The sequence below is a fragment of the Eleutherodactylus coqui genome, chromosome 2 (genome assembly GCF_035609145.1).
Source record: "Eleutherodactylus coqui strain aEleCoq1 chromosome 2, aEleCoq1.hap1, whole genome shotgun sequence".
In the NCBI taxonomy this organism is placed as follows: domain Eukaryota; kingdom Metazoa; phylum Chordata; class Amphibia; order Anura; family Eleutherodactylidae; genus Eleutherodactylus; species Eleutherodactylus coqui.
In genome coordinates this window covers 323,582,474-323,654,562 of record NC_089838.1, presented here as the reverse complement: position 1 = coordinate 323,654,562, position 72,089 = coordinate 323,582,474, and the positions used below count along the sequence as shown (strand labels likewise).

General features: G+C 44.9%; 1 protein-coding gene across 1 annotated transcript; it reads left to right on the top strand.

Annotated features, from left to right (window-relative positions):
• The first annotated feature begins 19,371 nt into the window (after positions 1–19,371).
• Positions 19,372–66,360, top strand: GPC2 (glypican 2). The gene is made up of 11 exons (XM_066593782.1): positions 19,372–19,453; positions 26,047–26,228; positions 26,738–26,896; positions 29,236–29,549; positions 31,616–31,696; positions 44,043–44,208; positions 46,607–46,737; positions 56,270–56,404; positions 56,483–56,619; positions 60,860–61,035; positions 61,159–66,360. Exons 2-11 carry the CDS (start codon positions 26,075–26,077, stop codon positions 61,410–61,412), a joined length of 1,707 nt encoding a protein of 568 aa, XP_066449879.1. The 5' UTR covers positions 19,372–19,453; positions 26,047–26,074; the 3' UTR covers positions 61,413–66,360.
• Positions 66,361–72,089: the final 5,729 nt, after the last annotated feature.

The following is a 72,089-nucleotide window of genomic DNA, read 5'->3' as shown; positions in this document are numbered from 1 at the left end:
GGTACACGGCTTGGTATATAATATAGTGGTATAATGGTGGTGGGTACACGGCTTGGCATATAATATAGTGGTATAGTAATGAGGGTAGGTACATGGCTTGGCATATAATATTGTGGTATAATGGTGCGTACACAGCTTGGCATATAATATAGTGGTATAATATTGGGGGTGGGTAAACAGTTTGGCATATAATATAGTGGTATAATGGTGGGTACACAGCTTGGCATATAATATAGTGGTATAATAATGGGGGTGGGTACACAGCTTGGCATATAATATAGTGGTATAATGGTGGGTACACCGCTAGGCATATAATCTAGTGGTATAATAATGGTGGGTACACAGCTTGGCATATAATATAGTGGTATAATAATGAGGGTGGGTACACGGCTTGGCATATAATATAGTGGTATAATAATGGTGGTGGGTACACGGCTTGGCATATATTGTTGTATAATAATGGGGTGGGTACACGGCTTGGCATATAATATAGTGGTATAATAATGGTGGTGGGTACATGGCGTGGCATATAATATAGTGGTATAATGGTGGTGGGTACATGGCTTGGCATATAATATAGTGGTATAATAATGGTGGTGGGTACATGGCTTGGCATATAATATAGTGGTATAATAGTGGTGGGTACACGCCTTGGCATATAATATAGTGGTATAATAGTGGTGGGTACACAGCTTGGCATATAATATAATGGTATAATAATGGGGGTGGGTACACGGCTTGGCATATAATATAGTGTTATAATAATGGTGGGTACGCAGCTTGGCATATAATATAGTGGTATAATAATGGTGGGTACACAGCTTGGCATATAATATAGTGGTATAATAATGAGGGTGGGTACACGGCTTGGCATATAATATAGTGGTATAATAATGGGGTGGGTACACGGCTTGGCATATAATACAGTGGTATAATTATGGTGGTGGGTACATGGCTTGGTATATAATATAGTGGTATAATAAGGGTGGGTAAATGGCTTGGCATATGATATAGTGGTATAATGGTGGTAGGTACACGGCTTGGCATATAATATAGTGGTATAGTAATGAGGGTAGGTACATGGCTTGGCATATAATATTGTGGTATAATGGTGCGTACACAGCTTGGCATATAATATAGTGGTATAATAATGGGGGTGGGTACACAGCTTGGCATATAATATAGTGGTATAATGGTGGGTACACAGCTTGGCATATAATATAGTGGTATAATAATGGGGGTGGGTACACGGCTTGGCATATAATATAGTGGTATAATAATGGGGGTGGGTACACGGCTTGGCATATAATATAGTGGTATAATAATGGGGGTGGGTACACAGCTTGGCATATAATATAGTGGTATAATAATGGGGGTGGGTACATGGCTTGGCATATAATATAGTGGTATAATAATGGTGGTGGGTCCACGGCTTGGCATATAATATAGTGGTATAATAATGGGGTGGGTACACAGCTTGGCATATAATGTGGTGTAAAGGTGCGTACACAGCTTGGCATATAATATAGTGGTATAATAATGGGGGTGGGTACACAGCTTGGCATATAATATAGTGGTATAATAATGGTGGTGGGTACATGGCGTGGCATATAATATAGTGGTGTAATAATGGTGGTGGGTACATGGCTTGGCATTTAATATAGTGGTATAATAATGGTGGTGGGTACATGGCTTGGCATATAATCTAGTGGTATAATGGTGGTCGGTACACGGCTTGGCATATAATATAGTGATACAATAATGAAGCTAGGTACACGGCTTGGCATGCAATATAGTGGTATAATAATGGTGGTGGATACACGGCTTGGCATATAATATAGTGGTATAATAATGAGGGTAGGTACATGGCTTGGCATATAATATAGTGGTATAATAATGAGGGTAGGTACATGGCTTGGCATACAATATAGTGGTATAATAATGAGGGTGGGTACACTGCTTGGCATATAATATAGTGGTATAATAATGAGGGTGGGTACACTGCTTGGCATATAATATAGTGGTATAATAATAAGGGTGGGTACACTGCTTGGTATATAATATAGTGGCATAATAGGGGGGGGTACACGGCTTGGCATATAATATAGTGGTATAATAATGGGGGTGGGTACACGGCTTGGAATACAATATAGTTGTATAATGGTGGGTCCACAGCTTGGCATATAATATAGTGGTATAATAATGGGGGTGGGTACACGGCTTGGCATATAATATAGTGGTATAATGGTGGGTACACAGCTTGGCATATAATATAGTGATATAATAATGGGGGTGGATACAAGGCTTGGCATATAATATAGTGGTATAATAATGGGGGTGGATACACGGCTTGGCATATAATATAGTGGTATAATAATGGGGGTCGGTACACGGCTTGGCATATAATATAGTGGTATAATGGGGGTGGGTACACGGCTTGGCATATAATATATAGTGTTATAATAATGGTGGGTACGCAGCTTGGCATATAATCTAGTGGTATAATAGTGGTGGGTACACAGCTTGGCATATAATATAGTGGTATAATAATGAGGGTGGGTACACGGCTTGGCATATAATATAGTGGTATAATAATGGGGTGGGTACACGGCTTGGCATATAATACAGTGGCATAATTATGGTGGTGGGTACATGGCTTGGCATATAATATAGTGGTATAATAATGGTGGGTACATGGCTTGGCATATAATATGATGGTATAATAGTGGTGGGTACACGGCTTGGTATATAATATAGTGGTATAATGGTGGTGGGTACACGGCTTGGCATATAATATAGTGGTATAGTAATGAGGGTAGGTACATGGCTTGGCATATAATATTGTGGTATAATGGTGCGTACACAGCTTGGCATATAATATAGTGGTATAATATTGGGGGTGGGTAAACAGTTTGGCATATAATATAGTGGTATAATGGTGGGTACACAGCTTGGCATATAATATAGTGGTATAATAATGGGGGTGGGTACACAGCTTGGCATATAATATAGTGGTATAATGGTGGGTACACCGCTAGGCATATAATCTAGTGGTATAATAATGGTGGGTACACAGCTTGGCATATAATATAGTGGTATAATAATGAGGGTGGGTACACGGCTTGGCATATAATATAGTGGTATAATAATGGTGGTGGGTACACGGCTTGGCATATATTGTTGTATAATAATGGGGTGGGTACACGGCTTGGCATATAATATAGTGGTATAATAATGGTGGTGGGTACATGGCGTGGCATATAATATAGTGGTATAATGGTGGTGGGTACATGGCTTGGCATATAATATAGTGGTATAATAATGGTGGTGGGTACATGGCTTGGCATATAATATAGTGGTATAATAGTGGTGGGTACACGGCTTGGCATATAATATAGTGGTATAATAGTGGTGGGTACACAGCTTGGCATATAATATAATGGTATAATAATGAGGGTAGGTACACGGCTTGGCATATAATATAGTGGTATAATAATGAGGTTGGTACATGGCTTGGCATATAATATAGTGGTATAATAATGAGGGTGGGTACACGGCTTGGCATATAATATAGTGGTATAATAATGAGGGTGGGTACACGGCTTGGCATATAATATAGTGGTATAATAATGGGGTGGGTACACGGCTTGGAATACAATATAGTTGTATAATGGTGGGTACACAGCTTGGCATATAATATAGTGGTATAATAATGGTGGGTACGCAGTTTGGCATATAATATAGTGATATAATAATGGGGGTGGATACACAGCTTGGCATATAATATAGTGGTATAATAATGGGGGTCGGTACACGGCTTGGCATATAATATAGTGGTATAATGGGGTGGGTGCACGGCTTGGCATATAATATAATGGTATAATAATGGGGGTGGGTACACAGCTTGGCATATAATATAGTGTTATAATAATGGTGGGCACACAGCTTGGCGTATAATATAGTGGCATAATAATCAGTGTGGGTACACGGCTTGGCATATAGTATACTGGTATAATAATGGGGGTCGGTACACGGCTTGGCATATAATATAGTGGTATAATGGGGTGGGTACACGGCTTGGCATATAATATAATGGTATAAAAATGGGGGTGGGTACACAGCTTGGCATATAATATAGTGGTACAATAATGGTGGGTACACAGCTTGGCGTATAATATAGTGGTATAATAATGAGTGTGGGTACACGGCTTGGCATATAGTATACTGGTATAATAATGGGGTGGGTACACGGCTTGGCATATAATACAGTGGTATAATAATGGTGGTGGGTACATGGCTTGGCATATAATATAGTGGTACAATAATGGTGGGTACATGGCTTGGCATATAATATAGTGGTATAATAATGGTGGTGGGTACACGGCTTGGCATATAATATAGTGGTATAATAATGAGGGTAGGTACACGGCTTGGCATATAATATAGTGGTATAATAATGAGGGTGGGTACACGGCTTGGCATATAATATAGTGGTATAATAATGGGGTGGGTACACGGCTTGGAATACAATATAGTTGTATATTGGTGGGTACACAGCTTGGCATATAATATAGTGGTATAATAATGGTGGGTACATGGCTTGGCATATAATATAGTGGTACAATAATGGTGGGTACATGGCTTGGCATATAATATAGTGGTATAATAATGGTGGTGGGTACACGGCTTGGCATATAATATAGTGGTATAATAATGAGGGTAGGTACACGGCTTGGCATATAATATAGTGGCATAATGGCGGTGGGTACACGGCTTGGCATATAATATAGTGGTATAATAATGGGGGTGGGTACACGGTTTGGAATACAATATAGTTGTATAATGGTGGGTACACAGCTTGGCATATAATATAGTGGTATAATAATGGGGGTGAGTACACGGCTTGGCATATAATATAGTGGTATAATGGTGGGTACACAGCTTGGCATATAATATAGTGGTATAATAATGGTGGGTACGCAGCATGGCATATAATATAGTGATATAATAATGGGGGTGGACACAAGGCTTGGCATATAATATAGTGGTATAATAATGGGGGTGGATACACGGCTTGGCATATAATATAGTGGTATAATAATGGGGGTGGATACACGGCTTGACATATAATATAGTGGTATAATGGGGTGGGTACACGGCTTGGCATATAATATAGTGTTATAATAATGGTGGGTACACAGCTTGGCATAGAATATAGTGGTATAATGTGGTGGGTACACGGCTTGGCATATAATATAATGGTATAATAATGGGGTGGGTACACTGCTTGGCATATAATATAGTGTTATAAAAATGGTGGGTACACAGCTTGCCATATAATATAGTGGTATAATGGGGTGGGTACACGGCTTGACATATAATATAGTGTTAAAATAATGGTGGGTACACAGCTTGGCATATAATATAGTGGTATAATGGTGGGTACACAGCTTGGCATATAATATAGTGTTATAAAAATGCTGGGTACAAGGCTTGGCATATAATATAGTGTTATAATAATGGGTACATAGCTTGGCATATAATTTAGTGTTATAGTGGGGTGGGTACACGGCTCGACATATAATATTGTGTTATAATAATGGTGGGTACAAGGCTTGGCATATAATATAGTGGTATAATAATGAGGGTAGGTACACGGTTTGGCATATAATATAATGGTATAATAATGGGGGTGGGAACACGGCTTGGCATATAATATAGTGGTATAATAATGGTGGGTACACAGCTTGGCATATAATATAGTGGTATAATGGAGTGGGTACATGGTTTGGCATATAATATAATGGTATAATAATGGGGCGGGTACACGGCTTGGCATATAATATAATGGTATAATAATGGGGCGGGTACACGGCTTGGCATATAATATAATGGTATAATAATGGGGGTGGGTACACGGCTTGGCATATAATATAGTGGTATAATAATGGTGGGTACACAGCCTAGCATATAATATAGTGGTATAATGGGGTGGGTACACGGCTTGGCATATAATATAGTGGTATAATGGGGTTGGTACACGGCTTGGCATATAATATAATGGTATAATAATGGTGAGTACACGGCTTGGCATATAATATAGTGGTATATTGGGGTGGGTACACGGCTTGGCATATAATATAGTGGTATAATAATGGGGGTGGGTACACAGCTTGGCATATAATATAGTGGTATAATAATGGGGGTAGGTACACAGCTTGGCATATAATATAGTGTTATAATGGGGTTGGTACACGACTTGGCATATAATATAATGGTATAATAATGGGGGTGGGTACACGGCTTGGCGTATAATATAGTGGTATAATAATGGTGGGTACACAGTTTGGCATATAATATAGTGGTATAATAATGGTGGGTACACAGTTTGGCATATAATATAGTGGTATAATAATGGTGGGTACACAGTTTGGCATATAATATAGTGGCATAATGGGGTGGGTACACGGCTTGGCATATAATATAGTGGGATAATAATGGTGGGTACACAGCTTAGCATATAATATAGTGGTATAATGGGGTGGGTACACGGCTTGGCATATAATATAGTGGTATAATAATGGGGGTGGATACACGGCTTGGCATATAATATAGTGGTATAATAATGGTGGGTACACAGTTTGGCATACAATATAATGTTATAATGGTAGTGGGTACACGGCTTGACATATAATATAGTTTTATCATTATTAGGATTCTTTTAACTCTATAAAAAATAACCTCTATTGAAATCTTACCTAAAAAGGCTTTTAATTAAGTCTGACGTAAACACATACACAAAAAAAATCTCCAAACACTCCACACGTGCCGGAGAGTGGGATCAATGGGACCATAAGTACAAGCTATAATGCGGTAATAGCCTGAAGTGACACTAAGGACAACACAATTTGATGTCCTATATATGTTGAGCAGTATCAACCTGTCATGAGGCCCCAGATGCCATAAAGAGCTGTTCCAATATTTAGGGCGCCCACCCACTGGCGATTTTTTTTTCTTTGCGTTTTGCGTTTTTTCTCAAGAGCAATTAGAATTGAATGTACTCCTGTCCACTGGCGTTTTTTTTTGCGTTGCGTTTTTTAACATAGGAACTGTCAGTTGCATATGTGTCCTTATTTTTCTCCTAATGCACCCATGAAAGTCAATGGAAATTAATGGAAAAGCCGCGAAAACGCAGCAAAAAACGCGCGGAAAACACGGGAAAAACGCCGCGAAAACGCTGCGTTTTTCACGCACGAAAATCGCAAACGTCAGTGGGTGGGCGCCCTAGGGCTGGATTCGCGCAGGGCGGATTTGCTGCGGTTTTGCCGCAGCAGATCCGCCTGCGGCCGCTAATCTCGGGATTAGCCAGCCATGTGGATGAGATTTCTCAGAAATCTCGTCCACACGGGACGGCTAATCCGCTGCGGTAAATCCGGTTGAAAGATCCGGTTGAAAGATGCAGCATGTCTATTTATTTTTTTTTTGTTTGTTTATTTACATCGCGGCCGCGCTCTTCTCTATAGGAGCGTCGGCCGCAACGGAAAAGCATGCGGCCGAGCAGCTTCAAAGCCGCCGCGGCTTCAACCGCGGCGGTTCTCCCGGCGGAAGTCTCGCGGTTTTTGCTGCGGCCAAACTGCAAGATTTCCAGCAGGAATCCGCCCTGTGTGAACCCAGCCTAAGGCCTCCATCACACGGGGCATTTTCAGGAGCGTTTTCAGCCCAGCGCTAAACGCTGTACAAGGCTCCCATTCATTTCAGTGGGGCCGCTCACACAGGGCTGAGAACGCTGCTTTGAAAAACGCTGCATTTTGAAAGCGCTGCATGTTCTATTCTTGGGCATTTTCAGCTGAGTCTCCCATTGAAATGAATGGGCAGCCTCTTCAGCTGGGCTGAAAAGGCAGCTGAAAACACAGCTGAAAAGGCAGCGTTTTGCAAACGCCCTGTGTGAGGGAGGCCTAACAAGGTGGGTAGCTAGGAGAGGATCTATGAAGTAGCTGTTGTATTGCATACTGCCTCTCTGGTGCTGCTGCCAGTTTTTTTATTTTATTTTCTGTTCCTGATAGGGGATTGGGATGGGGTTGCTTGCTTTATAATCTAAGCTTCAGTCTGATCGGACTTAAAGGGGTTGTCCCGCGGCAGCAAGTGGGTCTATACACTTCTGTATGGCCATATTAATGCACTTTGTAATATACATTGTGCATTAATTATGAGCCATACAGAAGTTATAAAAAGTTTTATACTTACCTGCTCCGTTGCTGGCGTCCTCGTCTCCATGGTGCCGACTAATTTTCGCCCTCCGATGGCCAAATTAGCCGCGCTTGCGCAGTCCGGGTCTTCTCCTGTCTTCTATGGAGCCGCTCGTGCAGAATGCAGGCTCCGTGTAGCTCCGCCCCGTCACGTGCCGATTCCAGCCAATCAGGAGGCTGGAATCGGCAATGGACCGCACAGAAGAGCTGCGGTCCACGGAGACAGAGGATCCCGGCGGCCATCTTCAGCGGTAAGTATTGAAGTCACCGGAGCGCGGGGATTAAGGTAAGCGCTCCGGTAAGCTTTCTTTACCTCCCTGCATCGGGGTTGTCTCGCACCGACCGGGGGGGGGGGTTGAAAAAAAAAAAAACCCGTTTCGGCGCGGGACAACCCCTTTAAACCTCACTCTGTACCAGTAGGGCGGTATTATTTAGCCGGTCTATTACAATAGGATAGTGGACTTCTCCATCAGTGTTAATCCACTATTGGATACTATAGGTTCCTGATGAGGCTACTTATTGTAGCGGAAACGCGTCGAACCAAACCTTGAACCAAATCTTGTACTTTTAGAACCGAAAAACTTTGTTACCTTTCTATGTATAGCTCTGGAGACTAGATCTGGTACAGAGGCAGTATGCAATACAACAGCTACTTGATAGATCCTCTCCTAGCTTCCCATTGATCCCACTCTCCGGCACGTGTGGAGTGTTTGGAGATTTTGTCTGTGTATGTGTGTACGTCAGACTTAATTAAAAGCCTTTTTAGGTAAAATTTCAATAAAGGTTATTTTTTATAGAGTTATAAGAATCCTAACAGTGATAAAGTTTTGTGGCCATCTAGTTGATCCTTCTGCCCCAGTGAAACATTTGGCATATAATATAGTGGTATAATAATGGTGGGTACACAGCTTGGCATATAATATAGTGGTATAATGGGGTGGGTACACTGCTTGGCATATAATATAGTGGTATAATGGGGTGGGTACACGGCTTGGCATATAATATAGTGGTATAATAATGGTGAGTACACGGCTTGGCATATAATATAGTGGTATAATAATGGGGGTGGGTACACTGCTTGGTATATAATATAGTGATGTAATAATGGGAGTGGATAGACGGCTCGGCATATAATATAGTGGTATAATAATGGTGGGTACACAGGTTGGCATATAATATAGTGGTATAATGGGGTGGGTACACGGCTTGGCATATAATATAGTGGTATAATGGGGTGGGTACACGGCTTGGCATATAATATAGTGGTATAATAATGGTGAGTACACGGCTTGGCATATAATACAGTGGTATAATGGGGTGGGTACACAGCTTGGCAAATAGTATAGTGGTATAATAATTGGGGTGGATACACGGCTTGGAATATAATATAGTGGTATAATAATAGTGGTTACACGGCTTGGAATATAATATAGTGGTATAATAATGGTGGTTACACAGCTTGGCATATAATATAGTGGTATAATAATGGAGGTGGGTGCATGGCTTGGCACACAATATAGTGGTATAATAATGGGGGTGGGTACACGGCTTGGTATATAATATAGTCGTGTAATAATGGGGGTGGATAGACGGCTCGGCATATAATATAGTGATATAATAATGGGGGTGGATAGATGGCTCGGCATATAATATAGTGGTATAATAATGGGGGTGGTTACACTGCATGGCATATAATATAGTGGTATAATAATGAGGGTGGGTACACGGCTTTCCATATAATATAGTGCTATAATAATGAGGGTGGGTACACAACTTTGCATATAACATAGTGGTATAATAATGGGGGTGGGTGCATGGCTTGGCACACAATATAGTGGTATAATAATGGTGGCGGGTACACGGCTTGCCATATAATATAGTGGTATAATAATGACGGTGGGTGCATAGCTTGGCATATATAGTGGTATAATAAGGGTGGGTGCATGGCTTGGCATATAATATTGTGGTATAATAATGAGGGTAGGTACATGGCTTGGCATATAATATAGTGGTATAATAATGGGGGTGGGTACACTGCTTGGTATATAATATAGTGATGTAATAATGGGAGTGGATAGACGGCTCGGCATATAATATAGTGGTATAATAATGGTGGGTACACAGGTTGGCATATAATATAGTGGTATAATGGGGTGGGTACACGGCTTGGCATATAATATAGTGGTATAATAATGGGGGTGGATAAACGACTTGGCATATAATATAGTGGTAAAATAATGAGGATATGTACACGGCTTAGCATATAATATAGTGGTGTAATAATGGGGTTGGATACACGGCTTGGTATATAATATAGTCGTGTAATAATGGGGGTGGATAGACGGCTCGGCATATAACATAGTGATATAATAATGAAGGTGGGTACACAGCTTGGCATTTATTATAGTTTATAATAATGGGGGTGGGTACATGGCTTTGCATATAATATAGTGGTATAATAATGGTGGGTACACAGCTTGGCATATAATATAGTGGTATAATGGGGTGGATACACGGCTTGGCATATAACATGGTATAATAATGAGGGCGGGTGCATGGCTTGGCATGTAACATAGTGGTATAATAATAAGGGTGGGTACACGGCTTGGCATATAATATAGTGGTATAATAATGGGGGTGGGTACACGGCTTGGCATATAATCTAGTGGTATAATAATTGTGGGTACACAGCTTGGCATATAATATAGTGGTATAATAATTGGTACACAGCTTGACATATAATATAGTGGTACAATGGGGTGGGTACATGCCTTGACATATAATATAGTGGCATAATAATAGAGGTGGGTACACGGCTTGGCATATAATATGGGGGTATAATAATGAGGGTAGGTACACGGCTTGGCATATAACAGTGGTATAATAATGAGGGTGGGTATACGGTTTGGCATATAATATAGTGGTATAATAGGGTGGGTACATGGCTTGGCATGTATAGTGATATAACAATGAGGTTGGGTACACGGCTTGACATATAATATAGTGGTATAATAATGGGGTGGATACACGGCTTGGCATATAATATAGTAGTATAATAATGAGGGTTGGTACACTGCTTGGCATATATAGAGATTTAATAATGAGGAACAGTGCAAAGCTTGGCATATAATATAGTGGTATAATAATAGGGGTGGATACACGGCTTGGCATACAATATAGTTGCATAATAAAGCTGGGTACATGGCTTGGCATAGGGCTCATGCCCGCAAACATATTGGTAAACACTGCAGTGTCCATGCAGTTTTTACCGATTTTGTAAACCTCGGCTCTGCTGGCAGAGGCTATAAGGCTCCATGTGCAGCCCGCAGGCCCGCGTCTGACCCGCTCACGGACATGCGCAGTGTGACTTTTTTAAAAATTCTGAGCTCTATTTCATAGCTGCAATGTGTATGAAAACACCACTTATATGTAACGTATTGTGTATAGACAGCTTTACATACGCTACATATACCAATGTACAGGGATCACGCTGCGTAGTACGCCAAGAAATAGAGCATGCATGCTGCAATCTATTTCTCATGTGTATCGCTACACAGTGTCAGCCAAAAAACAAGGCTTTGGTACCATGTAAGGCCCATTTACACCAGCCAATGATCGCTAAAAAATCGCTAACCGGCAATCGTTTTAGCAATAATCGGTGCGTGTAAATGTGCGCCCATCGTCCGCTTTTCAGGCGCTGCTAGCTAATCGTTAAATTCAAGCTAACCTAAAAATCGTCCTTCACTTTTATCAGTAGTTCTCCACGGGAAGTGCTGATAGATTTGTTTACCCATAGAGAACAAAGGATCTGAGCTCAGATAATTGGACGATTGTCGCTAAAAATTCGCTATCGGCGATCGTTTTAGCGATAATCTGTGCGTGTAAATGTCCACCCATCGTCTGCTTTTTGTCTGATCATTAAATTCAGTCCAACATAAAAATCATCATTCACTTTTATCAGTAGTTCTCCACGGGGAGTGCTGATAGCATTGTTTCCCTGTGGAGAACAAAGGATCTGAGCATAGATAATAGCCTCTAGCTATTAGCTGCCTTCAGGGAAGGCTTCATTTGCATACCTAATTGGTATTTAAGTAGCTGAGTAGCTACTTAAATACCAATTAATTTTTCTGCAAAATAATCGCTCAAAGCTGTCTCTCAAACTGTCCTTTGAGCGATCATCGGCCCGTGTAAATGGGCCTTTATCCAGTAGAGCAAAGTGTGATAGTTCTCAGTAAGAGAAACGAAGTAATCCTGTAGATATGATACTTCTTAATGGCCAACTAAAATACATGATGTTACAGCAGCTTTCGAATCTTCTATGGGCCCTTCGTCGGGCTTAAGCCGCTACACAGTGTCTACACGCACATGTGCATGACTTTTAATGACTCCGCAGCGTATTACGCGGGCATGCAATGCATTCGAAATATGCGGTAAAAACACGGTGATGGACATGAGCCCATATACTCAGTATAGTATATGTCAAGCCTAGTGCCAGTATAGTATACCAGTATAATATTGTGGGATGATAAAAGACTCGGCATATACTTTACTGTACAATGAGGGATGGTTCAAGGCTTGGCATACAATATACTGATATAAGTGAGAGTACAGGGCTTCGCATATACTATACTGGTACACAATGAAGGATGGTACAAGGCTTGGAATATTATATGATGGTTTAATAATGAGAAACGGTACGAGACCTGGCATGTGATATACTGGTATAATTGTATGAGTTATGGCATGAGGCTTAGAATATTCTCAATATAGTATATGCCAAGCCTTGCACCAGTATAGTTTACTGTATAGTGTAGTGGTATACTATTAAAGGATAGTACGAGCCTGAGCATATAATACAGTGGTATAACAATGAGGGTGGGTACGAAGTTTGGCATATAATATAGTGGTATAATAATGAGGGTTGGTATGAGGTTTGACATATAGTATAGTGGTATAATAATGAAGGGTGGTACAAGGCTTGGCATATATTATAGTGGTATAATAATGAAGGGTGGTACAAGGCTTTGCATATTATATAGTGGTATAATAATGAATGGTGGGTACAAGGCTTGCCATATATTATAGTGGTATAATAATGAATGGTGGTAGAAGGCTTGGCATATATTATAGTGGTATAATAATGAAGGTGGGTACAAGGTTTGGCATACAATATAGTGGTATAATAATGAAGGTGGGTGCACGGCTCGACATATACTTCAGCAACTCTACGGCTCATTTTGACCACTGTCTGTATGTATAGCATCCCTCATTCTCCACCTGTATCACCCCACTATCTGTGGTATGTAAGCTCCTTGGAGCAGGACCCTCACCCCGACTGTCTCCATCAACTGATTACTACATGTCACAGTGGTTTTGTTCCTATTCCCCCTGTTTTCATAATCGCTGCGGAATATGTTGGCGCTATATAAATAAAAATTATTATTGTATGCCTAGCCTTGTTTCCAGTATATTATACTGATATAAAAATGAGGGATGGTACGAGGCTTGGCATAATAATGAGGGTGGGTACACAGATGGGCATACTATATACTGATATAAAAGCTTTGTATATAATAAACTGGTACAATAATGAAGAATGGTACAAGGTTTGGCATTTAATATAATGGTATAATAATGAGAAACGGTACGAGACCTGGCATGTGATATACTGGTATAATCATGCGTGTGGGTACACGGCTCGCTGTATACTATACTGGTATAAGAGTGAATGGTACAAGGCTTGGAATATATTATGGCTGCCACTCTTATGGAGGCTGACTGTCACTGTTATGGGGGCAACAATGGGAATGCCATCTCCAAGAAACAAATAATGAAGAGCGATCAAAAAGCCAAATGTACTGCAAAATGGAAGCAATAGAAACTGCGGGACGTCCCGCAAAACGAGCCCTCATACCAGAAGACGGCGGCTGGGACCACTTATAAACATAGTACAGCAAAGCCCTCCATAAATCCGCATAGTTGTGATCGCAGCGACCAGCAGAATAAAGTTATATGGTACATCAGGCCTAATGCACACGTTCGCCTCTGGATCCCGCAGCAAATACTGCCCATAGACATGCCATGCAACAGCGGAAATAAACAGCGATTTTCCGCTCAAGGAGGAAAAGTCGCAGCATGTCCTATTCTAGTGCGGGCCTCACACGGACGGCCTCCTTTGCAGTCAATTGAAGCTGTCCGTCCCACAGCAATTCCGAAATGTCAATTTTCAAATCGCCACAGATCCGCCTCATCGCCGGCGCACCATTCTCTGCACTGCGCATTTGTGGCGGCTCGCCAGCCGGCACATCGGCAGCACGAAGAAAAAGATATCGCACTTTCCCCATGTGAAAGCCCCCGTGGATGTGAGGCGAGGAATCCCTTCATCCCATTACTCTCAAAGGGGTAGCAGCAGCAGCAATGGGGGAACTCCCCGATCCTCCATGACAGCAGCAGGGAATTCCTTCACCCCAGTAGCGCCTGCGATGTGTTTCCCGTGTAGCATCGCATCATGGTGCCATGTGAGAAAATATCGCTCGTGTGCATGAACTCATTCAAATGAATGGGGTTCATATTTGTGCATTTCGGAACCGGCCTAAGGGAGCGTGCAGAAGTAGCGGAAGTGGCCTCAGCTAACCAGCGGCGCTGCACTCACTGGAGGCCGCCGAGTGAAGGGCTGTGCTGACGGCTGAGGGTATACGCGGCAACGGCTGAGGGTAAACGCGGCAGCCGCTGAGGGTAAACACGGCAGCCGCTGATATCAGATGTGGGTACGCAGATGATTTTGAATCACAACCCGCACTAATGGTGACTTGAGTTTGGCACAAAATTTTCCACTATGACAATACGCAGAATTCCTGCTCCATGTGAGCGCCCCCGCAGGGGCTCTCAGACGGGATGGAATTAGCCGGCGCGGACATTTCTGCATCACCATTATCCCGGGGGCTTGCAGTCCACACTTGGTGTAATCCGCTCTTCTTTACTTCAAAACTGCAAGATTAAATGCTGCAGTGGGAAATCCTTCTGAATCGGCATTGAGGACGTCTTGTGGGATTGTTGTTGCAGACTTGTAACATTCAGGAGATGGAATTCCGCATTTAGAGTCTGTGCAAAAAAAAACACAAGAAATTCTGCAACATATTCCACAGTTAAAGGGGTGTGAAAGCTTTCATAAATACGCCCCAAAGACTATTAGAGGCAGAATGGAACATCCCTTTAATAGGGGCATCCACAGAGCTGACGGGACCCCATTCCTTCTACGCCGGCGCGGGGTCTAAGTGGTGATTATTGTAATCTCATTTGGGAGGCCCAGGAGTCTCAGGGGATGTTCACAAGGCGTAATTAACTTTTTGCCATGGTTTTTGGCAAAGACCCGAATGCAGAATCTGCCCTGTCTGCGGGCAAAATCCACATGTGGACTTCCAACGCAGAAAATCACATTTCCGCCCCAAGAAGTGACCCGTTGCTACTTGATGCGGAAAGCTGATTTTCCGCATCTGATTTCTGCACGTCAGTGTGGCCCATCGTCCCACCCTGTGAACAGACCCTCAGAAGCTTAGTTTGGTGGATCTGACATTACTGATGCTCCAGGCATCACAAGGTTACTGTTGGGGGTGTCCTCAGACTCCCACGTTGGCACTGTGCATTGGAGGTACGCTGGGACCCCACATTGACACGTTCAAATACCCCATGTTGGCAGACTAGGTAGCTACAGTGATTCCTAACCCAACCTCATCCAGGACAGGAGAGCCTGATGCTCGATTGCTTCTTTATCTCATATCTATGATATAGAAGTCTCCTCTATGGTGGTCTGGCATGACAATCTCTGGGGTCCGATGCGCATCCATCACTAGCTATGGGTTAACAGGGAAGACAAATAGAAGAGTCCTCAGATCTCCATCATCTGAGATTGCTTTATCTGTTCTATCTATCACTATATGTGTATATAATAGGGCCAGCTGGAGTAGTGTAGGGATTGTATCACTATATGTGTATAATAGGACCACTGGGGCTGGTGTAGGGATTATATCCCTATATGACTATAATAGGACTACCAGGACTAGTGTAAGGATTATATCACTTTATGTATATAATAGGACCACTGGGGGTGGTTTAGGTATTATGTTCCTGTATGTGTATAACAGGACCACTAGGGTTGGTGTAGGGATTATATCACTATATGACTATAATAGGACCACCAGGACTGGTGTAGGGATTATATCACTATATGTGTATAATAGGTGTAGGGATTTTATCACTATATGTGTATAATGGAACTACCAGGACTGATGTAAGGATTATATCACTATATGTATATGATAGGACCACTAGGGTTGGTGTAGTGATTATATCACTATATGTGTATAATAGAACCACTAGGGCTGGTTTAGGGATTATCTATATATATAAAGACGAAAGCCCTCACTGACTCACTCACTGACTGACTGACTCGCCACTAATTCTCTAACTTCCTGATGTTGAAAAAACATGAAATTTGGCACAAACATAGATTATGTCCAAAATAGGAAAGATAAAGACCCAACTCGATTATTCAATTCTAGCACAAAAGAATTAGCGTCCAAATTTTATGTATGGAATCTAATGCTCCCACTTCCCGATGTCGTAGAAACATGAAATTTGGCACAGGCACTGAATATGTCATAAATAGGAAAAGCTAATGGGTCCCAACTCGACTATTGAATTCTAGCGCAAAAGAACTGGTGTCCAAATTTTACGTACGGAATCTAATTCTCTCACTTCTTGGTGTCATAGAAACATGAAATTTGGAACGGGCATTGATTATGTCATAAATAGGAAAAGTTAATGGGTCCCAACTCGATTATTCAATTGTAAGCGCAAAAAAATTGGCATCCAAATTTTACATACGGAATGTCATTCTCTCACTTCCTGATGTCATTTTATATAAAGGAAACGTTGCATGGTTGCCTCCACGTGGTGTTTTCTGGGTATCGCAAAGAACCATGCAAAATGATGAACATATTTTTTCCTCGGTATCTCTAAAGTAACCACGACGTCATAAGATTTTCTGTGTGAACACCAGATAAACACCAGTACCAAATTAACTCGAGCGAAGCCGGGTATATCTGCTAGTATGTGTATAATAGGTCCACCAGGACTGCAGTAGGGATTATATCACTATTTGTGTATAATAGAACCACCAGTAGTGGTGTAAGGATTATATTACTATATGTGTATAATGGGTGTAGGGATTGTATCATTATATGTATAGGATAGGACCACCAGGACTGGTGTAAGGTTTATATTACTATATGTGTATAATATGTGTAAGGATTATATTACTATATGTATATGATAGGTCCACCAGGACTGGTGTAAGGATTATATTACTATATGTAAATGATAGGTCCACCAGGACTGGTGTAAGGATTATATTACTATATGTATATGATAGGTCCACTAGGACTGGTGTAAGTATTATATTACTATATGTATATGATAGGTCCACCAGGACTGGTGTAAGGATTATATTTTTATATGTATATGATAGGTCCACCAGGACTGCTATAGGATTATATTACTAAATAGGTATATGGATTATATCACTATATATGTATAATAAAACCACCAGGACTGGTGTAAGGATTATATCACTATATGTGTATAATAGGTGTAGGGATTATATCACTATATGTATATGAAAGGACCACCAGGACTGGTGTAAGGATTATATCACTATATGTGTATAATAGGTGTAGGGATTATATCACTATATGTATATGAAAGGACCACCAGGACTGGTGTAAGGATTATATTACTATATGTATATGATAGGACCACCAGGACTGGTGTAAAGATTATATTACTATATGTATATGATAGGACCACCAGGACTGGTGTAAGGATTATATTACTACATGTGTATAATAGGTGTAAGGATTATATCACTAAATGTGTATAATAGGTGTAGGGATTATATCACTATATGTATATGATAGGACCACCAGGACCGGTGTAAGGATTATATTACTATATGTATATAATAGGTGTAGGGATTATATTACTATATGTATAGGATTGGTGTAAGGATTATATTACTATATGTGTATAATAGGTGTAGGGATTATATCACTATATGTATAGGATAGGACCACCAGGACTGGTGTAAGGATTATATTACTATATGTGTATAATAGCTGTAGGGATTATATCACTATATGTATATGATAGGACCACCAGGACTGGTGTAAGGATTATATTACTATATGTATATGATAGGACCACCAGGACTGGTGTAAGGATTATATTACTATATGTGTATAATAGGTGTAGGGATTATATTACTATATGTATAGGATAGGACCACCAGGACTGGTGTAAGGATTATATTACTATATGTGTATAATAGGTGTAGGGATTATATCACTATATGTATACGATAGGACCACCAGGACTGGTGTAAGGATTATATTACTACATGTGTATAATAGGTGTAAGGATTATATCACTAAATGTGTATAATAGGTGTAGGGATTATATCACTATATGTATATGATAGGACCACCAGGACTGGTGTAAGGATTATATTACTATATGTATATGACCAGGACTGGTGTAAGGATTATATTACTATATGTGTATAATAGGTGTAGGGATTATATCACTATATGTATATGAAAGGACCACCAGGACTGGTGTAAGCATTATATTACTATATGTATATAATAGGTGTAGGGATTATATCACTACATGTGTATAATAGGTGTAGGGATTATATCTGTTATCCTAGCAGGCATATCACCCATCTCCACCAGTATTAGTGTGTGTTAAGCACCTGCTACCACTGCTAATGTCACTTAAATAGCAATCACTGTAAGCCCCCTGCAAAGTGACAGATGGGGCACAGAGGACGGAGGAGGTTTATCTTCAGCTACCTGTATAGCCATGTCATAGATGTCACATTGTATCTATCAAGCCCAACCTCACTTGTATCTCTCCCTTTGTACCTTTGTATATCACGTACTGGTGTTTTAGCAGTCTGGGTGTATAATATATGTGTGATCAGTGGGTGGACTATGAGCAGCCTCCCCCCTGTACACACCCTGTCTGTGCTAGCCATAGACGGAGCCAGCAGCAGTCGGGGGCTCTAGGACCCCGGGGCTCTGCACATCTCCTTTGTCTTCCAGCTGATCCAGCGCCGGGTCTCATCGCAGCTGCTCTCTTTACGTATGGTATGTACCTTTATATTATCACAGCTGCTCTACCTACTGTATCTACCTTATATCATATTATCACACCTGCTCTGTATTGTATGTACCTTATATTATATATCCTCATACCTGTTCCCTGTATGTATTGTGTCTGATTTATATGTTATATCATACCTGTTCTCTGCATGTATTGTAGCTACCTTGTTATCACACCTGCTCTCTGTATGTATTGTGTCTACTTTATATGTTATATCCTCATACCTGCTCTCTGTATTGTATGTACCTTATATGTTAGATCATCACACCTTCTGTCTATATTGTAGCTACCTTACAATATATTATCTCATCTGCTCTCTGTATGTATTGTAGCTACCTTATATTATATATCCTCATACCTGCTCTCCGTATGTATTGTGTCTGATTTATATGTTATATCATACCTGCTCTCTGCATGTATTGTAGCTACCTTATATTATATCCTCATACCTGCTCTCTGTATTGTATGTACCTTATGTTATATCATCACACCTTCTGTCTATATTGTAGCTACCTTACATTATATTATCTCATCTGCTCTTTGTATGAATTGTATCTACCTTATATTATATATCATCACACCTACTCTTAGTATTGTATCTACCTTATATGTTATAGCATCACGCTTGTGATACAATATATATATATATATATCTACCGTATATAATATAATCACACCTGATTTCTGTACATCTTGTATCTACCTTATACTATAATCATCACAGCTGCTTTCTGTACACATACTTTATATTATATCATCACAGCTATTTTGTATGTATTTTATATGCCTTATGTTATACTGTATATTATCACAGCTGTTCTCTTTATGTAACTTATAATTGGTTTTTCCTTCTCTATATACTTCCCATTATAACTCTCTCTCTCTATATTTGCACTGTTCTCATATATCACTACATCTGGCTTATATCTCTATACTGTTCCTATATATGCTTTCCCTATAAAACTCAGGGTATTGTCCCTACAGCATCTCTTGACACTGGGGCTTTGTATCACACACTGTCCCTATATCTCTCTACACACTCCCCCTATATCTCTCTATACTATAATATGTGTGTATAAGATATATATACACACACACACACTGGCTGACATACCTGGCTTCGCCCAAGTCAATGTGAAGAAGCCCTATTGATGAGTCATTTAGATATACTTCATATATTTGGGGGTGAGGTGGATTCTCCTCAGTATAAGGGCTTCTTCACATGGGTGTGTTTTAGTCCCGTTATGCGACTGTGATAATAACAGCCTCATAATGGGATGAAACATAACCATTGATTTCAATGGTTTTGTTTTCATTAGCGGTATTGTCTCCAATTAATAGTATGGATGAAAAAAAGATAGGACTTGCCCTAACTTTCTCGCACGCAGTATTAACTATGTACGGAAAGGTAGGGTCGGACCCATCTTCCCGCTGTTTATTTCAAACTTGCGCGCTATGGGGCGAAGTTTGGTTGGCCCAAAGAAAACAGGAAAAACCCTGGTTCATGGGCATGTACATTCCATAGCGGCGAGCGTAGTTCCGCATACGCCCTTGTACTTTTGCCCTATATGTGACGTGGATTCTTTTCAGTATATGCAAATTCAGATGGGGCAGATTCTCCTCAGTATATACAGAAGGTGAGTTAGGTTCAACTAAGTGTATACACAGATAGAGGTGAGGTATATTCTCCACAGTATATACACATGGAAGTGAGGTAGATTCTCCTCAGTGTATACGCATAGAGGTTTGGTAGAGTCTCCTCGGTATATACACATCGTGGTGACATAGATTCTCCTCAGTATATACACAGAGAGGTCAATTATATTCTCAGTATATACACAGAGAGGTCAATTATATTCTCAGTATATACACAAAGGGCAGTTAGAATCTCCTCAGTATATACACACAGAAGTGAGGTAAATTCTCCTCAGTGTAAACGCATAAAGGTGAGGTAGAGTCTCCTCAGTATATACACAGAAAGATCAATTATATTCTCCTCAGTATATGGTCAGGTGAGGTAGATTCTCCTCAGTCTATACACATAGAGGTGAGGGAGATTCTCCTCAGTATACACACACAGAAGATAGATTCTCCTCAGTATATACACATAGAGGTGAGGTAGATTCTCCTCAGTATATACACATAGAGGTGAGGTAGATTCTCCTCAGTATATACACATAGAGGTGATGTAGATTCTCCTCAGTATATACACACAGAGAGGAGGTAGATTTTCCCAGTATATACACACAGAGAGGAGGTAGATTCTCCTCAGCATATACACACAAAGGAGAGGTAGATTCTCCTCAGTATATACACACAGAGAGGAGGTAGATTCTCCTCAGCATATACACACAAAGGAGAGGTAGATTCTCTTCAGTATATACACATAGAGATGAGGTATATTCTCTTCAGTATATACACATATTGCTGAGGTAGAATCTCCTCAGTATATACACGTAGAGGGGAGGTAGATTCTCCTTAATATACACACATAGAGGTGAGGTAGATTCTCCTCAGTATACACACATAGAGGTGAGGTAGATTCTGCTCAGTATACACACATAGAGGGGAGGTAGATACTCCTCAGTATACACACATTAAGGTGAGGTAGATTCTTCTCAGTATATACACAGAGGGGAGGTAGATTCTCCTCAGTATATACACAGAAAGATCAATTATATTCTCCTCAGTATATGGTCAGGTGAGGTAGATTCTCCTCAGTACACATAGAGGTGAGGTAGATTCTCCTCAGTATACACACACACACACAGAAGGTAGATACTCCTCAGTATATACACACGGTGGGGAGGTAGATTCTCCTCAGTATATACACAGAGGGGAGGTAAATTCTCCTCAGTATATACACATAGAGGTGAGGTAGATTCTCCTCACTATACACATATTGGTGACGTAGATTCTCCTCAGTATATACACGTAGAGGTGAGGTAGATTCCCCTTAGTATATACACATAGAGGTGAGGTAGATTCTCCTCAGTATACACACATAGAGGTGAGGTAGATTCTGCTGAGTATATACACATAGAGGGGAGGTAGATACTCCTCAGTATACACATATTAAGGTGAGGTAGATTCTTCTCAGTATATACACAGAGGGGAGGTAGATTCTCCTCAGTATATACACAGAGACATGAGGTAGATTCTCCTCAGTATATACACAAAGAGGTGAGGTAGATTCTCCTCAGTATATACACAGAGGGGAGGTAGATTCTCCTCCGTATATACACATAGAGGTGAGGTAGATTCTCCTCAGTATATACACATAGAGGTGAGGTAGATTCTCCTCAGTATATACACATAGAGGTGAGGTAGATTCTCCTCAGTATATACACATAGAGGTGAGGTAGATTCTCCTCAGTATATACAAATAGAGGTGAGGTAGATTCTCCTCAGTATATACACATAGAGGGGAGGTAGATTCTCCTCAGTATATACACAGAGGGGAGGTCGATTATCCGCAGTATATACACAGAGTTGAGGTAGATTCTCCTCAGTATATACACATAGAGGTGAGGTAGATTCTCCTCAGTATATACAAATAGAGGTGAGGTAGATTCTCCTCAGTATATACACATAGAGGGGAGGTAGATTCTCCTCAGTATATACACAGAGGGGAGGTAGATTCTCCTCAGTATATACACATAGAGATGAGATAGATTCTCCTCAGTATATACATATAGAGGTGAGTTAGATTCTCCTAAGTATATATTTACATAGTGGTGAGGTAGATTCTCCTCAGTATATACACACAGAGGGGAGGTAGATTCTCCTCAGTATATACACATAGAGATGAGATAGATTCTCCTCAGTATATACATATAGAGGTGAGTTAGATTCTCCTAAGTATATATTTACATAGTGGTGAGGTAGATTCTCCTCAGTATATACACACAGAGGGGAGGTAGAGTCTCCTCAGTATATACACACAGAGGGGAGGTAGAGTCTCCTCAGTATATACACTTGGAGGTTATGTGGATTCTCCTCAGCATATACACAGAGAAGTGACGTGAATTCTCCTCAGATTTTTACACAGAGGTAAGGCAAATTCTCCTCAGTATATACACATAGAGGTGAGGTAGCTTCTCCTTAGTATATATACATAGAGGTGATGTAGATTCTCCTTAGTATATACACATAGGGGTGAGATAGATTCTCCTCAGTGTATACACAGAGAGGTGAGGTACATTCTCCTCCGTATATACACATAGAGAAGAGGTAGATTCTCCTCACTAGATACACATAGAGGTGATATAGTTTCTCTTCAGTGTATACATGTGGAGGTGAGGTAGATTCTACTCAGTATATACACAGAGGGGAGGTAGATTCTCCTCAGTATATGCTCAGGTGAGGTACATTCTCTTCAGTATATACACACAGAGAGGAGGTAGATTCTTCTCATTATATACACAGAGATAGGGTAGATTCTCCTCAGTATATACACTTAGAGGTGAGGTAGATTCTCCTCAGTATATACACATAGAGGTGATATAGATTCTCCTCAGTGTATACACGTGGAGGTGAGGTAGATTCTCCTCATTATATACACGGAGGGGAGGTAGATTCTCCTCAGTATATGCTCAGGTGAGGTAGATTCTCTTCAGTATATACACACAGAGAGGAGGTAGATTCTCTTCAGTATATACACAGAGATAAGTCAAATTCTCCTCAGTATATACACACAGAGAGATAAGGTAGATTCTCCTCAGTATATACACAGAGGGGAGGTAGATTCTCCTCAGTATATACACAGAGATAAGGCAGATTCTCCTCAGTATATACACACAGAGACATGAGGTAAATTCTCCTCAGTATATACACATAGAGGTGAGGTAGATTCTCCCCAGTATATACATATAGAGGTGAGGTAGATTCTCCTCAGTATATACACACAGAGGTGAGGTACATTCTCCTCAGTATATACATATAGAGGTGAGTTAGATTCTCCTAAGTATATATTTACATAGTGGTGAGGTAGATTCTCCTCAGTATATACACACAGAGGTGAGGTACATTCTCCTCAGTATATACACACAGAGGTAAGGTAGATTCTCCTCAGTATATACACATAGAGGTGAGGTAGATCCTCCTCAGTATATACACATAGAGGGGAGGTAGATTCTCCTCAGTATATACGCACAGAGGTGGAATAGATTCTCCTCAGTATATACACACAGAGGTGAGGTAGATTCTCCTCAGTATATACACATAAAGGTGAGGTAGATTCTCCTCAGTATATACACATAGAGGTCAGTTAGATTCTCAGTATATACACATAGAGGTAAGGTAGATTCCCCTCAGTATATACACATAGAGGTGAGGTAGATTCTTCTCAGTATATACACATAGAGGTGAGGTAGATTCTCCCCAGTATATACATATAGAGGTGAGGTAGATTCTCCTCAGTATATACACACAGAGGTGAGGTACATTCTCCTCAGTATATACATATAGAGGTGAGTTAGATTCTCCTAAGTATATATTTACATAGTGGTGAGGTAGATTCTCCTCAGTATATACACACAGAGGTGAGGTACATTCTCCTCAGTATATACACACAGAGGTAAGGTAGATTCTCCTCAGTATATACACATAGAGGTGAGGTAGATCCTCCTCAGTATATACACATAGAGGGGAGGTAGATTCTCCTCAGTATATACGCACAGAGGTGGAATAGATTCTCCTCAGTATATACACACAGAGGTGAGGTAGATTCTCCTCAGTATATACACATAAAGGTGAGGTAGATTCTCCTCAGTATATACACATAGAGGTCAGTTAGATTCTCAGTATATACACATAGAGGTAAGATAGATTCCCCTCAGTATATACACATAGAGGTGAGGTAGATTCTCCTCAGTATATACACATAGAGGTGAGGTAGATTCTCCTCAGTATATACACATAGGGGTGAGGTAGATTCCCCTCAGTATATACACAGAGAGGTGAGGTAGATTCTCCTCAGCATATACACATAGAGGTGAGGTAGATTCTCCTCAGTATATACACATAGAGGTCAGTTAGATTCTCAGTATATACACATAGAGGTGAGGTAGATTCTTCTCAGTATACACACATAGAGGTCAGTTACATTCTCAGTATACACACATAGAGGTCCGTTACATTCTCAGTATATACACATAGCGGGGAGGTAGATTCTCCTCAGCATATATACATAGAGGTCAGTTACATTCTCAGTATGTATGCATAGCGGGGAGGTAGATTCCCCTCAGTATTCTTCTTCTGTCCCTATATTTCTCCCTACACTATCTGTTTATCTCTGCATATATCTATTTAGTATGCAGTTTCCCTATGATGTCTTTATGTAGTGCAGCCAGAAATATATGGATAGTGACAGTATTATTCCATATATCTTTATGTAGCTCCTCCTTATAACACTCTGTAATCACACTTTGTAGCAGTATCTTCTTGCACAGTCCATGTAATTCCCTGTATGTGTGTGTTTGTGTATATATATATATATGCACACATTATGCCACTTTGTATCACTATGCTTCTCTCACAATTCCCTGTGCTGGCTAATACTTTTCTGTATTTACAGACCCCTTCCTCACGCAGTCTCGGCTGTCATGCCTGCTTACCAGCTTGCCCTCTTCTTCCTGACTGCTGTACCAGGAATCCTCAATGCCAGGGCCAGTGAAGTGCGAAGTTGTCTGGAAGCTGCCAGAGAGCTTAGAGACAAGGGCCTAAGTGACATCCCTGAGGTCCGAACCCCAATATCTGGTACATCAGCCATTTATCTGTCACTATTATTACTGTATGGGCATGGGTGGCCTTATAAGTCTCCTCACTCACCTTCCAGGTGCTTTTCCTAAGGAGAGATATTACGCCTCCTGCCTGATGTCACAGACCTCTCACCAGCCAAGCCAGAATCTTACGGCACACTGATGAGGGGCAAACACCCCGAAACAGCTGTCTATGTATGGATACTGGCTTGGTTTTCAATTCCCAATCATTGCTCTACAGACCTGTATAAGGGGTCAAGCATTGATATGAAGGAATGCTGCCATCCAATAGGTGGCGCTGCAGAGGTATTGTTCCATCCTCCTTATTTACATATAAGCACACATAGCTAACAGAAGTTTCCGTGCCTATGTCTTTCTATTTAACTCACAGCTAGCTAGCTATCATCCCAAATTTTTGTCCAGTCTACACAAGCCCTATGCTCTTTGAGAGTTAAGCTGTATAATGTATTCCGAATCCAGGTATCTTACCTTTGCTGTGTTTTGTAGGGGAACACCTTCGGATATGTCCCCAGGAGTATACCTGCTGTCCCAGCGAGACTGAACAGAGGCTGAGTGAGGAGAGCGTCAGAGATTTAGCACGCATTGTCAATGAGACCGTCAGTTATCCCACAGGACTATTAACCAAGGCAAGGAAGAGGTTCCAGGGTGAGTGTGAACATCGGATATTTTTTCTTTCATATTCCTTCAACCACAATTTATTCATTACTAGAGATGAGCGAGTATACTCGGTAAAAGCAATTGAGTATCTCCCCGTTCGGGTGCGGGGGGGGGGGGGGGGGGAGCAGTGAGTAGCGGCTGTCAGCAGGAGGGAGCGGGGGGGGGGGGGGGGGGAGAGGGAGGGAGAGATCTCCTCTCCGTTCCGCTCCCGCTCTCCCCCGCAGCTCCTGCCCGCCGCCGGCACCCGAACGTTTCATCTCGAGCAGGCAGGTACTCGCTAAAGGCAATGCTCGCTCGAGCAATTGCCTTTACCGAGTATACTCGCTCATCTCTATTCATTACATTGCATGATATATGGGGTAAAAAACCCATATGTTATACATACCTTATAAATTAGTGTTATAGCCCTCAGTAATCTTCCTAACCTGTATGTAGAATAGATTATAAATATATAATTGCTGGGAGTTTGGCTGTGAGGACTTGTTTCTTGCATTTATGGCCAACTTTTTTCCTCTGCAGGCTGTATAGCTGATGCTCAGTCTTCACTGAGCTGGTGGGTGTAGACTGGTTGCTATGGTGTCTTCTATATGCTGCATATGGAGAAACTGCAGATTAGACTATACTCGCTGGGGAAGTGTGAGTTGTGCTCAAGAATCTTGGGTGCAACTCACATCGAACAGCACACTGGTCCATGTGCTGTCCTATCTGAATACGGACCAAAATAGGACATGCAGGTCTTTTTTTCATCCAGATCATCTGTCTACATGCTGCTCATGAAATACATAGACAGAAAGTACACCAATGTAACACAGAGGAACAACAGCATTATAGAGGACAGTGTACAGCAGTACTGAGCAGGGCTGTGGAGTCAGAGTCAGTACAAATGTACCGACTCCAGCTTATATATGGTATAATTAATTAAATGCAGAATTTGTTGCATATTTACTTTTATAGGCATTTTGGAAAGTTTAGAAATGTCGTATACATATATATTCTATTGATCTAAGCCCCTATTTATCAAAAACATTGAGAACTAGGATGCGGGAACATCAATAGAAAATCAGTTATTGCCTTTCCTTTCCATTAGACTGAGGATCCTTCTGCTGATGTTACCATTTTAGTACAGTAAATTTATGACAAAAATCAGTCCTATGTGAAGGAGTCAGAGTCTGGGAGCATTGAGGAGTCGGAGGTTTGGATTACTGATTCCAGTAGCTGTAACAGAGTACTATGAGCTACAGGATTTGTGTGAGTGCCTCTCCATCTGCAGAAGCTTCCCCCTTCCCCTCTCCTTTCCATAGACTTCTATGGGCAATATAAGTCATCACTCTCCTCTACTTCCTGTAGTGCATCTTGTTTTCTGTGTTACTAGGGATGACATCACTTGACTCTGGGCGTGGACAGCGAGTTATAAAGACGGTAGACTCCTAGTGGCCAGCACTTTACAGGGATTTCTCAGCAGATATATCATTTTAAGAAAAAGTGATTTTCACTTTTGCTGCTTCTCACATTGGCTGCCATATTAACATACGTTGTCTCAAGGTGCCATGGCCATTTAAAACTTGTAGTCCAGCAGGTTATTACTGCCCCAGTAATCAAACATTTCTTCTTTTTCTGAGAATGAATATTACTTACATGATTCCAGGTTATATGTGTTGTAGGAATTAATTATATCACAGAGCACTGATGAACAGTGAGATACTTAAAGGGGTTTTCCAGGGAGAATACTGTTGATGACCTATCCTCAGGATTGATCATCAGTAGTTAATCGGCCGGGGTCCGTCACCCCGGACCCCGATCAATCAGCTGATCAGTCACATGCTGTCAGCGCAGCAATAACACAGAGGTCAGAGCTGAAGCAGCGGAAGTCTCCATGCCGACCTCCGTGTAGTGGCCGGTGCTTGTAACTGCAGGCACAGCTCGCGTTGATTTCAATAAGAGCTGTGCCTGCAGTTACAAGCATCGGCCACTACACAGAGGTCATACGCTGCTTCAGCTCCAACCTCTGTGTATTTGGGGTGCTGACAGCATTCGCCCGCTAGCTGATCGGTCAGGTCCTGGGCAGCGGACCCCAACCAATCAACTATTAATGACCTATCCTGAGAATAGGTCATCAGTGGTATTCTCCCTGGAAAAACTCTTTAACCCCTTAGAAATTGTTCCATTTAAATGTAATCTCATCCCACTAAATTGTCCATATGCACAAATCCACACATAAAGCGCAGTAGCAATCACTTATCAAATATATGGTTCCAATGGATTGTCCAGATGGAAACATTGTTGTACATTTATGGTAAATTTATCATCATTATTTGAACTTTTTGCAGAATTCTTCCTCGCACTGCTGGACTCTTCTGAGAACTCTCTCTCTGCCATGTTTGCACTTTCTTACGGACATCTGTACTCCCAGAATGCGGCTCTCTTCAGCACTCTCTTCTCCGAGCTTCGAGCTTATTACATGGGAGGAGGAGCAACCAGGCTGGCTGAGGCACTTTCTGAGTTTTGGGCAGCACTTTTAGAACGTACCCTCCGGCTGCTGCTTCCCCATTACGAGCTAAGTGCAGGCTACATGGAGTGCGCAGCCCGTAGAGCCGAGGAGCTGAGGCCTTTCGGAGACATCCCGCGAAAGCTTCGGATACAGGTTTGGAGGAGGAGAAAGTTTTAGTTTAATAAATATTGCAAAGATATCTCTTAGGGCTCATTCACTCGGGCGTATTGCCACTGCTTATTACGCACGCGTATTTCCAGTGTGTAACACGCAGTGAATGGAGGCAATGCAAGTGTATGGACTTTTTATTCTTGCATTCACACCTGTGTTTGAACTGTGCGTGGACACTGCGTATGATACGCAGGAGAAATATATCGCAGCATGCTTTATTTCTCCGCGGATCATACACAGCCCTTGGAGGGCAGAGTATGAAGCGATGTCCATTCACAGGCCTTGTGATAGGGCAACGTTTCAACACAGAGCCCCACTCTGCACAGAGCGGGGAATTTGAAGAAGAAATAAGTCACACTGCGCATGCGCATTGCTAATCGCAGCCTATAAGCAATCTTTGACAGCTCTCTGTCAGCAGAGCAAATGGCCTGTGATGAGTACAACGCTGCATGATATTCGCAGCGTTGTACACATACGCCCGTGTGAATGAGCTCCTAATGTCAGTTTTGCCCTACTCTTAGAGCGGTCATCTGGTCTTAAGTCACAATTTGTTCAAGGATCAGAGGGAGGAAGTTATATACTTGGTGCTGTCTTTTTTTGGTTACACCACTGATTCACCTGTTCCTGGGGCCCCTCTTCACTCTCATGTGCACAGCCCTGGCCAATCAGGAATCAGCACTGTTTAACTACTGATGTACAGATAAGTGACAGAAACGCTACAGCCATGCGGGAAGAATGAGGAGGTGCCCAAGGAACAGGTTGTCTGTAAAACTGGGGAAAGGGTGGAATCGGGTAAAATAAGTCGGCTAGATGTTCTACGCTCCCTTGTGATACACGGGGCGGCGTATATTGCACTTTTTTTTTTTGGTCACCCCCATCTCCAAGAAAAAATTAATAAAAAGTGATCAAAAAGCCATGCGTACTCCAAAATGGTACCGATTGAAACTAAAGGATGTCCTGCAAAAAACAAGGCCTATCACAACAATGTCGATGTAAAAATAAAAATCTTATGGTGGTCAGCAGATGGCGGTAGAAAATATATATTTTTTTTTCTGAAGATATTCTGTTTTTTTAATAGCACAGCAAAAAAATTGGGTAATATAAATATATATACATAATATTTTTTCTCAGACGTTCACTGTACAGGACACACAATGCGTTACTTTGACAGATCAGACTTTTACGGCGCTTAAAGGGTTAACAGTCCACAATCAGCGTTCATGCTGGTCGCAGCTGTTGCCAGCGGGTGTCAGCTGTAAGAAACAGCAGGCATCTGCATTGTATGCGGCGGGATTGGCTCTAATACCTTTCTATACAAACCCCACATGCAGAGAACATCCTGTGCCATTAAGGGGTTAAAGAGAAACTTAACCTGAAATGCAGTTTTCAGCTGTCTCTGATCCCAGAGATACACAACTACCGTGTTTCCACGAAAATAAGACACTGTCTTATATTAATTTTTGCCCCAAAAGAGGTACAGTGTCTTATTTTCAGGGGGTGTCTTAATACTCACCTAGCAGGCAGCATTTGGGTGCCTTACGGCACTCCGGCAGTCTTCTGTGTAGTCCTCAGCGCTGACTGAGCATTCTCTTCTTGGTAACGGAGCTTGAGTACCCCACCTCCAGCAAGAGATTGCTGTGATTGGTTCAGGAACATCGCCTCAGCCAATCAGAGATGGCGCTCGATGAACAAATACAGCCATTCAATGGTGTCATTCACTGAATGGCTGTGATTGGTTCATCGAGCACCAGCTCTGATTGGTTGAGCTACGGCGCTCATGATCCAATCACAGCAATCTCTTGCTGGAGGTGGGATATTCAAGCCCTGTTACCGGGAAGAGAATGATCTCTCAATGATGAGGACAACACAGAGAGCAGCGAGAGGGTCACAGCAGCAGTTGTGCCATATTTTTATCAGGACTAATTAGAAAAATTCAATGAGACATCTATTTTACCATTTATTTTTATTAATGCTCACGGCTACGAGTCACACAGGTCTTCTGTAGACACTTACTGTAGTTATACTTACCACTGCTTCATCCTCTCCAGGTCACACGAGCATTAGGAGCAGCAAGAACACTGGTGCAAGGACTGGCAACGGCAAGTGACATCGTCAGCAGAGCAACCAAGGTACAACACTGGGTCATGTTACTAGACCCATCCCCCACCACCTGTACGGTCCTTTCACTTATTTCCCTAGAGACGACCCTATTATTAGACTATTCCAACAAAGCATGGAAGAGGGAAGGTAAGTGACGCTGATGATAGAGTAGATGGATTGTTGTGGAATACACTTCACAATCCACAGCAAAAGGTCTCCTTGCTGCACTCTCTAGGGTGTATTCACACATTGCCTATTTAATGGGGAAAATATGGCCGGAATTTCTGCAGCAAATCCACAGGGAATTTTGCAGTGCAAAATTTGGACAATTTTGGCTCAGATTTGCTTGTGGATTTGCCGCTACTCATCAGAACTAAAAAAATGGATACTTTCCTTCAGCATCTTCTCTCCACTGAAGCTTATTGCTGCTTTCCCACTGGTCTCCAGCAATAATGTGTTATCATACACAACCGCTACAGACTGTGATTGGCTGCAGTAGTCACATGTCTATATGACACATCATCACTTGGCTAGGGTGCAGGGACCAGGCAAGCCGAGCGGGGAGGGAGTGCTGAGGGTGAATAAAATGGTTTTTTACATCAATCTTCCAAGTTGTCTCTACCTGCGGATTTGGGTGCAAGAATCCACACGGAATTTGCAGCAAAATCTGCAACAACTTGGATTGGTTGCAGATTTTTACTTCCCCCGTTGAACTCAGATCTAAAAATCTCTAACAAATCTGCAACCAATCCCCAGCATTAATTATGAATAGAGATGAGCGAGCACCAAAATGCTCGGGTGCTCGTTACTCGGGACGAAATTATCGCGATGCTCGAGGGTTCGTTTCGAGTAACGAACCCCATTGAAGTCAATGGGCGACCCGAGCATTTTTGTATATCGCCGATGCTCGCTAAGGTTTTCATTCGTGAAAATCTGGGCAATTCAAGAAAGTGATGGGAACGACACAGCAACGGATAGGGCAGGCGAGGGGCTACATGTTGGGCTACATCTCAAGTTCCCAGGTCACACTATTAAGCCACAATAGCGGCAAGAGTGCCCCCCCCCCCCCCCCCCAACAACTTTTACTTCTGAAAAGCCCTCATTAGCATGGCATACCTTAGCTAAGCACCACACTACCTCCAACAAAGCACAATCACTGCCTGCATGACACTCCGCTGCCACTTCTCCTGGGTTACATGCTGCCCCACCCCCACCCCCCGCACGACGCAGTGTCCACAGCGCACACCAAAGTGTCCCTGCGCAGCCTTCAGCTGCCCTCATGCCACACCACCCTCATGTCTATTTATAAGTGCGTCTGCCATGAGGAGGAACCGCAGGCACACACTGCAGAGGGTTGGCATGGCTAGGCAGCGACCCTCTTTAAAAGGGGCGGGGCGATAGCCCACAATGCTGTACAGAAGCAATGAGAAATATAATCCTGTGCCACTGCCATCAGGAGCTGCACACGTGGGCATAGCAATGGGGAACCTATGTGCCACACACTATTCATTCTGTCAAGGTGTCTGCATGCCCCAGTCAGACCGCGGTTTTTTATAAATAGTCACAGGCAGGTACAACTCCGCAATAGGAATTCCGTGTGCACCCACAGCATTGGTGGCTCCCTGGAACCCACCGGCTGTACATAAATGTATCCCATTGCATTGCCCATCACAGCTGAGGTAATGTCATGTTAAATGCAGGTGGGCTTCGGCCCACACTGCATGCCCCAGTCAGACTGGGGTTCTTTAGAAGTGGACACATGCAGTTACAACTCCGTGTGGACCGACAGCATGGGTGGGTGCCAGGAAGCCACCAGCGGTACATAAATATATCCCATTGCATTGCCCATCACAGCTGAGGTAGTAATGTCATGTTTAATGCAGGTGGGCTTCGGCCCACACTGCATGCCCCAGTCAGACCGGGGTTCTTTAGAAGTGGACAGATGTAGTTACAACTCCCTGTGGACCCACAGCATGGGTGGCTCCCTGGAACCCACCGTCGGTACATAAATATATCCCATTGCAGTGCCCAGCACAGCTGATGTAACGTCAGCTTTAATGCAGGTGGGCAAAAAATTAATTGGATTACACTGTAGGCGAGGGCCCCAAAAAATTGGTGTACCAACAGCAGTAATGTACCTCAGAAAAATTGCCCATGCCCAACCAAGAGGGCAGGTGAAACCCATTAATCGCTTTGGTTAATGTGGCTTAATTGGTAACTAGGCCTGGAGGCAGCCCAGTTAAAATAAAAATTGGTTCAGGTGAAAGTTTCAACGCTTTAATGAGCATTGAAACGTATAAAAATTGTTTACAAAAATTATATGACTGAGCCTTGTGGGCCTAAGAAAAATTGCCCGTTCAGCGTGATTACGTGAGGTTTCAGGAGGAGGAGCAGGAGGAGGAGGAGGAATATTATACACAGATTGATGAAGCAAAAAGGTCCCCGTTTTGGATGGTGATAGAGAACGATGCTTCCATCCGCGGGTGCAGCCTACGTATTGTTTAGGTATTGCTGCTGTCCGCTGGTGGAGAAGAGAAGTCTGGGGAAATCCAGGCTTTGTTCATCTTGATGAGTGTAAGCCTGTTGGCACTGTCGGTTGACAGGCGGGTACGCTTATCTGTGATGATTCCCCCAGCCGCACTAAACACCCTCTCTGACAAGACGCTAGCCGCAGGACAAGCAAGCACCTCCAGGGCATACAGCGCGAGTTCAGGCCACGTGTCCAGCTTCGACACCCAGTAGTTGTAGGGGGCAGAGGCGTCACGAAGGACGGTCGTGCGATCGGCTACGTACTCCCTCACCATCCTTTTACAGTGCTCCCGCCGACTCAGCCTTGACTGGGGAGCGGTGACACAGTCTTGCTGGGGAGCCAGAAAGCTGCCAAAGGCCTTAGAGAGTGTTCCCCTGCCTGCGCTGTACATGCTGCCTGATCTCAGCGCCTCCCCTGCTACCTGGCCCTTGGAACTGCGCCTTCGGCCACTAGCGCTGTCGGATGGGAATTTTACCATCAGTTTGTCCGCCAGGGTCCTATGGTATAGCATCACTCTCGAACCCCTTTCCTCTTCGGGTATGAGAGTGGAAAGGTTCTCCTTATACCGTGGGTTGAGCAGTGTGTACACCCAGTAATCCGTAGTGGCCAGAATGCGTGTAACGCGACGGTCACGAGAAAGGCATCCTAACATGAAGTCAGCCATGTGTGCCAGGGTACCTGTACGCAACACATGGCTGTCCTCACTAGGAAGATCACTTTCAGGATCCTCCTCCTCCTTTTCCTCAGGCCATACACGCTGAAAGGATGACAGGCAAGCAGCATGGGTACCCTCAGCAGTGGGCCAAGCTGTCTCTTCCCCCTCCTCATGCTCCTCCTCCTCCTCCTCCTCAATGCGCTGAGATATAGACAGGAGGGTGCTCTGACTATCCAGCGACATACTGTCTTCCCCCGTCTGCCTTTATGCTTTGCAGGGAACTTCTCAAGAGGCATAGCAGAGGAATGGTGACGCTAATGATTGCAGCATCGCCGCTCACCATCTGGGTAGACTCCTCAAAGTTTCCAAGGACCTGGCAGATATCTGCCATCCAGGCCCACTCCTCTGCAAAGAATTGAGGAGGCTGACTCCCACTTTGCCGCCCATGTTGGAGTTGGTATTCCACTATAGCTCTACGCTGCTCATAGAGCCTGGCCAACATGTGGAGCGTAGAGTTCCACCGTGTGGGCACGTCGCACAGCAGTCGGTGCACTGGCAGATGAAACCGATGTTGCAGGGTGGCAGCGTCCGTGTGGGACTTGCGGAAATGTGCGCAGAGCCGGCGCACCTTTCCGAGCAGGTCTGACAAATGTGGGTAGCTTTTGAGAAAGCGCTGAACCACCAAATTAAAGACGTGGGCCAGGCATGGCACGTGCGTGAGGCTGCCGAGCTGCAGAGCCGCCACCAGGTTACGGCCGTTGTCACACACGACCATGCCCGGTTGGAGGCTCAGCGGCGCAAGCCAGCGGTCGGTCTGCTCTGTCAGACCCTGCAGCAGTTCGTGGGCCGTGTGCCTCTTCTCTCCTAAGCTGAGTAGTTTCAGCACGGCCTGCTGACGCTTGCCCACCGCTGTGCTGCCACGCCACGCAACACCGACTGCTGGCGACGTGCTGCTGCTGACACATCTTGATCGCGAGACAGAGGTTGCGTAGGAGGAGGAGGAGGAGGAGGGTGGTTTAGTGGAGGAAGCATACACCGCCGCAGATACCACCACCGAGCTGGCGCCCGCAATTCTGGGGGTGGGTAGAACGTGAGTGGTCCCAGGCTCTGACTCTGTCCCAGCCTCCACTAAATTCACCCAATGTGCCGTCAGGGAGATGTAGTGGCCCTGCCCGCCTGTGCTTGTCCACGTGTCCGTTGTTAAGTGGACCTTGGCAGTAACCGCGTTGGTGAGGGCGCGTACAATGTTGCGGGAGACGTGGTCGTGCAGGGCTGGGACGGCACATCGGGAAAAGTAGTGGCGACTGGGAACTGAGTAGCGCGGGGCCGCCGCCGCCATCATACCTTTGAAAGCCTCTGTTTCCACAACCCTATACGGCAGCATCTCCAGGCTAATAAATTTATGCACGTTTAACGCTTGAGCGTGCGGGTGCGTGGCGGCGTACTTGCGCTTGCGCTCCAACACTTGCGCTAGCGACGGCTGGACGGTGCGCTGAGAGACATTGGTGGATGGGGCCAAGCACAGCGGAGGTGAGGGTGTGGGTGCAGGCCAGGAGACGGTAGTGCCTGTGTCCTGAGAGGGGGGTTGGATCTCAGTGGCAGGTTGGGGCACAGGGGGAGAGGCAGCGGTGCAAACCGGAGGCGGTGAACGGCCTTCGTCCCACCTTGTGGGGTGCTTGGCCATCATATGTCTGCGCATGCTGGTGGTGGTGAGGCTGGTGGTGGTGGCTCCCCGGCTGATCTTGGCGCGACAAAGGTTGCACACCACTGTTCGTCGGTCGTCTGCACTCTCAGTGAAAAACTGCCAGACCTTTGAGCACCTCGGCCTCTGCAGGGTGGCATGGCGCGATGGGGCGCTTTGGGAAACAGTTGGTGGATTATTCGGTCTGGCCCTGCCTCTACCCCTGGCCACTGCGCTGCCTCTTCCAACCTGCCCTGCTGCTGCCCTTGCCTCCCCCTCTGAAGACCTGTCCTCAGTAGGCTTAGCAAACCAGGTGGGGTCAGTCACCTCATCGTCCTGCTGCTCTTCCTCCGAATCCTCTGTGCGCTCCTCCCTCAGACTTACTGCCCTTACTACTACCTCACTGATAGACAACTGTGTCTCATCGTCATCGTCCTCCTCACCCACTGAAAGGTCTTGAGACAGTTGCCCGAAGTCCCCAGCCTCATCCCCCGGACCCCGGGAACTTTCAAAAGGTTGGGCATCGGTCACGACAAACTCCTCCAGTGGGAGAGGAACCATTGCTGCCCATTCTGGGCAGGGTCCCGAGAACAGTTCCTGGGAGTCTGCCTGCTCCTCAGAATGTGTCATTGTAATGGAGTGAGGAGGCTGGGAGGAAGGAGGAGCAGCAGCCAGAGGATTCTGAGTTGCAGCAGTGGACGGCGCAGAACTCTGGGTGGACGATAGATTGCTGGATGCACTTTCTGCCATCCATGACAGGACCTGCTCACACTGCTCATTTTCTAATAAAGGTCTCCCGCGTGGACCCATTAATTGTGAGATGAATCTGGGGACACCAAAAACTTGCCTCTCTCCTAATCCCGCAGCAGTTGGCTGCGATACACCTGGATCAGGAGCTCGGCCTGTGCCCACACCCTGACTTGGGCCTCCGCGTCCTCGCCCGCGTCCACGTCCTCTAGGCCTACCCCTACCCCTCAGCATGGTGTATTACCAGTAGTGCAGAAACAGAACGCTGTAATTAAATGTGCCGCTTATTGGCCTGTGGTTGGAGGCTGACTTCGCTTACGGAACGCACAGCAGAGCCAGGAAATAATTTTGCGCAAGCCTGCTTTAACACTTAGCTGGCTGCGTATGAATTAGGACAACTACCCCCAGCAGAGACCCAGTACACTGAGGACAGTCACAGGCAGCCCAAATAGATTTTTTTTCCCAAATGTTTTTGGAAAGGCCCACTGCCTATCTATATATATAAAGCTGAAAGCCCTCACTGACTGACTGACTCACTGACTGACTGACTCACTCACTCACTCACTCACTCACTCACTCACTCACTGACTGACTGACTGACTGACTGACTCACTGACTGATTCGCCAAAAGTTCTCCAACTTCCAAATGTCGTAGAAACATGAAATTTGGCGCAAGCATAGATTGTCTCCAAAATAGGAAAATAAATTGGGTCCCAACTCGATTATTCAATTCCAGCGCAAAAGAATTGGCGTCAAAATTTAACGTACATAATCTAAATCACTCACTTCCCAATGTCATAGAAACAGGAAATTTGGCAGGAGCATTGATTATGTCATAAAAAGGAAAAGCTAATGGGTCCCAATTCGATTATTCAATTCTATGCGCAAAAGAATTAGCGTCGAAATTTTACGTGCGGAATGTAATTTTCTCACTTTCCGGTGTCATAGAAACGTGAAATTTGGCACGAGCATTGATTATGTCATAAGTAGGAAAAGCTAATGGGTCCCAACTCGATTATTTAATTCTATGTGCAAAAGAATTAGCGCCCAAATTTTACGTGCGGAATGTAATTTTCTCACTTTCCGGTGTCATAGAAACAGGAAATTTGGCACGAGCATTGATTATGTCATAAATAGTAAAAGCTAATGGTTCCCAACTCCATTATTCAATTCTATGCGCAAAAAATTAGCGTCCAAATTTTACGTACGGAATCTAATTTTCTCACTTTCCGGTGTCATAGAAACGAAAAATTTGGCACAAGCATTGATTATGTCATAAATAGGAAAAGCTAATGGGTCCCAACTTGATTATTCAATTCTATGCGCAAAAGAATTAGCGTCCAAATTTTACGTGCCGAATGTAATTTTCTCACTTTCCAGTGTCATAGAAACGGGAAATTTGGCACGAGCATTGATTATGTCATAAATAATAAAAGCTAATGGGTCCCAACTCCATTATTCAATTCTATGCGCAAAAGAATTAGCGTCCAAATTTTACGTGCGGAATGTAATTTTCTCACTTTCCAGTGTCATAGAAACGGGAAATTTGGCACGAGCATTGATTAGGTCATAAATAGGAAAAGCTAATGGGTCCCAACTCGATTACTCAATTCTATGCGAAAAAGAATTAGCGTCCAAATTTTACGTACGGAATCTAATTTTCTCACTTTCCGGTGTCATAGAAACGGGAAATTTGGCACGAGCATTGATTGTGTCATAAATAGGAAATGCTAATGGGTCCCAACTCCATTATTCAATTCTATGCGCAAAAGAATTAGCGTCCAAATTTTACGAACATAATCTAAATCTCTCACTTCCCAATGTCATAGAAACATGAAATTTGGCACAAGCATTGATTGTGTCATAAATATGAAAAGCTAATGGGTCCCAACTCGATTTTTCAATTCTAAGCGCAAAAGAATTAGTGTCCAAATTTTATGTACGTAATCTGATTCTCTCACTTCCTGATGTCATTTTATATGAAGGAAACGTCGCATGGTTACCTCCACGTGGTGTTTCCTGGGTAACGCAGAGAACTATGCAAAATGGTGAACATATGTTTTCCTCAGTATCTCTAAAGTAACCACGACTTCATAAGATTTTCCGTGTGAACACCAGATAAACACCAGTACCAAATTAACTCGGGCGAAGCCGGGTATATCAGCTAGTATTCAATAAATATGTCTTCTGTCCCTGCCTCACCACCACTACTGGCCCTGGACTATGTATAATTACTGCAGGGCGCAATGCTCTGCACGGCCGATATACAAAAAAAAAAAAAAGTGCAACACTGCAAAGAGCAGCCTCCACACTACTGCACACGGTTAGATGTGGCCCTAAGAAGGACCTTTGGGGTTCCTGAAGCCTAAAATCAATCCTAACACTCTCCCTATAGCAGCTCCGGCATCAGCAGCACTTTCCCTGATCTCTGTCAGAACGCATCTGAGGCGAGCCGCGGGAGGGGCCGATTTATATACTCGGGTGACACCTGATCTCGCCAGCCACTCACTGCAGGGGGGTGGTATAGGGCTTGAATGTCGCAGGGGGAAGTTGTAATGCCTTCCCTGTCTTTCTATTGGCCAGAAAAGCGCGCTAACGTCTCAGAGATGAAAGTGAAAGTAACTCGAACATCGCGTGCTACTCGTCACGAGTAACGAGCATCTCGAACACGCTAATACTCGTACGAGCATCAAGCTCGGACGAGTACGTTCGCTCATCTCTAATTATGAATGTAAGATCTGCACTGCGGGTCAATTTACACTACAGATTTGTTAGGCAGCATGTGAGATTTTTGTATATCGCATCCATTTTTCTGCTACTGTAGCACGTTGCATATTTTCTGCATACAGATCTGTGCTGGAAAATACACTGCGTATCCATCACACATGACACACCATTAACCCCTTATTGACAAAGCCTGTTTGCTAGGGATGAGCGAGTATACTCGCTAAAGCACTACTCGCTCGAGTAATGTGCTTTAGATGAGTATCTCCCTGCTCGTCCCTGAAGATTCGGGAGCCGCCGCAGCTGACAGGTGAGTTGTGGTGGGGGGCAGGGGAGAGCGGGCGGGAGAGAGGGAGAGAGAGATCTCCCCTCTGTTCCTCCCCGCTCTCCGCCGCTGCTCCCCGCTCCGCGGCGGCCCCCGAATCTTGGGGTACATACAATGTTCTGTATAACTTTTTTTTAACATTTTTTAGGGGGACTGGAGAAAAAAGTCTGCCATTTGTTTTTTGGATTACATTTTTATGGCGTTCAGTGTGCAGAATAAATAAAGTGATAACATTCTTTTCGGGGGCAGCGTGATTCCAGCAATACCAAGTTTATACATTGTTTTATGTTTTGCTATTTTTGTACCAAAAACCCCCTTTTTTTAAAATTTTTTTAAAGATTTGCTTTTGTGTTGCCGCATTCCAAAGGGCCTTAGCATTACTATTTTTCTATTGACGGAGCCCTAGAAGGGCTTGTTTTAAGCAGGATGAACTCCCGTCTTTGTTTATTCAATTTTTGGGAACATGTAATATTTGAATTTCTCTTTATTCCATTTATTTCTAGAGGCAAGATTAAGGCCTCCTTCCCACGAGCGTGACGGGCTCCGCAGCGTAATATTCCGCTGTGAAGCCCGTCACGGCGCCCCCCAGAGCCCCTATACTTACCTGCGGGAGATAGCGTGAAATCGCTTCCCCGCCCACCGCCGCGCGTCACCGCCCGTCACCGCCCACCACCGCCGCGTCACCGAGCGTGTCACGTGACGCGGCCGGCCGCGTCATTTGGCGTCAGATGACGCGCGGCGGTGGGCGGGAAAGCGTTTTTTCACGCTATCTCCCGCTGGTTACAGCGGGAGATAGCGTGAACGGACGGCTTCCATTGACTGCAATGGAAGCCGTCAGTGCGTACAGCCCGTCCTCACCCGCAGAAAATAGAGCATGCTGCGGGTGAGGACGGGAGAAATCGCGGTGCGTAATTCCGCGGTGGAATTACGCATCGTGAGCATTGTGCTATTAGGTTCAATAGAACCTAATAGCTGCGGGCAACGCAGCGGATTTTCGCCGCGAATTACGCGGCGGAAATCCGTTCGTGGGAAGGAGGCCTAACAAAATCTGCAATTCTGGCGTGTTTATTATTTTAAACAGTGTCCACCGTGCAGTATAAATAATATGTTAAATTAATTCTGCAGGCCGGTACGATTACACGAATACTGAATTTATATAGTTTTTTTGTTTTGCAACTTTTTCACGCTTTAAAAAACAAATGTGAAAGACACCTTTTTTTGTCAAAGGTGCTGTTTTTTTGTTTTTTTTCAGGATGAGGTGTACTTTTTATGGTACCATTTGCCGATCCATGCAATGTTATGATCACTTTCTATTCTGTTTTTTGTAAAGTGAGATAGATAAAATTAGCTATTTTTGCCAAGTTTTTTTGTAGTTTTTTTTTCATGACGTCCCCCGTGCAGGTTAAATAATGGACTACTTTTATCCTCTGGGTCACTACAAACACAGCGGTACCATGTGTGATTTATTTATTTATTCCTCATACTGTATTAAAGGGGGAAAGGGTATTAGTGTACCTTGACGCCACTGGAGGCTAGGGGTTTGACATGAGGAACGCCCCTGTCACACCCCTAGCTCCCAATTGGCTCAAGGCAGATAGGTTCTAGCAGCACGCTGTGTGCATAGATTGTCCCAGTGCTGGAGCCTTAATTAGTCTGAGGGTTACAATACTTCTTAGGCTGACATTATTACCTGTAAATGCTGTAACATGGCACCATCTACATGTCGTAACGTCTGCCTAGAAGCATAGTAAGTGTCAGCATAGGCTGCAGCACTGGGACAAATCATTGCACAGGCTGCAGGCTCAGTGTTCCGTCCCGGCCGCCCGCTCACTTGTCAGTTTGCTGTGGTGCCTCAGTCAGGGGTGGCGTCAGTACTCTGTGTTCCGCCGGGCAAATTACAGCAGTGTGACGCCGCCGCGGTGCATCAATGCAGCCGGCCGCTGAGCCCTTATTTCTGTGCAGCGCCTCATTCCTTGCCAGCGGCAGTGTTGTCCGTTCGGTCGGGCGCATCAGAGCTGTCTGCCGCCGGCCGGTTATTTGTCTGTTTTCTGCCGCAACTCCCCTTCCTCCCGCCGGCAGTGGTGTGTGACTGCGTTTTCCCTCCATGTTTCCAACGGCGCCCAGCCTTTCCACTCTCAGGGAAGGGGGGCAGCCGGGTAAGTCACTTGTTCCGGGGGTTAGTGACTGCAGCGCAGCGGGCCACTGTATGCTTCTTAGCAAAATTTTTACTGGCCTTGCAGGACCTGCCGCTCCACAGCCTGTCAGCCAATCAAGTACAGGGGGCGTCACACCCCTGTCAATCTTGGCTCCACCAGGAATACCTGGTGGCGTCAAGATACACTAATACCGGGGGAAAGGTGGGGTTTTGCCTTTTCATTTTTTATTATTTTTTTACAATTTTAATTTTATACTTTTTTTACTTATTATTTTTGTCCCACTAGGGAACTTGAATTTCACCGTATTTTAGCATTCTTCTAATACACTTCTATACTTCAGTTTAACAGTTTATTACAAAGCCTATGGAGCTTAGCTAGAGGCTGAGCCTCATGGGTCACGTAGCTGGCAGACCCAGAGGCCATATTCTAGCCTCTAAGTGCCAAAGCAAACCATTGGGAGCACATCGTGGAGGTCTGATGGGTGAGAGAGGGAGCCTGTAAAAAGGTAAACAGCAGGGTTTCTCTGGCTCCTGCTGTCTGAGTAGGTGCCAGGCTGTTATGCACCCCCAAGCACCTGCTCCTCCTGGTATAGGAGACTCATGCCAGGCTTCTGATGCAGCCGCTGTTAAAAGACAATGCATCAGAATAAAGCCCCCTAATGGCCGATGTGAAAAGGTGTATAGGCAGTTGTTAAGGGGTTAAAGTCATACTCCAGCCAAAGATATGAATATTCAGCCGATCACATATTCAGAGCCCCCATTTCCCTTTCTTGTCAAACCACAAGGATCTAGGAAGCTGAGATATCAGATGTTGCTTTCTTGGTGTTCGTGTTGTTATATTGAGGGTAACATTTATTGTCTTTTTGTCCTCAGTGACTGCAGTGTTGCCTCTCGGTTCTGTTCTGTTCACATTGCGCCTTGGCCCTACAGTCAGCAAATACCATAGGAAAAGTTCATGGCTTATATCGAGCGCTTCATTGTACCCGCAGCGCATCATTCGCCAGCGTATTTATCAGGGTGGCGAACAGCGATTTACTTTTTTTTACCTGTATAGGAAAATGCTTCCTATCTAGAGGACCACAGCAAAAAAATATACACCAAGCGCTATATGCCTATTTTTTACTGTGGGAGATGTGCCACTATTTGTCTATACATTTGGAGCGTTCTGTAGGATACAGTAGATCACCGATGAGAGACGCAGGGAGCACGGAGATTACTTACCTCCTGAGGTCTCGGCTTCATGAACCCCTCCTTGTATGACTGCAGGAGAGCAGCTAACAGAAAGCATATAATGTATGCAAAACAGCAAATCCCTCTCTCTCCTTGGCCACGGATGATCACCTGATCAGATTTTTCGCTCATTTACAGGAAATGTGAGCCAGTTGGATGGCTCATCTGAGACAGGCACGTAGTTTCAGGCCCTTTAATCGTGATTCAGTGGCCATTAGTGGGCCACAACATGATGCTATTGACTTTGGCCTGGTGTAAAGTGGTCATGATATTTATCATTGTCATGATAGTTTAGAGTACTTTATTTCCAGTACTTTTCTTTCTCTAGACAGTGCCGCCTCCCGATTGTCTCCGAGCTGCCATGCGGATGTGGTATTGTCCATTATGCCGTGGTCACACTGGGCTGCTGCCATGCCACGGCCTATGCCTCAATGTCATGAAGGGCTGCCTGGCTCACCAAGCAGACATGGATGCTGACTGGAACAGTTTGATAGGTGAGTTTTATTTCTGGTTACGATAATTATTCTAAAACTACATGTATGGATTGCTTAAAATACTGTATTCGTTTGGGTATGACACCCATTACCGCATTAAATGACACCCATTACCACAGTAAATGTAATTAACTGTTGCCCTATATGTATCATCAGGATCGGCATATGTTATAAAGCGGTACCATGTCCTGACACTGCCTCGCCCCGCTGAATGCAGAATATTGGCCTGGATGCGATCAGTTGTGCAGCTGTAGCAGATATGATTACAGGATATGCAGAGGTCTTCATCAGAGCTCTAGCAGGACAAATCCTGGATCTCTCATCTCAATCTTTGTTGCAAATGCCATCATATGTAATGTGAGGAATAGCGCAGCATGCAGCACTATTCTTCCCATAAACGCAGCAGACACCACAATCAGTGTTGACTCCAAGCCTTTATAGCTGGTGAGCGTACAGGAAAAGAAGCTGGACACCGTTCACCCTAAACCACACAAGCCAAACCAATGGCCAATAAATATTGCTGTGTAGCTCCAAATAATTAGCCATAATTAGCAGGGTACGTAATGGGTTTTTGATCTATGGCAGAGAAAAGGGTTATTATCAACGTCCCTTGTGTAAGACATGCAAAGGTTTTACGACCGCATCCTTGGTGGTCTAGGACAAAGAAGGGGCTAATAATAAAATCTCAGATGATCTAGAGAAAAGAAAGGGTTGATGCCAGTGTCCCTGGTGGTCTAGGGCAGTGTAGAGGTTAATATACGCTTTATACTCGGGGTCCCGTACATTACTCAATACTCTTGTGTTATCTTGGCTGTAACTGGAGGATCAAGGGGGATCATAGTAAGTGCAGGGCCAGGATAGATGACACCGTGCAGCTGTGACCATGGGGTCATTAGGGTCCATCGGGTGACGTTGATATCTTTCATGCAACAGATCTGGCGTTGCTTTGTGGTTTCTCTTTTAAACCACGACACGGATGTGAACAGAGCCTAACCCAAATGCTTGAGATATGCAGCTGAAAGCATTAATAAAACATCTACAGTTAATTTCCTAATTATCTGTCCCCTGGCAGCAGTGTGGATATGAAATGCTCTCCGGGTAACAGTATTTATGGATGCCTATAGCTTTCCTGCACTGCTTTTTAATTGCTTTCCTTACTAAGTACATTGATTTCTTTTTTCTTGGCCTGATCCGAGATTTCACTCCCGCCCTGCCATTACCAGCACTAAGGAATAACTATACAACTCAGCAGGACAATCTGATCTTTACGGGAGGATGTGGAAGATTACTTTATGATGTTGATCAGAGCCATTCATTCCTGTGCAGCAAGACAACGGTCTGCATAAAACAAGGCGTGGACAACAACACATCCCATGAATATTAATAGCAATTGCAGTGCTAAAGGTTCACTTCCCTGGGGCCGTGCTGCAATACCAGACATGGCCTGCAGACAGGAGTGGTGCTGTTTGTGGGGGAAAAAAACAACAGATCTTTGCTCTCCATCTCAGACCACCCATCTAGTGCAATCAAGTTGGATCACACAAAAAAAATTGTTATACCTGTCTTCCACAACCAGAAACATTACAGCCTCCTGCACACGGCTGTATTTGCATTGCAGAGTCCGCGGCAGGCGTCCACCTCTGGACTCCGCAGCAAAGACAGACCATAGTATTCAATGGCAAAACGCCATTTCACCTCCACCAGCGGAAATCAATTGCGATTTTCCTCCCACAAAGAATAAATCGCAGCATGCTGCGATTTTGTGTGGATTACGCACGGCCGGCTTTCATTGAAGTCAATGGAAGCCGTCTGTCCCTCAGCACTTCCGCAATGAGCACTGCGGAAGTATCGCGGGATATGCGTCACCCCCCAGCACCGGTGGATACTGCGCATGCGTAACGGAATGCCAGATGACACATCCGCAGCGTGTGCAGATAGGTCAGCTGTGGTCACCGGCTGGGCATCGGGTCGAACTCTGCTGCGGGAATCCTGCATGCAGGGTCTGACCCGCCCGTGTGCAGGAGACTTACCTCTCATTTTCCTTCTCCCCTAGTCCTGGTTGGCAGCATCCTCCTGGTCTCTTGTGCCACCGACCAACACCACACTATCCCTCTGGCTGTTTTCTCTGCTTGTAGGGTAGTCCTGCATGCTCAGACTGCCTCTTAAGGAGCCAGCGCATACGCCCAATTTTTGGCATCCCAAGCCTATCCTGGCTCTACTCAGGTTATTTAAGTACATTTCCCCACTGAAAAGTGCCTGAGCCATCTGATCCTAGTGATCCAATTAAGGTGTTTCACAATCTGCCTGTTTCCTGATTTCACCCTCTGCCTGATTTGCCAGCAAATAGTATATACTGTATATAAATATTAGAGACAATAAACCTTGTATCGCTTTGTAGATGGCTTGCAGGAAGTAGCCGAGCGTCTGACCGGACCGTTCAATGTGGAACTTGCTACTGAATCGGTTGCAGTGAAGATTTCTGAAGCAATTATGACCCTGCAGGAGGAAAGTGTACAGCTCACAGCGCAGGTATCCCAGTCTTTATGATTGCGTGATTATGTTGTACAATAAACTGCTCTAATATGCTTAGCCACTTAAGGACTGGCCATAGAATATAATCGTCTGGGCAGTCCTTTCCTATATCTGCATAGAGGTCTTAGAACATTCATGCAGAGATCCCTCTAGAGTCCAAACCTACCCCTGCTGTGCTGGAACTCTGTTATCTCAGTGTTTAATGACCACTCAGATGACAAAGCTTTGCCTGGAGACCAATCGCCATGGTCTACAGCTGCCCTGTATGTACCATGTTTCCCTGAAAAAAAGCACTACCCCAAAAATAAGCCCTAGCTACACTACATTAAAAAAAAGCAATCAAAGTCCTGATAACCACTTGTTCGTGAGTCTGTGTGTGAGTATGTGAGTTGCATGCTGTGCCCCTGATCACATGACGGTGACGTCATCGCAGGTCCTAAAGCATAAAACCTACAGAGCCGGACAGCAGCCGTGTGCTGAGAGGACCTGTGATGTCACTGTCATGTGATCACTCACCTGATCTTAGCTCCACCCCCTTGATGTCACCATGTGATCACTCACCAGCTCTTTGCTCCGCCCCTAATTATATGAGGATGACCTCATCACAGATCCTAAAGCAGCAGAGCTCTGCGTGCTGAGTGCGACACGCTCATGTAGCAGAGCTTTGTGTGGTGTGTGTTTCACATGCGCATCTGGCAGAGCTACATGGCTCTGATTGGCTCAGCTGTGGCACTCGAAAACCAATCAATGCAGCGCTCAATGAAACTATGCGATGACTGTGATTGGTTTTTTGAGCGCTTCATTGATTGGCTGAGCTGCAGCACTCAAGAATCAATCAGAGCCATTGCTTCCTGGAGGCGGGGTTTAAAAAAACCCTGTTACCAGCAAGCGATCTTCTGTCAGCAGCAGAACTGCAAGCAAGCCTGCCGGAACTCCTGAGACCAGCGGGGAGGACCCAGGCGGCGCCTGCTAGGTAAGCATGATAAGACATTCCCCCAAAATAAGACCCTGTGCCTCTTTTGGGAAAAAATTTAATATAAGACAGGGAAACTGTGGTTTTGAATACTTTGAGGGCTTCAGTTTTTAAAATGGAATGACTTTATATATGAAGTTTCTAATACAAAGGCCCCTCAAACCTACTTCAAAACTGAATTGGTCCCTGAAACAACCAAGTTTGGCAATGTTCTTCCAAATTTGAAAAGTTGCTGCTATACTTGTAAACCTTGTACTACTTGTGAGCCGGGTAACATCCTGAGAAATAAAAGGAAAGTTAAGACATTGTGACAACATAACGTGGACACCTGGTAAATGGCATTTATTAATATGTATATCTGTATTACAAGTAGAAAATGTCTTACTAATTTCTCCAAATTTTCTTTAAATTTCGGATCTTTTTCTAAGCGAATGCAAAACAATCCGACCAAAATTCACCACAGATATAAAGTACAACGTGTCGCATAAAACAGTTTCAGAATCACTTTAATAAGTGCCAGCATTCCACAGTTATTACCACATAAAGTGAAAAAAACGTCAGGTTGCAAAAATTGGGCTTGGTCACCTAGTCCAAAACTGGCTTGGGTGGCAAGTGGTTAAAGAAAAACTGTGTTTTGGACATGCTGAGTAAGGCTGCTTTCACGTTACTTTTTAGGAGGCTATACCTGGTTACGTGCCGGGTTCCATCCTCCATTCAGAGAACTGCCTGGGGTCAGACACCAGGATGGATCCGGGACGTACTTATAAGGGAGAGTGTGAGATGGAGATCTTCTGTCTCCAAGCATGGTGCATTTATATCCAGTGTAAAAGACTGACAGAGATGGAAACTAAAGACGTCTCTGTCTCACGCATCCTCTTTTATGGTGCCATTCAGGTTCTGCCCCCATGCGATTTTCTGCATGAATGGTGGAAACCATAATGGAACCAGCACTGGATTCACATAACGTAATCTGAAACCCATCACTGCAAATCTGCAACGGGAATCCGTGCCATAGTTTGTACGGCTCACATTTTTTTCTGCTTGTTTATTGGAGAGAAGGCCCCTTCATTCTGAAGATTGGTGGGGGTCTCAGCAGTTAGGTCCCCCTCAATCAAGAAGTGATGGCATATGCCAGCAATATATCATCACTTTTAATAATTACAAATCCCTTTAAGTTGTCTTCAATGCTGCCAAATGACTTTGGTGCCTCTTATCCTTGGAAAACAGCTGAACAGTAAAACTCCAGTGGATCAGACTTTGTTTATCTGCCCAGCGGTCATGGGATTCTCTAGGAGCCCCCATAGACATTCATACCGGGATCCACTGACTAACATCCAATATCTGGGATGCAAGTTGGTCATAAGTGAGTTTTTCTCAAATTTCTTCCTCGCCCCACACCAAAGGTTGTGTTGACTAATTTTCCCCATGGCAAATTGTACCATTGAGTAAATTTTGCACATGAGTGACAATGTCTATTGAATCCGTGGGGCATGACATTAGCATGGCATGCTTCCTTGATGTTTTGGAGGCGCTGGGCATGTAAGCGCTTATATCCATATACGTCTCCAGTCTTTCTCGTCCGTATCATTGGGGGCCACAACCTAGACCATGGGATATAGCCACTGCCCTAGGAGGCGACACTAAGCAAAAAAGTGTTAGCTCCTCCCCACCTGGCTATATCCCCCCTGCAGGCACTCAGCTAATTAGTCTTTAGCTTAGTGTCTGCTAGGAGACAGACGTGGCTAGTCGCGGGAATCCAGGGAGTCGGGGCTTTTCCCTGGCCTCCCGGGGGAGACGCAGGCAGGGGGTGTCTCCACCACTACTGCGGCGTCTCACCCAGCGAAGAAAAAGGGGCCCGACCATGCAATGCGCATCTGAGTCGGTTACCCGCCAGCCATTGGGTCCCCCTCCCTGGAGTAGCGCACTGTCTGACGGTGACACATAGGGGGCAGCACTGCTGGAGCGGTCGATGCACGGACAGGCTGTGGCTCCCGGACAGATGCCCCATTGGGACTTCACACTGACAGCGGCAACATTCCGTTTGGGGACTCCATACTGGCGGCGGCAGCGGACGCAGGGTACCTTATGGAGCTTCAGGACAGCAGCGGCAGCTCTCCCGAGCAGGGATAGAAGCGAGGCATGTTGCAGGACGCCGGGGCGCCGGCCGGCAGGTCACTTCCGGGGGGCGGAGCGCCGTCGTCACGGCCGGAAATGTCACTTCCGGGTCGCGGGCGCGCTTCCGGGGCAGGCCACGCCCCCTCCGACCGCGGCAAGTTTAAAAGGGGCAGCCAGACGGAGGACTGGCCGCTCTCAGCAGCTGACACCTCGTTCTGTCTGCACTTCGGAGCCCAGCACTGCGCAGCTCTCTGAGCATACAGCAGCACAGCAGCACATCCGTCCAGCCATTCAGCCCTGCAATTCCTTTCTGCTACGGAGAAAGCACCCAGACAGCAGCAGCACCTCCTGTCTCGGGCACCAGCAGCTGTAACAACGCCGCAGCAGTCCCTGCCACAGCACCTGCCGGGTCACCAACGCTGCGAGATCGTGTGGTGGACCCGCGTCAACTCCCGACAGCATCCAAGCGTCAGGACTAGAGGCTCCAGCTGGACCGGGGGAACCGCGGAAACAGCTGCTAGACCGGGTAAGCCCTGCCCAAGGCAGCACTTCGCAGTGTTCTCCCCTCGCCCTCCCCGTCCCCCCTGCAGGCATTCCTGTAACGGTACGTAGCTTACCCGCTACCTGGAAGTTGTTTTCTTTTGCCATGTCTGACCCTAGATCAGAGGGTTCCAGCCCGGCCAAGGGGAGGGTGAAGCATTATGCTTGCACTACCTGCAGCGTTAAGTTTGCTTGCGGTCAAGTCGACCCCCGCTGCGCTAGATGTGCCGCGGCGCGCACAGCTCCAGGGACCCCGGTGCCCCCCGCCGCCCCTGTAGAGCCAGGGCCCGAACCCCAATGGGCAAGGTCTCTGGCCGCTGCCGTTTCTGGCTTGGCCACATCCTCTTCGGCGATTTTACGCCGGTTAGAGCCCAGCTCAGACGCGTCCTCCTCGGAATATGCACGAGGGAGGGCACACAAAAGAAGGAGGTCCCGTAGCAGCGAGGTCACTCCCCATAGATCGCGCCACACCAGGAGGTCGTCTAGATCCTCCAAGTCCAGACGGTCCAGAGACTCTCATGGCTCTCATGGGTCCAGGGAGTCCGTGCATACTTACCACAGATCAAGGCATTCTTCACGGTCCCGGTGTTCTGCGAGACCGGCCCGGGCTCATCTTGAGTCCCCTCGAGCGTCTTGCTCATGGGCGTCCCAGGACACGGCCCAAACGGCAGGCGAGGGCAGTGGGTCTGAAGACTACGACCACTCTGCAGGCTCGTCGGTTTCAGAGCTAAACGAGGAACAGGTGTCGCGTCTAGCCAGTCTAATGGACGGCCTGGTAATATCCATAAGAGAAACCCTCCAGGTAACAGAGGAACCAGTAGAGACGGCTCCTTCCACGGTGTCATTTAGACGGCAGAAGAGATCACGATAGGTCTTCCCAGACCATCCGGATTTTTCGGAGGTGCTTATCAAGGAATGGCAGAACCCGGACAAAAAATTTAGGCAACCCGGGAAGACTTGGGAAATTACATATCCATTCCCAGGGGGTCTGAAAAAGGGTTGGGCGGTACCTCCGGTAGTCGACCTGCCAGTGTCACGACTGTCTAGAAGCACAGCATTGCCAACAGCCGAAGTAGCAACGCTGGCTAATCCTCAAGACAGGAAGCTGGATACGTTGGTGAAAACAGTGTTTCAAGCCACAGGCACTGCCTTGCAGCCGATTTTTGCGGCCGCATGGGTCAGTAAGGCGTCCATAGCCTGGGCCAAACAGCTACGGAGAGACATTGTAACAGGCGCTCCACCGAGTGAGTTGCTCGAACTGACAGACAACGTCATACAGGCAAACAAGTTTGTATGCGCAGCAGAACTAGACGCAGCCAAGTTCGTTGCCCGGGCATCCGCTGCATCGGTCGCGGCAAGGAGAACTCTCTGGCTGAAAAGCTGGTCAGCAGATACAGCATCCAAGATGGCTCTAACAAAATTGCCATTCGAAGGAAACAGGCTGTTTGGACCTAAACTGAATGACATGATAAAGGACGCCACAGGCGGCAAGAGCACGTCGTTACCACAAATGCCGGCAAGAAAGGAGAAGGTTCCATTAAAAAGGAAACCGTTTTTTAGATCCTTTCGGCGTTTTTCGTCCCGTCCAGGGTCAGGGCAGTGGTCCCAGTCTACGAGAACCCTGACGGACGCAAAGAGGGGCCCCTCTTTCAAAACAAGACAAACATGGCGATCCCGACCCGGAACATCTAAAACGGCGGGATCAAAGAGCGCGGCATGAGATGCTGCCCCCACCCAGTGTCACCAGGGTGGGGGGCAGGCTCTCCCAATTTTGGGAGAGATGGGGGAGGCGCGTGAGCGACAAGTGGGTGCAGGAGATTGTGACATCCGGGTACGCAATCGAATTCACGACTCTCCCACGGAATTCGTTCTGCAGGTCCAGAGTGCCTACCACCCGGAAGGAGTAGCCAACCTACAGCAGGCAGTGCAGAATCTTCTGGCACAGGGGGTTGTGAAACCGGTACCGGGGGCACAAGAGAGGCAAGGGTTCTATTCGAATCTTTTTCTTGTACCCAAAAAGGACGGCAGAGTGAGGCCGGTGTTGGATTTAAGGAGGTTGAATCAATTCATCAGAACAAAACACTTCCGGATGGAGTCAATCAAGTTCGTGATAACCTCCATGCAGCCGGGCGAATTTCTGTCCTCGATAGATATCAAGGACGCTTATCTCCATATCCCGATTCGGGAAACACATCAAAAATTCCTTCGTTTCGAAACACAGGGAAGGCATTTTCAATTTACGGCACTGCCATTCGGCCTGTCTACCTCTCCAAGAGTTTTTACGAAGGTACTAGCAGCAGTGATGGCGCTACTCCATGCGGAAGGTATATCGGCCATTCCATACCTGGACGATATACTAATAAAGGCACCGTCGTGGGGCGGCAACATCAGAAGCCTACACGTCACGATGAAGATTCTAGAAGAATTCGGCTGGATAGTGAACCGCGAAAAATCGTGCCTAATACCGACACAACGTTTGGAGTTTTTGGGCATGATATTCGACACCAGCCAGCACCGGGTCCTGCTACCCCAAGCAAAGGTAGACAAGCTCCGGCAGGGGGTCCGGTCCTTAATACAGGGGAAACCGCTAACCATCAGACACTGCATGGCTATCCTGGGCCAGATGGTGGCAGCATTCGAGGCGGTTCCCTTTGCCCAGTTCCGGTCGAGGAAGCTACAACACTTGATATTGTCACGCTGGAACGGGTCCTGGCTGACCCTGGAACAGCGAATCCAGATAACCCCTCAAGTCCAAAGGTCACTGAAGTGGTGGCTGGAACCTGGGAGGCTTCAGGCGGGACGGCCTTTGGGCCCAAGGCGTTGGATAGTAGTGACGACGGACACCAGCCTTTCAGGTTGGGGCGGAACACTGGGGGACCAGTCTGTTCAAGGAGTTTGGTCTCAAAGAGAGACAAGGCTGCATATAAACATCCTAGAGTTGCGGGCCATCTACCTGACTCTCCGACACTTCGGGCCCAGCCTCAAGAGAAAAAATGTACGCGTCCAGACGGACAACACCACAGCGGTGGCCTATGTCAACCGGCAAGGGGGAACACGGAGCGCGTCGGTAATGAGCGAGGTAGCAGGCATACTAACGTGGGCGGAGAAGCATCTGAGCTCGATTTCCGCAGTCTACATTCCCGGAATAGAAAACTGGGTGGCGGATTACCTAAGCCGGGAAAGAGTAGATCCCGGCGAATGGGGGCTGCACCCAGAAGTTTTTCGGCGATATGCCTGAAATGGGGCACACCAGACGTGGACCTCATGGCGTCCCGACTAAACTACAAACTACGCCCATTTGTGTCCCGAGCGCGGGATCCACAAGCAGTGGCAACGGATGCGCTGACCATTTCGTAGGGGGAGTACAAGCTCCTATACGTATTTCCACCAATCCCTCTCATACCGAGGATCCTAGGGAAAATCAAGCAGGAAGGGCGACCAGCGATATTAATAGCGCCAGACTGGCCAAGAAGAAGCTGTTCCCGACAATCATAGAAATGCTGTTCGACACACCGTGGCATCTTCCAGAGCAAAGAGACCTGCTATCCCAGGGGCCTTTTCTACACCCAAATTCCAAGTCTCTACATTTGACGGCTTGGCCGTTGAGACCGAGGTGTTGAGAAGAAAAGGTTATTCGGAGAAGGTTATTCAGACAATGATACGGGCCAGAAAACCAGCCTCATCTGCAATTTATTATAGAGTCTGGAAGCGCTTCTTCACCTGGTGTGAGGAGAGGCGGGTACAACCGATGCAATTTTCAGTGGCCAGAATTCTTGCATTCCTACAATCGGGCCTCGAAGTAGGATTGAGGGTAGGTTCGTTGAGGGGACAAGTGTCGGCATTAACGGTACTGTTCCAAAAGCCAATCGCAAATCGGATGGCTGTACGTACATTCCTGCAAGGAGTCGCTCATACGACACCCCCGTTTAAACCCCCGGTCCAAACTTGGGACCTTAATCTCGTGTTGGACACTATGACAGACCAGCCGTTTGAGCCGCTGAAGGAAATTTCTATGCGACTACTGACCTGGAAGGTGGTATTCCTCGTCGCTATCACGTCAATCCGTAGGGTCTCAGAGCTGGCGGCTTTGTCTATACAGGCGCCATATATGATCTTCCACCAGGACAAATCAGTACTAAGACCATCACCCGAGTTTCTACCAAAGGTAGTCTCGCAGTTTCACATTAATGAAGAAATTGTCTTGCCTTCTTTTTGTCCAGATCCAGTACACAAAAAGGAAAAAATGCTGCACCACCTGGACGTAGTAAGGGCGCTGAGGATCTATGTGAAAAGAACAAAGGAGTTTCGTAAGACCGACACCCTCTTCGTTATTCCGGAGGGGACCCGAAGGGGCTTGGCAGCCTCAAAAGTCACCCTATCGAAATGGATAAGGTCCCTGATAACAGAGGCGTATCGCGCCTCAGGACGCTCGCCGCCATTTCGGGTTACGGCCCACTCCACACGGGTGGTAGGGGCTTCCTGGGCAGTCCGTCACGGAGCCTCAGCCCTTCAGGTGTGTAAGGCAGCCACCTGGACTTCCTTACATACGTTCTCAAAATTTTATAAGGTCCACACAGCTGCATCAGCTGACGCCGCTCTTAGCCGGAAGATCTTGCAGGCGGCGGTCGTTGACCGCACAGCCGAACTTTGAATGCCCACCCAATATATTGTTTTCGGGACTGCTTGTGGACGTCCCATGGTCTAGGCTGTGGCCCCCAATGATACGGACGAGAAACAGATATTTTTGGTATAACTTACCGTAAAATCTCTTTCTCGTCGCGTTCATTGGGGCCACAGCACCCACCCCTTGTTATTTAAGCGGTTGCTGGAACTTTCTGTTCTTCGGTCATGGTTTGGCAGAGAATTACGCCAAAAATATGTTTTGGTATGTATAAAACATAGTATGTATAATTTTACTCCCACTGGCTTCCTACTGCTTGCAGACAGACTAATTAGCTGAGTGCCTGCAGGGGGGATATAGCCAGGTGGGGAGGAGGTAACACTTTTTTGCTTAGTGTCGCCTCCTAGGGCAGTGGCTATATCCCATGGTCTAGGCTGTGGCCCCCAATGAACGCGACGAGAAAGAGATTTTACGGTAAGTTATACCAAAAATATCTGTTTCTCTGTGCTTCCAATTAGACCGAAGGGATGAAGGATACTTTATATATCCAATGAAAAAGAGAAGAGAAGCACTCCAGGGAATAAAATCCCTTTGGTATCTTTATTGTGCCCATAAGACATGAACAACGTTTCGACCCTGCTCCAACGGGTCTTTGTCAAGTGATGTTATTCCCTGGAGTGCTGCTCTTCTCTTTTTCATTGGATTGACATACTTTCGATCCAGGGATCCAGGATCGTGACGAGCGTGCATCACTTATGTGATGATATCCTTCCTTACAAGCTAAGGTGAAGCGTGTGCTGTGACTAATTGACTATTTGTGATGGATACTTTATATATAATATACCACAGTCCGTGCTGTCTACTAGATGTTGGATGCCGTTCCTTCAATACTTCTGTCATTGATAACATTCTGTCTGTCAAGAGATGGCGCTCACATAATGCAGATTTCTAGGATTCCCTTGGGGGTCGGTGCCATCTGATCTGTGGATGCCATCACATGATGTCCCTCTGCCAGCCAGTGGCAGGGCTCTTAGAGCTCCGTTAAGGCTTTCTGTCTCTCTGTTCATTTTTTTCGAGTAGAGAAATGGTATTAAAACATCATGAAATGGTTCTGTGTTTTCCTGATTGATTTCAATGGGATTTTAAAATAACGGAAAGCACATAGGAAGCTCTCGGTTTGCTCCCATCCCTTTAAGTTTCAGTTTTTTAATGGAACAAATGGCGCAGCCGGCAGGGCTTCTGCGGTAGACAGTACAACTGATCCTAGTGTCCTTGTACAGGTCTTCCAGGCATGTGGCACTCCGCGTCCATCCCGAACCAAACGTTCACCTTATCAAGAGCCAAAGAGGACGTTCCACGTGTACAGCAATGAGGAGAAGCCAACCTCAGCCGCTGGCACCAACATCGACCGCCTGGTGAGAAAGGATTGATCATCGTTACAATTATCTTCCCTGTCCATTGCCTTCCTTTATGTAGCATTTCCATCTACATAGGTGTCAGATGTGGTATCCAAACTCCGGCAGCTGCGCGGCCTCTGGAAGCTCCTCCCTCTTTCTCTGTGCTCCGATCACAGGGTCTCGGCTGGTCTCAGTAACCAGGATCGGTGCTGGAACGGACAGACCCGGGGAAGGTGAGTAAAGACACAACTTTTCACAAATGTTTCCATTGCTGTAGTTGCTTCAGGGCTTGTTTGAGGAACAAGCATTAGTTTTCATTGTTACCAATTTGGGGTAGATACGACTTTTTGATCACTTTGTATTCCTTTTTTTTTTTTGGAAGTGGGCTTAAGAAAAGCAACAGTTCTGGCTTCTTGTTTTTTCAGTGTTAACAATGTGGAACAATATACCTGTTAGCCTTATGGTAAAGATTCTTACAGTTGCAGCGATGCAAATTATGAATAGTTCTGTGTTTTTAAAGTTTTTTTTGTTGACCTAATTCATGTCGTATTGGGGGGGAAAGTTTTTCTTTTGGCGTTCAGCCATGCGATCAAGCTTCTGTATTTCAGTGTTTTGTGGCTGTCGGCTTAAAAGGCCACTCCAGTGATTTTTTTTTTCTCTTTTTATTCATTATTTAACTGGCCCCCAATAGTATAAGTCAGGTAGTATTACCACCTTTAGTTATTTCTTTCTATCATTAATCCCTTCTCAGGTGGGTCATGTAAGCTCATTCTGACCACCTGAGAAATGCTTGGCTTTATATTCTATTTCTAAGGATGCATTCAGACGACTGTATATCGGCTGGGTTTTCATGCCCAGCCGATATACGGCGTCTCTCTCTGCAGGGGGAGGAGGTTGGAAGAGCCGAGAGCAGTGCTGTAAGCTCTCTTCCTCCTCTCCCCCCCCCTACACTATTTTCAATGAGGACAGGCGGGACGGGGGCGGAGCTATTTCTCAGAATTAAACCCCGCCCCGTTCTGCCTTCTCTCATTGCAAATAGTGCAAAGGGGCGGAGAGGGGGTAGCAGCTCAGAGCACTGCTCCCAGCTCTTCCAGCCTCCTCCCCCTGCAGAGAGAGATGCTGTATATCGGCTGGGCGTGAAAACCCAGCCGATATACGGTCGTCTGAATGCAGCCTAAGTCTGTATAACTCCTTTGTGAAGATTATACATGGACTCTACCACACAGACTCTTCATGGAGGGGACAAAAACTCCTATCATAGTTACTGCTGATGTTTAGAGGTTCATGTCACACAGTTATATTGAAGGAGATCACAGCTCAGCATATTGACTGTATACTTATGGTCTTTAGCTTTTTTAACCTCTTAATGACCGCTGATACGCCTTTCGACAGCCTGTTTCGGTGGTCTATATATGAAAAGAGATCACCGGGCGATCTCTCTTCATACATCCTGGATGCTGGCTGTATCTAGTTCGATCCCCGCGTGAGTCAGGTAGCCAGCTCAAGGTTGACTCAGCCTTCCATCCTTCCGAGGTCGGTAAAATGAGAACCCAGCTTGGTGGGGGGTAATAAGTAATAATTACCTGAAAGCGCTGCGGAATAAGTTGGCGCTATACAAATACCATGATTTTATTTTATCTCACAGCCAACACCCGGCAGCAATAGCACCGATGATCCGCATGGCTGATCGGAACTGTTAACCTTTTAAATGCCACTGTTAATTTTGACAGCGGCATTTAAATCCCCCAAACAAAATTCAGAGTTTCTGTATTCCCCCCCCCCCCCCCCCCCCCGCGCGCAATGAGATCACAGGGAGCTCTGCAGGTGTCATGTCAGCTGGGGGCCTTCTGAAAGACTCCAGGGCTGTCATGACAGAATGCCATGCCCATGGAGTGGCTTGATAGACTGCCTGCCCGATAGCAGTATGATGCAATGCTGTGGCATTACATCATACTGCAGGAGCGATCAAAGTATCGCAAGTTGTTGTCCCCTCTGGGGACAAAAAAAAAGGAGTAAAAATAAGAACCATAAAGTTTTACTAATTATTAAAAAAAAGTGACAAAGGTTTAAAAAAATCCTTTTCCCATATTTGTAATAAAAGAATCTAAATAATGAAACAAAAATACATATTTGGTACTGCTGCATCCGTAAAAGTCTGATCTTTCAAAGTAGCATTATTTACCTCACAAGATGAACATCGACAGGGAAAAAAAAAAGAACATCAGAAATGCGCTTTTTTGATCACCTTGTTTCCAAGAAAAAATAGAATAAAAAGCGATCAAAAATTTGTATATATTCCAAAATGTTACCAATACAAACTGCAGGATGTCCTGCAGAAGATGAGCCCTGGCACAACTGTGCTGTCGGAAAAATAAAGAAGGTGGCACAAAATAACTTTTAAAGTTTTAATATCTTCGGGAAAAAAATACAAGTAGTACAGCAAAAAAAAAAAAAGGCATTTTTGTTGCAGTTTGCGCGTCGTAGAAACAAGACGTACCGAAAGCTTGCGGCGTTTAATTTTTTTCCATTTTTCGCCACGTAGAATTTTTAAAAAGTTTTTCAGTATAATTATATGGTACAGTAAATAATACCATTAAAAAATACAACTCGTCCCGCAAAAAACAAGCCCTCCTACAGCGACGGCCATGGATAACTAAAGGAGTCACAATTTTTTAAAAAGGGGGGAGGAAAAGACGAAAATCGAAAAACGGAAAAAAGCTAAGTCACTAAGGGGTTAAGTAAATATAGAATGTAGAACGCAATGGCAGTGTCCACCCAGCAGGCAGAGAGGTATTGGCTCTAGCTGGTGGTCAATGTGATGTTGTGCTGATGCATTATGGGAGTGTTAGCAAAGCATAGATAAAAGCCAGCAGGGAGAAATCTCAGCATGAAGATGGTGCCTGATAAGTATCAGACAAGAGGCGGCACTCCATGGAAGTGATTGTAATGTACATAGGAAACCTCTGAGTGTGATAGGCAATCAGGTCAGAGAGGCAGGGATGGAAAAATGTGCTTTGCCGGGGTGGCCCTTCTAAGGCTCTGTTTACATCGGTGTCAGAGGCTTCGTTGGGGGCAGATCTGTCCCAAGTCCTTGGATGAAATAGGGCAGCAAGCTGTGCTTTTTCGTCCCTGAAAATGCAAGAGGACATCTTGGAAGCCAAACGGACTCCCTCATAATCAGGAGGATCAGCAGTGTTCACTACTGTCATAGGACAGATCCTTCTATCAAGGGATTCTGTTTTCCTGCTCACCATAATGGAGTGGTAAAGTGGAAACCCAAAGATAAATGTGAGCAAAGCCTTAAACTTACAGGCTTGTAAGAAGTAGAAAGATGGCAGACCTGGGAGCCATCATTAATTCCCTGATTGCTATAGAAACCCCCTTAGGTGCCACCGGGGTGACAGAGGGAGCCCTCTCTCTCCAACAGCTTAGGTGCCACGGTCGCCATTCACTGCAGCATCTAAATGGTCAGTAGTGACCCTGCAGTTGCATAGTGCATTCTCTCTGCCAGGATAAACCATTAGGGGGACTTTAGATTATTCATACTGTTTTATTAGAATGGTAGAGTTGGAAGGGGCCTCCAGGGTCATCGGGTCCGACCCCTGCTCAGTGCAGGAATCATAGAATGGTAGAGTTGGAAGGGACCTCCAGGGTCATCGGGTCCAACCCCTGCTCAGTGCAGGATCACTAAATCATCCCAGACAGATGCCTGTCCAGCCTCTGCAGCTCAGTGTATGAATGTATGCAGTAAGCCCTTATGCTCTCCCTATGGATCTACTGTTTTAAAAAAGGAGCTGCAGCTACTATGAAGATATAACGTATATACTCGAGTATTAGCCGACCCGAGTATAAGCCGAGTCAATAAGTTTTTTTACCCCAAAAAATTGGTAAAACTTATTGACTCCAGTATAAGCCTGGCTATACTCGAGTATATAGTAGGTAAAAAAAAAGTAATACTCATCTATCAGCCGGCGTCTGTGTCCCCGGCGCGATGCTGTCCACGGCGGTGCAGCCAGCTGCTGCAGTCTTCTCCCTGGCTTGCTTTTGAAATCCCTGCTGTCACCGTGTGGGGTAAATAATGGGTGATTTTTGTTTTTTTACTTTCATACATTTTTATTTTTGTGTTAATAAATGTATTACCCTGTTTCCCTGAAAATAAGACATGCCCTGAAAATAAGACATAGCATGATTTTCCAGAATTTTCCAGGATGCAAAATGATTTTTCAGGCTTTTTGAGGATGCTTGAAATATAAGCCCTACTCCAAAATTAAGCCCTGCTAACAGTTAATTTAAAAAAGTCAATTTAAATATTGTCCAGGCAGCTATACATGTAAAAAAGTTAAACCTTTTTGAACAAAAATGAATATAAGACACTGTCTTATTTTCGGGGAAACACGGTACTAATGCACATCCTGGAGCGTTAAGGGGTTTAAGTTAATATTTGTTTACTTTTCTTACTCTCCCCTCCCACAGGTATCTCCCACAGGTAACGGGCGATGGGGTAGTTAATCAGATCAATAATCCGGAGGTGGAGTTACCAATGTCACCCCCAGATCCTAGAACCCGTCAGCTGGGGCTGCAGCTTCGCGTGGTGAGGAGCAAGTTAAAAGCAGCATACAGCGGGAAGGACAGCGAAACACAGGAGCCCTGTAAGTGTTACTGCCTATACGCCAAGGATGAGTTGGACCCCCCATGTGGGACTGGTCTGGAGCTCTGTTCCTCTGACCCCCCAGTAATATAATGTGTGCATCTCTTTTCCTTCCTTCATTTAGACGATGAAGGCAGCGGAGGCTCCGGTGGAGGGGAGCCTGTAACAGAGAAACCTGCCATCAAAATCCAGGGAGGTGGTGGAGAGCGAAGGGAGCGACCCAGCAAAGAGAGGAAGCAGCAGGGTGCTGGCGGGAGAGGGAGAGGCGGTGGTAGGAGGGGTGGCGGTAGGAACAACGATGGAGCAGGAGTGCTGTGTTCTCCCACGTATATCATCCTTCTCATGACCCTAGTCGTCAGACTTTTAGTATCTGCGTGACCGGGACAAAGTGATTGTAGTTATCGGGGCTCTGACCTATGCTGCATGGGATCATAGAATGGACCTTAATCCTGCACATTGCTGAGATGGCAATAGTCATGTTAGGATGTGACATATCATCCATAGCTGCAGTGGGCAAATGATACAATCTACATGGCTACTTGCTGTTTGTAATGGTGCAGAATTACAACATGCAACCTGCAGTATATTATAAGGGGTTTCAGGTTTCTGGTAAATAACACTTTTCTAACATATCTTGCGTTGCAATTTCTCACTTTATTCTCATAGAATGGTAGAGTTGGAAGGGACCTGCAGGGTCATCAGGACCTCCAGGGTCATCGTGTCCAACCCCCTGCTCAGTGCAGGATCACTAAATCACCCTAGACAAATATTCTGCTTGCTGACATTGAATACAAACCCATGTATGTCCAGAGGATAAAAGCCTGTGCAGACCTAACACTTTAGTGCTCGTTCATGTCTGAATAGGTTTGAAATTCTGTGCTAATTTCTTAATGTATCTTCCTAGGATTTGAAGTTTTTGTTTCTTGAGCTCCAAATTCCCTGCAAAGCCAAAGATTGAAATGATAACTTTATGATTGCCTACAGCCACCACTAGGGGGAGCTTACTGTATACTATTTTATTATTGATTTCAATGTGCAAATTGTATATCATAGGCTCCTATCTGCCCTCTAGTGGTGACTACAGGCATGCAGTGCATTAAAAGTGATGTCTGTCTCTGCGGTGGATTTGAAGCTCTGTATCAGAAAAACAAGACTCCAAGCACGATTGAGGGAATTAATTCTTAGAATCTTGGACCTACAATCACATGATGATAAAAGTGGAGCTCCTCTATAAGATTGCCTCACATGCCTGCTGTGTAAACACTTGTGGGCAACACATTCGGGGTAAATTCCTTTCCATTCAGATGTTGCCTAGCTTAAGAAAGTGGAAGTAGCAACTTACAGAGACTTCACAGACAACTCGTTCCTACTTTGGTTATAGACTGAGGGTGGGGAATGCTTGGCGCGGCGTCTATCTCGTCTGGGTATATACTGTATAAATATAAGACAGTATTAATAAATCTCCTTTGTGACTCATTTACGACCATTTACAAGTGCATGTTACTGCATGGAAACATTCTTGATGACTTCCAGAGACAGAAAACGATACAAGCCCTGCATCTGTATGTGTGGTACGTCATCAAGACAGGTTTTCAGCCTCTTAATGTAAGCAAGAATGTTTTCATTCACTGACAGCAAGTAGAGGCTGTAAGTAATTGAAACACATTATGTTAGAAAGTTGCAAAACTTTTCATGATGCAATAAGTAAGCTTTATTTTTTTTTTTAAACCAGAAGCTCCTTTAATATATGTCGTAAAGATTCGGCAGCGTAAGTCAGAAACCCGATAACCGCTGTAAGGCTGGGTTCACACGGGGCGGATTCGCCGTGGAAATTCCGTCCGGAATATTGCCACAGCAAATCCGCCTGCGGCCGTTAATCCCGGGATTAGCCAGCCATGTGGATGATATTTCTCAGAAATCTCGTCCACACGGGATGGCGAATCCGCCGTGCAAAGCCAGCAGAAACGGGCGCTGCAGCGTGAATTCGCCGACCGCAGCATGTTAATTCCTTTTTTTCTCCGCTGCAGCTGCGGCTAATTGCTGCGGGTTTTGAAGCATCAGATTCCCGGCATAAATCTTGCGGTTTTTCGCTGCGGCCAAACCGCGAGATTTCCGCCCATTGTGAACCCAGCCTAATAAAAGTGTTCTAGGGGGTTCAGTGATTAACCCCCACAGCGTATCATCCCCATGTTAGCTGTGTACTAATACAGTATGTGGGGTGACGGTTCAGAAGACATTAACCCTCCAGTTTCTTTCTGGTTTCCAGCAGTGAATCATCGAATAGACAGACAGCTCTTTATGTAGAATATCTCGGCTCTTGTCCTGTTCTATTAATGTGGATCCTTTGTTAGCGGAAAGATTCAGTATTTAAGAAATGCTGCGGAAACTGAGATTCGTTTGAAGGAGTCGCACACTTATGGGCAGTCCCTGGTCATTTACCACTTCCTGTCAGCTCCCTGGTGGTCAAGAGGGATGCAAAGATTAATATTGACTAGAGTGCAGTTAGTACAGAATATCTCTGGTATCATAGGTGGTCTAGGGTGATTAAGGGTGGTCTAGGGTGGATGGCTATGGGTTCCTAGGGGTCTAGGATCATTAATTAATAATATAACTAGTGTATATAGTTTATTATTACATGGTTTAGGATGATGAATGGGTTAGCGGCTGCTTCCTCTTAATCAATTATCCAAATCGAAGTGAAGCTATATGGCAAGAGCTGTAACTGGACACGGGTAGATTAGTGTCAATATGCATGTATGCCGCTGTAGGGACCAGTCCAATATATATGATCGCTTTCTGTTATAGGCCCCATTAAGTGGGCCATAGGTATTAGATATGTGTTAGTGGATTGTGTCCATAATCTTATAGCATCCCTGCCCAACATCTCATATGAGGCCCTGTATAGCGATGGCGTCAGTATTGTCACATGAGGGGTCCTGCTTCTTAGTCCCGGCCCCGGTAGTCACAGTAAGTAGAGCTTTGTGTAGTGTACAACTCCTTTAAATGAATCCCAGTCCGTGGTGTTCTCCATCTACAGTTATGTACAGAGAAATCTGCTTAATGATGCCGAGTGAGATGGGATACGTCATCGTAGGACTGACAGTCTGGTTGCTAGGGATACTTTGCCTAACAACCGCAGTCTTTTCCATAAGGTGTAAATTGCCAACCTCTTTAAACTCTTTGGCCGAGTACTTTTATGTGGTCAGAGGAATACAGGGACCTACGAAATACAAAAAAGGCCGAAGACTGTCGTATCTGTAAGGTATTTCCTTCCATTTCTACTACTGGCCGTTTTTAGTATCAGTGTTACATTCCATTTTTATAATGACCTTTGTTTACAGGATTTTATAGGGACTGATAGATTGTAAAGGGGTTTCCAACTTTTGGACATAAACTCATAAATTATAGCCAAACCCAAATCTTCTGCCCTCCTCCTCCGTCCTGCGGCTTCTCCCTTTTAGGAAATCGGTTACTTTCCTATGATGGAATGATAATCCAGGACCGTTCATAATCTGGAATCTATGGATGCTGGATGGAAGGAACGGTACTTACTTCCTCTTATTCTGTACCGGAGGTCCTTCGTGAATGTCTTCAGCTTCATAGCCTAGTCCCATCCACAGCTCTATTCAGATTTAGTGGTGGTCTGGTAGCTCTCATGAGCTCGCCTCTCACTGCTGCCTCCTGCTGGTGCAGAGTCATCTCTTTTTAGTGTGATACATTTTTGGGCTCCTAGTTTACAGCATCCAGATGCTGGACAAACAGTTGACTATCAGCGATTACCCCGGCTCCTCCGTACACACAGGGGCATGTTTACAAAAAAGTTGTAGATTTTTGCATAAGCAGGTATTTGTGCAAAGATTTGTGACTTTTTCTCTGTTCACCCCCAATCAACAGCTAGGTTTATGTATCATTTTCTCCAGAAATTGGCGTAAATTATACCAGAAATGATACGTCCACTCGGACCTGGTGTACATTTTTCTGAAGGCTGATGGAGGTGCTGGGATGTGCTGACTACATGAAGAGGTTGTGCCTCTTCATGTCTTAAGTGCGCCGCGTCCCGGTGTTAACCATGCTAAACTTGGTATCAGAAACCCCCAGCTTAGTAAATATGCCCCCTAAACTTTGATTGAGGTGAGCTACTTATCTCTCGAGGAACAAAAGGATCAGGCGTTGGAATTCAGCGTCTTTGACCTTTCTTTCTCCAGACATCATTGGTTGGGAGAAAGTTTATCCGCCCCTATACACATCAGAGAATCATCTGGCCGCGCTGTAATTTGCCGGTTCACAAATAAACAGTCATTTGTACAGTGTTTCCCCCGAAAATAAGACAGTGTCATATTAACTTTTGTTCAAAAAAGTTTAACTTTTTTACATGTATAGCTGCCTGGACACTATTTAAATTAACTTTTTAAATTAACTGTTAGCAGGGCTTAATTTTGGAGCAGGGCTTATATTTCAAGCCTTCTCAAAAAGCCTGAAAAATCATTTTGCATCCTCAAAAATTCTGGAAAATCATGCTAATGTCTTATTTTCAGGGAAACAGGGTATGAGGGTCTTAAAGGGGTTGTCTAAGAAATGGACAAATGGCTGCCTTCTGTACAGCCTGTGAGAAACCCGACACAGAATGTAAGTAGGCTGCATTGATGAGACCTGAAAAGAAGCCATGGGTGGGGAGCAGAGCTGTGGGCGGAGTCAACACCATGTGTCTTCCTGTTGACAGGAACTAGCATTGTGGTGGTCTACACCCTCTCACATCCTTTGGCTTTGTTCACTGTCTTGTTTTTCATTTAAAGGAAATGATCATCACTTATCACCATTCTTACTTGATCTGTTCTAGATATGTACACACTAATGCATTCCAAGATTCTCAGTGCAGCTTTGGCTGTAACTATAGAAGACTTGGTGCAATTTAGGATTAGTGGCAAGTAAATAAAGCAAGTTTTCTATAACCCCCTAAAATGATCCCCTACCACGTGGATTCATTCCACATCTGACACGGTTTGAATGTAAGTTTTTGGCGTCGTTCCCCCCCAAAGCTTTTTAATGTGTTTAACTCTTGTCTCAGTTTATGAAGGAGGATTATACAGATGGTAGGGATTTCCCAAGGGAAGGCAATCCCTGTGATACTGATCCCCAGGTTCGGCGCTTCCAAAAGTGGAAAACCCCATAATTTTTTCCCTTAATTTACGTATTTATATATTTAATTGAGATTTTCTTGTAAATAACTGGATATGGTTTTAATTGTTTGTACGGTAATTTAATAATTCTGTTAAAATTTCTATATATTTTTTAAAATGCTGGTACGTTATACAATTTCATTTGATACCTGGACATTTTTTAAATAAAGATTTCATTTCTAAGATATTGCTATATTTTTCTTTATAGGACGGCATTTAATTATTTTTTTTCCTTGCTTCCATTTGAGACGATCCAGCAGTGAAAATAATCCATTGTAGAGAATTTGTAGCTATTAGGCCTCCATCACAAAGAAAAGGGTCGCAGCATCATGGGGCGGACATACAGGACTTCCTTTAGGCTACTAGCACATCAACAGTTTTTAGAAAAGTAGACAGAAATAAGTCCCGTTCAGTCGAATGGGTGCATGCACACAGGCTGTTATTTTTCTGGGACTGATGGGACAGTTGGGAAGCATGCGAACATTAATATACAGGTGCATGTCATCAGGAGCTACAAAAGCTGGCCATTAACCCCGGTACTAGTGTAGTATGCCTCTGTAGTGCCCAGTATATACATTTCTGGCCCCCTTCATAATGTCATGTCTTGTGTTGGTGCGCTGTGCCAATTGTCTAGTCATTCTGTTATGTGTATTGCACAGCTGCAGCAAGTGAGAGATTACATGGTTGCATGAGCCTGGGAGATGTTCGTAATGTATCAGTTATGTCATGTCACGTGATCCATGTTGTCTATAAATGTGAGTGACTTGGGTCTGAGTCGTTGGTAGGGGTGGTGGTGTGTTCCATGCTTCGTGCTGGGTTTCTGAGAGTGCCAGCCACATGGGGTTGGAGGGTACCTTCAACTCCCATGTGGTGAAGAATGGAGGAGGAAGAGCGGTTGCTGATCTGTGTGCCAGTGACTGCGGAGGAATGAGTCCCAAAAGAGAGAAAGCATGAGCGTGTTGGTGGTGAGTGAAGGCCCAGCCTCTGTGCAGTGGTACTCTTGTGCTGTTTTTTTACTACGCGGCCATCCTGTACTTTGGGATCACTGCGTAGCGGTACTAGAAGTCTGCTGTCCTACACGGCCGTCCTGTGCCCTGGGATCACCGTGTAGAGGTATTAAGAAAGATTCTTGTCCTGCACATTTGTTCTGTGTAATTTGTACCTTTTACCCAGTGTTTGATAAGAAGTAAAGTTTTGTCTGGCCCTGACCATTCCTGGTGACCTGAGGTACTTTATACAAGTCTGCGGCTCCTTTATTTACCGCCAAGAGTCTTTCCAGTGGGTAACGGAACGGTGGCGTCACCCGTGACAACCCCTATACCTGTTCGCAAGTTTATTGGGCATCCCTTTTCGAGGGGTGTCTGGAAGACGCCCAGCACTGCCCTGGTAAAGGCTACGTGCATCCCTCCGGAACGTAGTAAGTGCCACCGTGATAAGCCGCCTATCTTGTGCCGCCTATCTTGCCCTCCCAGCTCCTCAACGTACGTCCTGTGTTCTGTGTCACTCTATGGGACGCTGCACCTCCATCAGGACATAGGTTGGCCGTGCTAAGCTACAGGTAATGCCCAGGTCACGCCCACAGCTGCTGATCGGCTCTCGCACACACACCTTCACAGATTCCGATACCCACGTCCAAGTGAGCCTTGAGCCATCTGACTAACAGCTCAGACATCGCTGCTACCCCCCTGTACCCTGATGGCCCTACTTTCACTGTCCGTGTCGTGCCCTCCCTTCTCCGGGCTGTAAGTCTCCTCTCCCTGCATACCGGGCCATCCCCCTGACAGCTCACACATTTCTGCTTCCCCCCTTTTCCCTGCTGGCCCTGCTCTCACCGCCCATGCCGCGCCCTTCCCTCTCCGGGCTGTAAGTCTCTTCTCCCTGCATACCGGGCCATCCCTCTTACAGCTCGCACATCTCTGCTCCCCGTCCACTGCCAGCCCTGCTGTCACTGTCCATGCTGCGCAGCCCCCCTCTCCGGGCTGTAAGTCTCTTCTTCCTGCTGCACAGATGTCGCTGTTCACGGGGCATGCTCTGCAGTTCTCACAGGTCCTGGGGAAGAGACTCTCAGCTCAGAGCTCACTCAGACATGGTCAATCTGTGAAGGTGTGTGTGCGGGACACCTGTGGGCGTGACCTGGGCATTACCTGTAGCTCAGCCTGGCTAACTTATGTCTTCTGGTGGAGACATACTACACTAGTACCAATCCCTGCTGCATATACAAGTCAATTTTCTGCAGATATTTTTTTTTGTGTGACTGTTATCCTGATCTGAGATAGTAGTGCACGGTCCTGAATGACTTGGGCACAAACGTGAGATTTAACACTGATAAATATAACATTATGCACATGGGCAGAGAAATGCATGTCACCATTACACACTAAATGGGAAACACTAACATGGAAAATGACTTGTGGTTTTTAGTTAACTGTAAGCTTAACTAGAGCAACCAGTGTCAGGCAGCTGCTGCCAAGGCAAATAGTATCATGATGGGCATCAAAGGAAGTCTAGGGGCGCACGATTAGAACAAGTCACTGGTTAGACCACACATGGAATATTGTATACAGTTTTGGGCAGCAGTACTCAAGAGGGACACATCAGAGCTTGAGCGGGTACAAAGGGGGCAACTGAAGTAATAAACGGAATGAGCGGACTACAATACCCAGAGAGGACATCAAAATTCGGATTATTTAGTTTAGAAAAAAGACTCCTAATAACTATGTATAAACTTTCAGGGAACAATACAGAGATCTCTGTCATCTATTTATACCCAGGACTTTAACAAGGGGGCGCTCTTTGCATCTGGACGAAAGAAGGTTTCTTCACTGACATAGAAGGGGGTTCTTTACTGTAAGAGCAGTGAGACTATGGAGCTCTCTGCAGGGGGACGTGGTGAGGGTTAACTCAATCAAGAGTACAAGAGGGGCCTGGACATCTTTCTTGAGTGTTACAATATTATATCATTAATACCTATAGAAGGGTCGGTGATCCGGGGATTATTCCAATTGCCAGATTGGAGTCGGAAAGGAATTTTTTCCCTTAAATGGGGAAATTTGGCTTCTACTTCATTGAGGGTTTTTTTTTTTTGCCTTCCTCTGGATCAACATTGGGAGTTAATAGGCTGAACTGGATGGACATATGTCTTTTTTCAGCCTTACATACTATGTTACTATGTAACCAAGAGATGTCCCACCACTACAAGCGGATTGGATGGCAGTTCTTTGTGAAGCCCCAAAGTTTAGGCCTTGTGCGCAGTACACCCTTTTTTTTGTTTATTTATATTTCCTGCGCCATTGCTTAGCAATGACGCGGACACCCGCAGCCCATACTCAATGTAGTTACGTATGGCCTGCAGGTATATCCGCGATCATAGAGAACAATGGCCTCTATGGCGCGGATATCCACGGTAAAAAAGAGCATGCTGCGTTCTATTTTCTGCGAGCGGATTACGCACTTCTGACATGCTAATCCGAGCGGAACTTTGTAATTCAGTGCATTTGATTGAACCGCTTATTACTGCTGATCAAATACTCGCGGAATCCACAACTCAAATCCAGTTATGTGAGACCGGCCGTAGTGAGGCTGAGCCATGCATGGAGTGGGTGTTCACAAATGATATGCAGTATTGCAAAACATTTAACGGGACCACCTGGAGATGGAGGGTGAAGCACAAGTAGCATGCACATATGCTTTTGAGGTATCAGACTGTAATAAGATTTGATTATACATACGAGAGTGAGTCGAAAATTATCCGCACTCCAGTTATATTAAACCTTCTGTTGGCCACACTGCTTTATCAACGCTTTTCGTTGTAGGTCGCTTTCTCCTCGGTCGCTTCTGTGCAAATTTGAACGTGTTATGTAAGCTAATTTGTGACTGCAGTACAAGAAAAAAAATGTCTGCCCCACTTGTGATTTACACAAAAGAGCAGCATGCAGTGATTGTTTTTTCCTGGTCTGAAGTGTCTGGTGCTGATATTTATGAAAGACTTTGTGCACAGTATGGAGAAAATGTTTTGTCGTAAAGAAGTGCATATGGATGGATAGAGAAGTTCGAGGAAGGTTGCACAAGTGTCAGCCATGAAAGAGGAGCCGGACGCCCACAACTGATGACAACATTGAGCATGCATGTGAACTGATTCTGTTAGACGAGCGACAGTGGATTAAGAAAAAGTTTAAAAGTCAAGCATCAGCTGGAAAATTGATGCTTACAGTTTTCTGGGATTCTCAAGGAATCTAGTACTGGAACATTATCAGGTAAAAGGTTCAACAGGCAACAGTGCTCAGTACAGCGAGATGCTCACTGAAGACCGGAAGCCTAAAATTCTAACAAAATGCAGAAAACTGCAATCCAAGGGTGTTGTGGTGTTGCGGTGTTGCATGACAATACACGTCCGCACACTGCTGCCTGTACTATCGACACTCTCCAAAAACTTTGTTTTGAGGTCTTAAAACATCCTTCGTGATTTTGCCCCATCAGACTGCCACCTGTTTGGTCCCCTGAAAGAAGCCCTATGAGGGCAAAGATTCAGCTCTGATGAAGAGGTGAAGACAACGGTGCGTCCGTGGTTCGCATCTCATCCCAGAGCATTTTTTAATGAGGGAATACAAAAGCTTGTTGGTAGATGGACAAAATGTACTGAAAAGCAGGGAGATTATATAAAAAAATAACGTGTTTGTATTTTCTGAAAGTTGATTAAATTCGACAGCTAAAGCAAAATAACATTTGTAGTGCATCCTGTAGCGTCCTACTGACCTACAGCTGAGAAGGGCGAAGAGTCACTGTGAGTGGGACCATTTCTGGGTTTAGCCAGGTCTAGCTGCTTGGAGGACATTGCCAGACCCAACCTTTTACACTTAGTTAGCATCTTATAAATTATATATCATCGCAAGAATTCTTGACCTTCCAGAAATGTAAGCTTGTGTTTATACTGGAGGAAAGTCTTCAGGAGAGAATAGCTACATTGAAACTCATTAAGGAAGATAAAGATTTCCTTGACAGAGCAGAAGTAACTCTTTAGAATATTTAAAAAAAATAAATGTCCATTGTACCTCCAGAAGCGGAGGAATGGAAGCATGTGACCCAAAGAAGCAGAAGGAGTCAGCCAGCACCCATACTGGTCGGGAGCCAGTACCAGGCTCTCACGCAGGAGAACAACAAAGAGGTACAACAAGAAATGACTTTGCCCACAAAGTAAACACTCAAAATCCTCTTGGATGAAGAAAAAGAGAGTGGTGATTGTGGGGGATTCCCTACTGAGAGGAACAGAGGCTGCTGTCTGCCGACCTGACACCTCACGAGAGGTGTGCTGTCTTCCAGTTGCACAAATCAAAGATGTGTCTGATAGGCTATCAAGACTCTTCAGTCCTACAGAACACGACCTTTTCCTACTAATACATGTAGGGACAAATGACCTTGTAACTATCTGCAGAGACTTTGAAGACCTCGGAAAGAAGGAGAAGGAACTAGGGGCACAGGTCGTCTTCTCATTCATCCTCCCAGTGGATGGCCATGAAATAAGAAGATGGAACAGGATTTTAGAGGTGAACAACTGGCTACGTCAATGGTGCTGTCAGCAGAGATTTGAATTTCTAGACCATGGAGTGAATTACCTATATGATGGACTGCTTGCTAGAGACGAGTTAAACCTTACAAAGACAGGTAAGCATATATTTGGTGGGCGCCTTGCTTCACTCATTAGGAGAGCTTTAAACTAGAACAATATGGGAAGGGAAGTGAAAGGCCAGGTAAAAATATACAGCTAATTGATACATATGAGAACCTCGCTATTAGAAGTGGAACGAAAGAACAGAGACAAAAAGTTCAGAAGGAAAGTAGAGGAGCAAGAGACACCGATCACAAACTAAAATGTGTCTACACA

Coding starts and splice junctions, on each gene's coding strand:
- GPC2 (XM_066593782.1), top strand. CDS start 26,075: ATGCCTGCTTACCAGCTTGCCCTCTTCTTCCTGACTGCTGTACCAGGA. Junction 31,697..44,042: donor TCGTCAGCAGAGCAACCAAG/GTACAACACTGG, acceptor TTCTTTCTCTAG/ACAGTGCCGCCTCCCGATTG. Junction 46,738..56,269: donor GTGTACAGCTCACAGCGCAG/GTATCCCAGTCT, acceptor GTCCTTGTACAG/GTCTTCCAGGCATGTGGCAC.